Genomic DNA, 69,378 nt, shown 5'->3' on the forward strand with positions numbered 1-69,378 from the left:
TATGTCACTTAGGAAAATAATAATAGCAAGTATTCTTATTATTAATGAATATTTAGACACAAATTGAAGTTGATAATGAACATACTTTTTGGTTGAGTTGTTTTTTCTTTTTCCAGCGATGAAAACAATTGAAACTAGGAAAATATTTTTCAAATTGCTTGTTTTCGGGGTGTAGATTGAACCCGAAGTTGAAAAAAGTGGCAGCTTTCTTAAGATGCCTTAACTATAGGATGAGTTTAAGAGTTTCTATGTTCTAAAGACTGGCATGATGTAATGTAAATGAGGAACATCACTATGATTAAAGAAATTTGCATCGTATAAAACATTTTAGGGAAAAGACAATTCTTGAAAATTCCAGTTATTTTCGAGAAATGGTTCGGTACAAACGTTAAACTTAATATGGGAGTACTTTAAAAACTTCTTTTTTTATGATCCAGGAATATTGTCGCATTACCCAATGACTTAGAGATCCATTAGACATCCTACAAACCTCACAAAATGATTAAATTCAGACATTTGACCTATGCAAGTGACCCCGACCCAAAATAATTTGCATGCAATTTGTTGATTTGGACGAATGACTTGCAGTTCCTAACACAGAAATTCCGGATACCCAAACCAAATGTGCCTACCTCAGAGGGTTGCCGATAGTTCTTTCGATTAGATAAAACTTTCCATGACATGGTATGGCATAGTGCACAGTTTATCCTTACTTCAAGCACACCTTCATTATAATCCTTGTGTAAAATTTTGAGATTGAAAACTGTTCTCCATTCACTTTATGTTCAGTTGAAAAGCTTTTGCATGCCCTCCTGATAAAAGTTAAAACAAAGAAGGTTCCTTTTTAGCTGACGGAGACCAGTGCCTGGACTGTAGTATCCTGAAATGCAGAAACATGTGATATTTTGACCTTCTCTCTGACTTTGCTTTGACTTCTTTCTTCCCATGCAAAGAAAAATTTCGGTTGACCAGTCATGTGGTCATTTTCGTGGCTGCTGTACACTGAGGATGGCAATAAATTACTGAGCCAGCAACTTCAGCAACAGATGTGTCCACTGTGATTGGAACAGTGACCAACTTTGTCCCTGATCTACCCTTCAACCATTCAATTCATTTGTCCAATTCTCCATGCACTGCAAAAGAAAAAGGAAAAAACATCCTTGTCAATAGTAGTTTTTTCTGTTAACTCGAGCAGCGACTTCATTAACATTATTGTCCCCTCCCAACAAGCAAAGTTGCAGAGAGAAGGGGAGTATCTGGCGGGTGTCCCTCAAAGTGTCCCTGAGTGATGGCTTCATCAAGTAACCACCAATACAACCAAAGTGGGCTAAAAGCCACTGTACTCCTTGCTTGTCTCCTGCTCTGTCTCTCTCCCATAACAGGTACAAACATCAAACTTTTTGCTCATCATGCTGTCCCAAACGAAAGCATGCCCATCAAGTGAAGCACATGTCACTCTCTTTTGTGTGAAAATGTAAGTAGAGCCAGAAAGCAAGGATTCCCCAACAGTGAAGAATCCTAGTTCCTGGCAGTTGAAGTCATTTTCCAACTTTTTGCTATCTTGTTGTCTCTTTCCCTAGACTATTGCTCAAGATCTTTCTTTGGCATGACTTATTTTCTGTTGTGTGGTGGGAGAAGGGACTGAAGTTTTGAATATCAGAAGAGAGATGGTAGGTTCAAGGCCACCCAGATGTGTCAACAGGTGCCTGAGTTGCAGGCCATGCATGGCCACCCTGGTGATTCACTCTCCTGCAGTAGGAGGCGGAGGAGCAGAAGATGATGGGGCTTCAAGCCATGAGCGAAGTGATGGCTACTACCTCCTCGCTTGGAAGTGCAAATGCGGCAACAAGCTTTTTCAGCCTTGATTAAGATGAAATCAAAACTCTTCGTAATTTTCCTTTATGTACTAAGTTGAATGACATCCAATTCATATGGGTGTTCATCAGTTTCACTTGTATAGAATCTAGCTAAAGAGCATCTAAAATGGTCAGGTTCTATCTGCTCTTTCCTACAACTGCAGCGATGGATGTGATCTGGTCCCTTTTAAGGGAAGACTTGTGGTCTCACATGGCTGTCTTTTGTTTTGAGTTCTGGCTCATTCTCCTTTCTTAGCTTTTTTGTTTTTTTTTTGTTGTTTTTTCCCTCATTTCCTAATTCATAATTTCGGCGGTTCAGTTTGCTTGTTCTTGTGGAGAGTTGAGCTCTTGCAAGCATTTTAATGGAGTTACCTTGTGGGAAGAATTCTGGGGCTTTAAGCATGAAGAACTCAGTACTTCCACCGAGTCTTATGCCTGTTCAAAACTTGACACTCTTAACTGCAGAGTAGATGACAGTGACTTCATAGCTACTCCAACTAGTTGGAGATAATGACCACAATCATAAATGGCAGAGGTCATCTGATCAACATTTTTATCCTAAAAAAGAAAAAAAAAATGAGTGTCTATCTTTGGTTTAGAGGACCAGGCAATTGAGGACTCAGAAGATGACTATTCATTTTTACACCCCTTCTTTGCGGAATTTACTTCAACAATGACTTGAGCAGCACCAAAGAGAGAGTACCGGTGCAATGAAATGTCAATCTCCCTCAACATCAAGTTTGCCCCTTCCTGTGCTCTTTGCTTGTATTGGCGGCGTTTTTCAAGATGTAAGATGACTCGTCCTTCTTGTGAGGCCGATATGGAGGTTCCTTTACCGTGATGTGGCCACTAAAACCAACATTTTTCTTGCCTCCATTCAATAAATTCAAATAAAAGTTTGAAGTGCTATTATTTTCTTAAATAAAGACTTAAAATTAGCCTTTTTTTAAACAAAGATTTGAAGTGACCATGACAGTTTCAAATAAGGATCTCTCTCGTTAGCTCTTCGAGAGTGGCCTTGCTTGGCATCCGACAAGGGTGGTCCTCGCCCAACCCTCTCCGGCCATCACTAGTGGCCGGCCATCAAAAGACCGACCACCAATGAAAAAGAAAAAAAATGAAAAAATGAAAAAAAAGGGAAATTTTTTTTAAAAAGACAAAAGATGAAAATGCCCTTAGCAGCCGAATGGTCAAACCCTTATTTGATATTGTTGTGGCGACCTTAGGCTTTTATTTGAAATAAATGAAGACACTTTAGGCTCTTATTTAAAATTTTTCCTAAATTCATACAGCTTTCTTTTTCCACCGCTCATTCGGATATAAACGAACATCGCGTGGTCGTGCAAGAGCGCAGTTGGTCCCCAATGTTCTTAAGGTCTCAGCTTTCGAAAGCTATCTTACAAATCTTAGCTTATTCCTCAGAATGAAAAAATGTAGGGAAAGGAAGATCAAGCGTCATAGAGGCTAGTTAGAAACAGCAAAAGTCTGACCATCTCGGAACATCTCTAAAGGCAGCTTTGAAAGACTAGAACATTGGAGACCGACAGGCAAGATACTTTTCCATCTAATCTCACTTGCATATAAGAGACCAACTAGGAAGCTTTCGAAAGCATTAACATCTTCGATCAGTTCTCTTCATGAAATGAATTTACCAACAAAAGTCCCAGATATCTCCGTTCTCCAGGGAGGAAAGGGCATAAATGATGAATCGTTCGGATTCAATCCGATGTGACAGCTAATTCAGGATCAAGAAAGGGAAGTTCCGTTTCACATCCACCCTATTTGAAGTAATCACGACAATAGAGTCGCAATGCCACAATAAAGAGCCGAAAGGTGTGCTGTACTTATTCTCAGCACGTCAGTTAACCGGTAAAACACCAACATGGCTGAACATTATATTCTCACACTTCCAACATAGGGGATGAGCCAGGAGCAGAAGCACCAGAATGTCTTTACCATATCAAACTAAGCATCGGGTGAGTTCTTAATTTCTCTTACTGTCAGTCTATCTGGAAGTACGATCCAGTAGAAAAGTCATAAATAAATACTAAATCAAATCATGGACAAATGAAAGGAAAGACACGGAAGACCATAACCAACTCATATAGCCAATAAGAAATCTCGAAAACATAGGTACAATATCCAATTGTCACGCCCCAACTGGCTCAACAAATTGGTCCGACACTAAACTTCACAGCGACTGATATTCCTACTATTGCTGTATTTTTCAGTAGTGAGGCAGGCAACCAAAGAATGCTAATGCAAAGAGAGCACTGGGAAATCAGCAACTTACAAAGGTGCAGGAATGCAGAATTTCTTACGATAACCAGCAATCCCAAGAACAGTACAAAACAAAACAACCCAATGCTTCCACAGACAAAAAGACGCCAGAACTCACGACTCTTCCGCAAATCTTCCATACCTCAGGCATAATTATCCCAGTAATCCTTGTGGTCCTGTTCTTGCCAAGTTGAAGGCTCTAAAAAGTTCAATCTAGCTCTATTGCTGCTCCTGCATAACGCCTGATTCTGTCCCTTCTTGTGCTATAGTTGGCTTGACTAGCTCATCCAGGATTGGCGTATGGTCACTAGGGGAGTCATCCACCTGAAGTGGCTTATGTGCTCTATTGCCAGTTTCTTGCGTATGAGTTGCTTGAGACTCGGCGCTTTTGATCCTCACACTAGATGGCTTATTTTTCTCAGAAGGCAGTACAGGGAGCGATTTCCGAATGGGCTTCTTTGATTTGATGGGCGGCACTCTAGATGGTTGGTTTCTCGACACTTCCTCGTCGAGGCTTAAACGATCAGATGGACGGTTTCCATGGCCATTTTTTTCAAACTCCTCGGTAGGCGAGCTCTTCCTTCGCCCGAGCTTGGGAGATCTAGCTCTTGTTGGGGGTATCTGTTACACAATGACATTCATATCCTCAATGGGGCAAGAAATGCTTCCAGACCCTCACAAGAACAGGCAATTTGTATCCAAAAGTTTGTGATGATAAAATTGAGAGAAATGTATCACAAAGAATTGCAAGAGAGAGAATATAGCCAAATATCACGTTAAAAAGTCAGAATAGAGCACTTCATTATATATCCAATTCAGAAGAGGGAAGAGAAAAAGAATGAATTAATCCACCCCAAGAGTATGACAACCGCGGATAATCATTTGTAACTTGTAAGTGCAATCTGTAAAATATACATTTTTGCAACATGGCCCGAAAAGCTCTGCATCATGACCATATTTGCAGTGCAGATATCTGGAGCATTCGCAGTCAAAGAAAGAATAGTGTTCCGGCAAGGATATAGCCAATAGTAAATTCTATTCACACATTTTCCTACTTCCTATCATGTGTAGAAGTTGAGAGTGGGTAACTTAACGGAAAAGCTGTTGAAATATTGATCTCGAATAGCGAGATACTCGGTTCCAAATCTAATTTTTGGCGCACTTTTAAGACACCAAACGTGCATGATAACTGCTGGAACTTAGCCAGCTCCAGGTGCAACCAAGGAAAAAATCAGATAGTTGCCCTTCCATCCGGTGTTATCCTTCTGAAAGAAAGACAATGCTTATGAAATAGTGCAGAATTCAAACAAAAATGAAAAATTGAGCACCATTTATTCAGCATATAAAATGGGTTACCCCTTCCGATTCTCGAAATCTCAATTGCTAAGACATATAGCTGACGTTAAAGATTCCATGTACTTGTTTAAGAGATCAAGAAAAGAAATCCTATTGTGGATTTTTAACCAAAAGTCGCATTATGATTTTATAAATAACAGAACGGAAATCTTGTTTGTCATTGGTATTTGAAACCATTCTTTTTGATAACGAAAATGATCTAAAAACATTCTCTCTCTATTTATAAGAGGGCCTTAGATATCTCAACACAACATCGATGGTATATTTCCGATGCTCATAAGAAATCTAATTCCAATGCTGCCATAATGAGGCCAGGCAGATATATGAGAATCTACCTTTTTCAACTCAACTTTAGGCGGTGAAGGTTCTTGGTAGAAGTTTGGCATAGGTGTGGCTTTAAAGTTCAAACTCTTCCTCAGCATCTTCATCTCAGCTTCTTGAGTTTCCTGATATCAAATTGCAGCTTCTCAAATAAGCAAACGGAACAAGCAAGCAACTTCCATGGCCACTTAAGCTAGCTAAAGAGGATACCACCTTGGACTTAGCCTGCAAGGTCGTCTGTTCTACTTCCTTTGCATGAATCTTTTCCTCAAGCTTTGAGTAGAACTGCCCAAGACGATGATAAAAAGTAGGTCATATCTGCAGCAATCTGACAAGGGATAACCACACAATTGCACATGAAGCAAACAACAGGAACTAACCTCTTTCCTTTTTTCAGCCCTTTGGTCACACCTAAAGCTGAACCCATAGTTCGGAAGTGCACCCACTCTACGGGTTCCAACATCAGCTGCGGTAAGGTTTCTATGATATTCTTAAGGATAAACTACTTGTAAACAGCAAAGAAAGAAATCAGGGATCATTAGTGAAGATGCAAAGCAACACATGAAAAGAGTAATATGATCAAACTATAAGAAAATCTGCAAGGGATACGGGGAAGATTGTGGAATCCCATCAGGTTCGATGACGGATCCTTCTTTCAAAGGGTTCTCTTTTTTAACCCCGCTGTTGAAAAGCAATTCATATTTTCAAATTCCAAGGTTATCAAATGTTATCAGTAAGTAATACAAACCATGAAATTTACACACACAGAGACAAACAAATAAATAAAACTTAACATTTGAGGATTCAAAGACGGCTCAGAGCCTTTTAGCTATCCTCCACCATAAGCATAGCAGTAATTATGGCAGCAGATATATTCAAAACAATTTCTTCAACAAGAGAAACGTTAAAGTTGTGGCAAGCTAGGAATACCTCAGGCCTTTTGAAGAATCTATATAAGATTTTCCAGCTTGCTGTCAAAAGAAAACACGCCAAAAGATAAAGATTAGCAATCAAATGTCGGCAACGATGACCTAATACTTCTAAATGATGGTGACTCTACACTCAAGAAAAACATTCACCTTAGGTAGATGAGGCTGCTTATCATTTAATGGTTTGCTTTTAATAGGCTTCTCTACACTGGAATTTGGAGGAGCATTGCCATTTCGAACTGCTTTTGCTTCCTTTTCATCTTTGTTCTTCTTTGCTCCAGGTGCCAGCACATTTTTCACAGTAGGTTTGTAATTGTTTTTGGTTCCTTGACTCCTCTGGCTTCTCACACGTTTTGCATGGTCTGAATCAAAATTGTCTCCTTCCTATGAACCAATTTATAGATGCAGTCAAGCATAAGGAGTTGTACCACTTCTGAAAACTAAGCAGAAGCAGAAGCAGAAGTGCATACCTTAGGAATGTTGGCAGGTCCCTCCTTTAAGTCCCCAGGCGATGACTTGTTTGCATCAGACTGATCTAACTCAACACTTTCTAAGCTTTTATTTACAGATGCAATTGCACCAGTCTCATCTGTGACCCCATCAAAATCAGTTGGAACTGTACTCTCTCCTTTGCAGGCCGGAAGTCTGTGCTGAGGGACCGTCTCAAAACCATTATCAGCAATGGTGTCGTCAATATCCATAGGACTGTTGATGTTGAGCTATACTAGAAGCCTTGACGCAATGTGAAACCAAAAGGGCACAGGGACTTGGAAGTTCCTGAAAGCTCAAAGAAGGCAGAAGGTGCACAGACCATGCAATCGGTCATCTTCTGACAGGAAAAGATATCACGAGAAAAGAAGTAAAACTGAGCCAATGTGCCACAATCAACATTCTGCAAAATCACAAGGTTAGACAAAAAATTAACAAGCTTCAGAGTTTTGCCATAGCATGCCTCAAAACCACCTTCTCAGCATCGAAGCACCTAGTCCCCAGCACAACATGTGAATCTTGAAACTCACTGAAGGGGAAGTATATATGCTAGTATTTCTTACATCATATATTCTCAGTTTCCAGGGATTGCGCGAGAAAAGCACATCAATCACAACGATGCAAATTAAGCGAGAACCTACGCAACCTACACACCCGAGAATTAATCACTCAAAAAGAAACGTTCTTCCAACAATGAGGCATCGATCTGGTCGTGGCAACCGCAACAGCACGAGACCCAGTAAAAACTCCCATTCAAGCCACGATAATGCTTCGACCCGAAAACCCAGAACAGAAATAACACATCGGAGTGCAGACACGATTCGGCACAGAACTTTTCAGACGCTTATCTCAGAAGGCAAATCACAGAGCAGTACAGGCTCTTTGTGCTCTTACCCAGAACTGGAGGGAAGCAATCAGAGCTCCATCGACGGCCTCCGACGGACAAAAGGGGAAGATCTGCAGCGAGAGTTTGGAGATCTGGGGGAAGAACGGAAATGGGCAAGAACCCAGCAATCAAAATTCGAAATTTTGAAGTCCTCGCCTTTATCTCGGGACTCAATCGTGGGTCTATGAACTGTGGAGTGATGGATCGTGGGTGTGCTTGAAATGGAAAGCAGGGAGAGGTGTCTGTCACTGTTGGAGGGACATGGAGCAACAAATAGCAGTTGCAGTGGGTTTCAAATCCATTTTTGCCAGGTCACTTGAGAGAGAGAGGGAGAGAGAGAGAGAGAGATTGATTTTACTCTACAGACCCTACAAGTACAGTAGCAATTACAATATACATTTCAAGACAAAAAAAAAAAAAATTAAAGACACATTGAATTTGTGAAAGTACATAATTTCTCACAATTCTCTCTCTCTCTCTCTCTCTCTCTCTCTCTCTCTCTCTCTCTCTCTACTATATATATATATATGTAATTTGCTTGACAACTATATTAAATGCTGAAAATTGAAACTCCGCGCTTAATGAGATTAGATTTGTTTGCTAATATTAATTAGCATTGACTTAATATACTTGATTAAGTAAAAAAATCCACTTAATGTGGTAAGCGAATGGAGATTACTTATTCCTTCAAGAGTAATTGACGGCAACTAATATTTTGCTAGATATGCAGCTAGAATCTATTAGTAATGGCCATTGCTCTATCTTTGGTAAGAAATTAATCAAGATTTGGCTATTATTTTGTGAAAAAAATTCCAAATAAAGGTATGAATTACACTCATTTTCTCAAATAATGGCATGAAGTATACCTTATTTCAAGTAAGAGCATGAATTGCTCTCATTTGTTTCAAAAAGGGCTTGACCAATGGCATTTTCGTCACTTACGTTTTTAGTTTACTTTTTCCCCTTTTTCTTTTTTGTTTTCTTATTTCCCATTTCTTTTTTTCCCTTCCTCATCATCGGTGGACGGTCTCAAGTGAATTGATGAACATCCATATGAGGAAAATGAAAAAAGGAAAAAAAAATACAAATACGAATAAATGAGGAAAATGCCCTTGATCAGACCCTTCTTTGAAATAATGAGAGCACTTTAAGCTTTTATTTAAAATAATATCCACTTCATGCCCTTACTTGATAAAATGAAACCACTTCAATCTCTCATTTGGAATTTTTCCTTATTTTTTAATCAACATTAAAATTCTTACTATTACTATTTTCAGCATTTAAGATTATGACCACTTAAAATTCACTACTTAAATTGATGGCGTTAATTTAAAATTTTATCAAACTAGCCGTAACTAAGAGGAAAAAAAATTCACAATAGATTTTCAAGCTAATTACTGGCCATAAAAGTAATTAAGAGTAATCTATGTTAATTATTCTTAGGTGGTGTAAATTTTTTTAACGCATTAATCATTTGATGTATTCGGATAATTAAGTAATCAAATTTATCCATCTAATGGAGAATGTGTACAAAAGAACTTTTACATCGGCATACCTAACAAAAATTAAATGTCCATAAGGCACAAAAATAGAAATAGTCAAAAATTGAGAAATGGGCAAAATTGCCCCTATTATTCACATAAATAGTATAGGTTTATAGGTGGTATGTAGCGATTTTCATTGACCGTTAGATGAAAACATGATTAACTATTTAAAATAGCCAAAAATAGAGAATGAGCAAAATTGCGCCTATTATTCACTTAAGGAGTTGATGTATATAGGAGGATTACAATGTAACGACTTTCATTGGTTGTCACATGAAAACGTGATTTACTATTTAAATATTCTAACGGCACATGATATTTTAATAATGAAACAACAAGTAGCTCATGACAAAAAAAGCGGGCAAACAAAGGTAAGGAATGAAACATTTTTAGGAGTTGTCTTCTTCTTCTTCAAGTTGCTCCGCCATTACTCGGCACATTCCTTTACTATTTTTATGAGTCTTCAGCCTATGCCCATCACGCCTCCTCCCGCTATCACCGCATCCACGTTGAGCTACCGCCAAAGCATCCGAGCTGAGTCACCAGCCCCATCAACGTATTAATAAATTAAGGAAAATTTTCAAATAAAGGTCTAAAGTGAACCTTATTTCAAATAAGTGTCCGAAATGCCATAATTGTTTTAAAGAAGGACATGACCAAAGGTATTTTCATCTTTTACATTTTCTAATTTTTTCCTTTTTTCTTGACTTCCTCCTCGCCGATGGCCGTGGGCTGGGCAACCTCGCCTCGCCTCGCCTAGGCGAGGCCACCTAGCCCTCGTTGGTAAAGGGAAAAAAATGAAGAAGGAAAAAAAATGAAAAAAAAAATCAGAAAAAGTAAAAATATGAAAATGCCCTTGATCATACTTTTCTTTGAAACAAATGAGGACACTTCAAACTTTTATTTAAAATAAGATCCATTTGAGGTCCTTATTTAAGAAAATGAGAGCACTTCAAACCCTTATTTGGAAATCTTTCACAAGTTAATGATAGAGGAGATGGGATATATAGGAAAACATGAATCCTAATGACCACATTTTTCTCAACTTCCATCGCAAATACTCTTTCCTAAGCTTTTGTTTGATCAACAAAATTATTCCCATTGTTGTTCTTATTGAAGAGCAATATTTAGCCCAATTTGTATTTCACCGAATGTCAAAGGTGTCTATTTAGCCATAAACTTTACGAACGATGTATCCAAAAGCAGCGCGCAAAGAGGGGATAAAGAATCTCACCCAATTCTAATCATCATGCTTAGGGATAAAGAAACATGTGTACTCATATTTGACTCAATTGAAACGCTAGACAGAGATTTGGCTGGGGTCCTTCCAAGTAAGTACCGTCGATTATAACAAGGCCAAATGTTGTCATAAATGAACATGGTACGATGTCGCATGTGGTTGTTCTCGTTAATAGTTTTCCTAAACCAACTTGTGATTTGGAAGCACCAAACACCATCCTCCGAAGTAAGTACCGTCGATTATAACAAGGCCAAATGTTGTCATAAATGAACATGGTACGATGTCGCATGTGGTTGTTCTCGTTAATAGTTTTCCTAAACCAACTTGTGATTTGGAAGCACCAAACACCATCCTCCGTTCTCATTGGCCTGCAACAACGTTATGTCCAGAACAAACTCATTGGCCTCGATCATGCCTTCGTACAGAGACAACTCATTCTTCTGGGTAAACACGCATGTGATGAAGTTGCAGACAAGCTTGAAAATTCGCTTTCTTGTTTACATGTATTGGAGCTTCACAATTTTCCTTTAAAAAGAGATGAATGATCGAAATCACTATACTTTCGCACCGATTAGTTTATTTGACTATTTGTAGAGGTTTATACGGTGAATCATATCGCCTAAGTCAAGCTACCCGCACACTACTCAACCTAACTCAACCTCTGAATCATTCCGATTCAGCTCCTCTCATCAGTAGAATTCAAATGGATCAAATCAAGCTCTTAGAACTTGATCCGTTCATTTCATGGAAAATGAATAATTTTTTTTTGAAAAATATTTCCTAAATCATTCATTTTCCGTGAAACAAGCGTAGCCAAAAAGGTCAAGTCCTTTTTTTCTAACACTATAATTTTTGTGTAGTCAACTATAATTTATATTTTTAAGTTCCCTTAACATATATATCACATCATTTCTTTTGATTTCACATTATTTTTTAAACCTCGAGATCGAGATTAACTCAAGCTTAGATTGGAATTTGGTTTTTGCTAATCAAGTCGAGTAGAGCTTGAGCTAATTAAACACTTGATATAGGCGGAAGTTAAAGAGAAAGTATCTTGTAATTTACTTGATATGTCGCCCACATCACAAATGAAATTTCTGTTGCTTTTATAATCTAAAGCCAAATATCTTATTTGTTGTCACAACATTACTATGTTAAGGGACTTGCACTAGTCAATGGTATAGGCTATAAGCATTACTCCTTTGCTCAATTATATATGAAACAACATGTACATAGAAACAATATATTTTGGCAATTTAGAGCGTCTTTTCGTGTTGTTGGAAAAAAAAGAGCAAGCTTTAGATGATCTTAATAAAAAGAAATGACATCCACATATATAAAAAGAATTCAATTGTGTTATTATATAGAGCATATTGACCAACACTTATCATATGAAAACCAGTGTCTTAATAGAATCAAAAGAATTGGATCGAACTTTCTCACCATGGCTCCATTTGTTTTACGAAAAATGAATAGTTTGGAAAACATTTTTCTAAAAATGATCTCTCATATCGTTTACAAAAATGAATAAATAAAAAATGTTCATAAAAATATTTAGACATAAATTGTTCTTGATAATGAAAATGTTTTTTATTGACTAATTATTTCAAGCAATACAAACAATCATTTTTAAGAAAATATTTTTAAATGATTTATTTTTCACAAAATAAACGGAGCCTAAATTTAAGAAGAACAAAAGCTACCGTTGAAAGGCAAAAATTAGTCCTCAAGCACTAGTTGATGCTAATGCAATTGGAGTCAATTCTGAAGCACGATGGGCATTTTGCAAAATAGTAATCAGGAAACTTTTAGATCATGAGATCCTATTGCGCCAAAATAGAGTTCAAGATGGCACGAGAAGGGTAAAAGGGCATAATGACTTATAGGTTGATACATCCACTAGCATGTGAAGAGCCTAGAAATGATTAATATTTTTGGCCAATCCTCTAACATAGTATTTTGTCATCTGTTAATTTAAATGTGACTTGATAACAAGCTAAGTTTATTATTGAAAAATATAGATTGACTCGTTTTAGCTATAAGACATATAAAAGAGCGACTTAAAATTGCTTTATCATTTAACTATTAAATAAGTACTATCCAATGTTATTGAGTGTCGTATGTAATTTCCAAAAGAAGTACACAAGGATATGTTTGACTTTGCTACAAAACAATTATCCTTTGTTTAGATAATTTGAAAAAAAAATTGTTATGTAACCATTAGCAATGTCACAAATAATGCCTATTAAAACAAAACCTTCAACTTTTTTTTTTATGATGCTTACATGTACTCAGATATTGACATTATCATATATCACTTCACTTTGAACATGCATTTTAAGTCCTAAAAAATAAACATTTTGGGTAGAAGAAGGTAAAAGATCCTTAAAATAGAAAGTATGGGTAAATTCTATCTTGGGTAGAAGAAGGTAAAAGATCCTTAAACTAAAGGTTTGCCCCAGTAGCCACTCTTCTCACTTGAGAAGGGGAGGTGGGGGATTCCAATCCCCACCTTCGGGGGGAATTGGGGTGGGGACATGTGAGGAGGAAGCAAGGTTTTGCAATTTATGCATACACATATCAAAGGGGCACAAAATTTGATAGAATAGCCCTTAATAAGTGTCCCACGAGTCAAAGTTCTATGAATTGTCATCTTTCATGCGGATGTACATGATTAATACATGTAGCACGTGAAGTGCTTATAAATAGTTATATTGAAATCTAAGGTTAATTTTGTTTAAGTATCCATTATTACATAATTGCTATCCACTATTATATAGTGCGTAATGCGTATCTATCTTTTCGAGTTATCAGTTGGTTGGCTGAAATGTACATTTTCAATATGGTGCATTTAGAAAGAGTATGCTTTACATGGCATTAGTGAAAAGGAATGACTTCTACATTTTAAAAAGAATTCCATTGCATTACTATATAAGGGGTCTTGACCAACACTAACCATGTCTTAAAGCATCAATCTATTTGAAAGAATTTCAAATAAGGGCTTGAATTTGATCATTTTTACAAAAGAGAGCATAAAGTGGACTTTATCTCAAATAAGAACATGAAATAACCAACTTAATGTCAAATAGGTACCTGAAATGGAGCTGTTTTCTTAAAAGATGACCAACATTGTCTCTGTTGTGGAACCAAACGATGTTTGAAACAGTAAAATAGACAGAATAAGAAAATAAATCGGACATCGGAATTACGTGGTTCGGTCGTAGTGATGTACGTCCACGAGGAGCGTAGTGGTGAATTCTACAATAAATCAAGCGTTACAATAGAGACTACCACACTCGAATGATTCAAACACTCGTAGTGTTTGCAACTCCTAATTACACACGATAACTCACCTAGTGTTAGCTCCATAATTCCTCACAAAATAATCTCTCAATCTCATGAAGGAATTCACCAATCTTACTACAAGATTTAATTGACTTCAACAGTAGAATTCTTCGATTACATGCACGGAGAAAGACGCCCTGGATGTGATCACAACAAATTTTCCTCCGCCCACGTTTATCAACAATGGCCCAAAACAAGACACACACATATATATGAATGAAAACCAAGTTGACCGAGTCCAAAAAGTCGGGAGAAGTGTCAAAAAAGTCCTAAACCTATTGCATTAGTGCCAATTTAGTCCTAAACCTTTTTTTGATGCCAATTCAGTCGTAAACATTTTTTGTTGGTGCCAATTAAGTCATAAACTTTTTATTGGTGTTAATTTAGTCCTAAACCTTCTATATTGTTGCCAATTCAGTCCTAAATCTTTTATATTTATACCAGTTGAGTTAATCGGGCTAATTTTGATCGAAAATCGGCGACGTGGACATTGATTGTCCCGTATGGTACGGCTAGTGATAACTTGGATATTTTTTTAATATTTTAAATAATTTTTAAGCATATTTTTTAATTTTTAAAAAATTATTTTTAAAAATTATTTAAAATATCAAAAAAATATTAAAAAAATATTCACGTTAGTACCAACCATGCCACGTAGGATAATTGACGTCCATGCCGGTGATTTCCAACCAAAATTGATCAAATTGATTAAATTGACATAAATGCAAAATTTTTAGGACTAAATTGGTACTATTGTAAAATGTTTAGGACTGAATTGGCACTCATAAAAGGTTTAGGACTTAATTAGCACAAATATAAAAGGTTTAGGACTGAATTGACACTAATGCAATAGGTTTAGGACTTTTTTGACACTTTTCCCCCAAAAAGTCTACTTGGATTTTCCAATTTAAGGCCAAAGAGGCCAAATTGCACAAGGAAGTTTAGTGAACTGCATCCAATAATGAATCTCTTTCCGTCCCTGACCGTAACTCAAATATACTCCTACTCTAAGTGGTGCATGAAAACCATCCAGAAATAGAATTTCTGTTCCAAACCTCTTTCTGGGACAGAAACTCGTTTGGTAACGTAATTCTATTTTTCTATTTCTGAAACAAAAAGTTGTTTCAGAAATAGATTTGAAACAAAAATGAGAAACAATAATTTTCTAATTTTCCGAGAAACAGAAATAGAAATCTTACTTTTTCTCAAATACCACCCACCGGCCGCTACCCGCCGGCCGCCGTTTGTCGCCGCTCGTCCTTCGCCTTCGGCTGGCCAACACATTTTCTAAAAGTAGAAATTTTATGTCGTTATCAAAGGCATTTTTTTGCTCAAAAACTCATCCAAAAATAGAAATAGAAAAAACTATTTCTAACCAGAAATTTATTTCTAAAACAAAATGGTTATCATTCACCCCATAAGTAGGAAAGTTGGCCTTTTGTTTTTTCAATTTGAGACATTCCAAGATAAGTCGAATTTTTCTTGTAGTTCATCTTGGATCAAATTTCGTTCACGGCTCAAACTCAAAATATATTTTAACAGTCTCAAATAAGGACATGAAGTGAACGATTTAATTTCAAATAAAAGCTTGAAGTTTGGATATTTCTCAAAATAGGTCCTAGGTGGATTTTGTTTCAAAGAAGTGCCTAAAATGACTAACTTAGTATCAATAAAGGCCTGAGCTCATCGGCCGATTGACTTGCACGTGCGACTCATGTGCTTATCTAGCGGCAAAACAACAACATTAGGCATAATTTTGTAAGTGAGTGTGTGTGTGTGTATTGCTTTGACCCAGTAAAGAAACCCCAAATTGAAGTTGGGGTTCTTCGATGGTTCTTCTAAGGGCAAATTTCCTCCTAATATCATTGACGTAGTTTCTCTAGTTCAATTGTGCCTTTATTGGCTTGCTAATGTAGTAGCCGGAATAAGCACGTGAGTCGCACGTGCAAACTAACAAGGATGCTCATGCCTTTTATTAAAGATTAAGTTGATCATACTATGCCCTTACTTGAAATAAGATTAATTCTATGTCCACTCTTTTGAGATAAGCGCCTCACTTCAGGCCCTAATTTGAGATAAGTTCTCTCTATGCCTTTTAGGAAGGAAAAAATCGGTCTCACTTCATGCACTCTCACTTTAGGCCCTTACTTAAAACTAAGTTAGCAACTCTTTGGGATTTATTATCATTGTTTTTAGGGTTAACGCCACGAAAAATCCTAAACCGATACACATGTGACAAATTTATCATAAACTATTTTTTTTACCACAAAAAATCCGAAAATGGTACACAGGTGACAAATTTACCCCAAACTATTTTTTCGACCACAAAACACCCTAAACTGGTATATACGTGATAAATTTAACCCAAACTAATTATTTTGACCATCAAAACTAGTACATATGTGACAAATTTACCCTTCTTTGGTTTCCGTTAAATTGGATTAATACCATGTAAAATTTCAAATTGATACAATAAAGGGTAAAAACCCCAATGTGTACATCCGACAATTGCCACGTGTCATCCAACTCAGCAATTTGACGGTAAAATTTAACGAAAACTAACGAAATGTAATTTTATCACAGGTGTACCAATTTGAAGTAAATTTGTCAAAAGTTACTAATTTAGGGCTCTTGGTGGTCAAAAAAATAGTTTGCGGTAAATTTGTCACGGGTGTACTAATTTAAAGTTTTTCATAGTATTAACCCTCGTTTTTATCTTCGCCTTTGAAATTGAATATCATACTACCGCCAGAACTCTGGACAAATATAAGGCAGTGAATTATCATTTGCACGCAGGAAAGCTTATTCCGGAAGATGAATATGCCATAGGTTTTCTTCGTATTAAATAGCAATATGTTTTGCCTCTGAGATTGGACAGGCCAAGCAAGTCACTCTTGCTTAGTGGACTCCACAACCAAAGAGATGAGTCGTAGGTCCTTTTCTAAAAGCCAAGTGGGAAAGGAACTCCCATTGCCTACGTTCACAACCACTTAAAATGATATTAATCGTATGATTTATTTGACAACCACTTCATTTTCCTACCAAGCGAACTGATGATTGTTTGCAGATAAAGACCTCACGCCTATATTTCATTCACGCTAACTGCGGCTTTCAAAGAAGAAAAATGCTTTCTTCTATTTCTTATTACTTATCATAGAGGACCTAGGACAGCTAGAAAATAACAAGAAAATAGGAGCAAAAACAAGAACAGATTCCTATTTCATAATTGTAAGTGTTCACAAATGACAAGAAATAGAACAAATGAAAACAAAATAATTTCCTTTCCTAAGATTTTCTCCTAATTCTTCGACACTCCCTCTCAAGTTGGTGTGTAAATATCTATCATGTCTAACTTGTTAATGAGAGACTCGAAATTAGGTATAAACAATCTCTTTGTAAGAATATCGTCTATCCATTGTGTTGTCAACACAAATGGCATACAAATAGCTCCTACATCAATCTTCTCCTTTATAAAGTATATGTCGATCTCAACATGCCTAATTCTATCATGTTGCATTGAATTATGTGCAATGTTGATTGCAGCCTTGTTGTCAAAGTGCAGCTTCATAAGCATTTTCACTTATACTCAAAGTTCTTCTATTATTCATGTTAGGCACAACATCTTATAGATCCCGTGCACCATTGCTCGGTACTTCGCTTCTGCACCGCTTTTTGACACCGCGTTTTGCTTACAACCTCTGGAGCAGAAATCCGATTGGTTACACAATTTCATTTTTTTTACTTCTAGAGTATTTTTTTGCTCTAGAAGTAATTTTAGAGTCACTTGAAGAAGTAAAAAATTATACTTTTCTCCAGAAGTAGAAAAATTAACTTCTGCTCGGAAGTAGAAATAGAAAAATAGAAATAGAAAAATCAACTTATAACCAGAAGTTAATTTCTAGAGTAGAGGTGTTGTCATGCGCGCCCTAAGTTCCCCCATACATATATACAATATCTTGAAGTCGAGCTTCTGTGCCCATTCTGCATCCGTGTATGCTTCAATCTCCTAATTAGTAGACTTTTCGAATAGAATATCTTTTTTAGGTGTGCTCTTTAGGTGTCTAACAATCCTATACACAGCCTCAAGATGTTCTTAGTATGGAGAGTGCATAAATTGGCTTACCATATTCACAAAGAAGGCAATATCTGGCCGAGTATGCGATAAATAGATTGGTCTTCCTACTAGCCTATGGTATCTTGATGGATCAACATGAAACCCATCTTTGTGTCTCCAAGTTTTTGATTGGGGTTTATCGGAGTTTTTGCCGACTACAACCACTTATTCTGATCTCCTATAGAAGATCTAGTCATATTTCATTTGTAATACTATAATTCCCTCCTCCACATACATTATCGAATACAAGAATAAATTACAAACATGATATGATCAGCTTGTCCTTGAACATACTCCTGTTTCTTCACAATCCGAGTGAACTTCTCAAACTAGGTCTTGGTGGCTGTTTACGTCGATATGGTCGGTTCTTCAATCCATACCTTTTATCAAAGCCCGAGAGGAAATCCATGTATACTTCTCCCTCCTAATCTCTATTCAAAAATGTATTCTTCACATCTAGTTGCTGCAAAGACCACTTAAGGTTGGCTGCAAGTGACAGGAGCACTTACGGTGTTTAGTTTGGCAACTGGAGCGAATGTCTCAAAGTAATCAATCTCATGGGTCTGGGTATAAATGCTTGATTGTGAATACTCACTTGCATCCAACCATGGTCTTTTCCTAAGGTAGATTCACAATATCCCACGTTCCAATTTTTTTTTCCCAAAGCTTTAATCTCCACAAGAATTGTTTCCTTTACTTAGGATCCCGTAGAACATCCTGTATAATTTTTGGAATCTCCACACAATACAAGGTTGAGGTAAAGGCACGGAAATTTAATGAGAGGTTTTTGTAAGACACGCAATGAGATATAGGGTGTTTGGTACAAGACATAACTCTTTTCATATAGCAATAGGTATGTCAAGTTCATCAGTAGACCCATTTATTTTATTAAGATCGGGTTGGACAGATTGAGTTGGAACATTACATAATGACTATATAGAGATCTGGTCATGCCCGGGTGCGAACTTGTGGCACCATGAGGGAGCATGAGAATCATTTCTTTGAGTTTTGTTTCTGTTGGATACTTAATCCGATCTAATACATACACAAAACAGCGGAAACATGCCCAATAGATCACCGGATTCAGCGATCGACGAAGATACATCACGAGGACATACCTTATTGATCACCGATTAGATGCCCTTTGCAATCTCGGAGTTTTTCTCTGTCAAACGACAATCGACGATGGGAGGAGCGTTCTTCGTTCTCTGTTTTCTTGAAAGTGACAGAATAAACAACTGGGGAGAGCGATGGAGACCACGTCGATTATTGACGTAAAACCAACCAACGTGACTTTTCACGTTTGAGCATATAACTGCTCAATGGGGTGTGGTTGCCCGCATGGGCGCATACCGTATCTCCTGTAGACCCCACTTTAATATTTAATCTAACATCTCCCACTCGCCCATGTAGGGCAAACAACTCCTATTTGTCCACGGAGGACTAACAACCAAATTTTTTATCTTCGCAAAGTTCATATTGGCAAATAATCCGTGCGACAAGCATACACTGAGAGCTCGTTGTCATATATCCGTTGGGAGTATATGACAGCTCTAAAATTGGGCATAAAAAGAAATGAATTGTATGTTGTACCCTAGATCGATCAGTCACATATAAATTTTTCACTAGATCTCATTTTAAAATTGACATATTATATTCACAATTATGATCACACCAAATAATCATAATTGACCGGTCTGTGAATATAATTCATAATGTGACTTAAAACTCCAAATCAATCTTCCTCATTCATTAGATCTCTCAATCTCAGTTCAGCTCGCTTTTCTAGAAATGTCCCTTTAGATCGAATCAATTTCATGACCATAGGCAACACCCTAAGATAGCAAACACTAAATAGAAACCTTGAGAATAATGAAGAGTCATGAGGGTACTTAAAAATGAGGAATTTTATCCTCGAGAGTCTCACACGGCACAAAGAAGTTGAGATCAAAAACTCTTGCCTACTCTCATTGGTCGATAGTGCATACGTAATATGAAATACGTATTACGGTATGTTCTCCTTTCCTATAGAGTGTATGTCTTTCTATTTTAATACCGTACGGATGCTCATCTTGACACACTCAGTGTCTAACTTGAGTTCACGTAACAACTCCAGCCACGAGTTTTTCATCAGAACTCTCATCCGGCATTTAAGACGGATAAAGCGAAATATGTGGGTTATTTCACTTCCGGACATTGTAAGTAATAAGTCATCATCTTAACATCATGTTAAGGCGGTATTAGTATTTTAAGCTTGAGCTCTCAATTATCACCTAGATAATAAGCTTAAAATTGCCTCATCTCTATTCACTACATAATAAATAGAGGCGGTTACCCGTGTGAGTGGGCTAACTTCTCATCTGTCCGACATACCTTTTTAACATACAGTGCACCAAGCATTAATATGCATGAATATCAAATAAACTTATAGACTTTAATATTGATAAACAACATCATCAATTATTAACGTTTAGGGAAAAAATACAAATATTCAATACATTAACCTCTACGCAGTCCTAGAGTCTTTATATGACCAAAGAAAGCATCTCTAGGAATTGGCTTTGTCATGGGATCTGCTAACATTCTATGCGTAGATATATATTGTAGGTTCACTTCCTTTCGTGCTTCCATGTCCTTGACATAATTATACTTAATGTCTATGTGTTTGGTCTTACTATGAAACTTAGGATCCTTAGTATAAGCCATTGCTGCTTGACTATCACAATAAACCTTCACGGGTTTTGCAGCATCTCCTGTAATACCCAAATGATCCATAAATCTTCTAAGCCAAACACATTCTTGTGCTGCCGCCGATAATGCCACGAACTCGGCTTCCATGGTGGATAAGGCTATACACTGTTGTTTCTTCTTGCTCCACGATATGGCGCCATTATTCGGTAAGAATACATTTCCGGAAGTGGATTTTCTCTCATCCAAATCTCCTCCCCGGTCGGCATCAGTGTAGCCCTCTAGGTGCGGATCACTTCCTTGATAAGTTAGCGAGTAATCGGCGGTTCCTTTCAGATACCTCAAAATTCTCTTAACGGCAATCCAATGTGCTTGACCTGGATTGGATTGATATCTACTGACCAATCCAATTGCATAACAAATATCAGGTCTTGTACACATCATAGCGTACATGAGACTTCCAATAGCACCGGCATATGGAACATTTTTCATACGTTCTTGCTCTTGTGGAGTCTTAGGACACATTCTTCGGCTCAACCCATTACCTTTTGCAATAGGAGTATCAATGGGTTTGCAATCTTGCATACAAAATCGTTCGAGAATTCTATTGACGTACGTCTCTTGCGAAAGAGATAATGACCTTTTCGAATGATCTCTCGAAATCTTAACTCCGAGAATGTATGTAGCTTCACCCATATCTTTCATTTCAAAATTAGAAGATAGCCAACTTTTGATTGTCTTCACAAACTCCATATTATTTCCAGCAATCAATATATCATCAACATATAATGATAAAATTACAAAGTGACCTTTGGACCTTTTGATATAGACGCAATTATCTTCATTAATTATTTCAAAATCATATGCCACTATGGCATTATTGAAGCGTATATACCATTGTCTTAAAGACTGCTTAAGGCCATATATCGATCTCAAAAGTCGACATACCTTTTGTTCTTGGCCCTTTTTAACAAACCCAACGGGTTGTTCCATGTAAATCTCTTCATCTAATTCTCCATTGAGAAAAGCGGTCTTTACATCCATCTGATGTAATTCAAGATCCAAACTAGCCACTATTGCTAGAATGAGGCGAATCGAGGTAAATCTTACCACGGGAGAAAAAGTATCTTCATAGTCAATTCCTTCATGTTGGTTATATCCTTTCGCCACAAGGTGTGCCTTATATTTCTCAATTGAGCCATCAGCCTTGCGCTTTATTTTGAGAACCCATTTGTTCCCAATGGCTTTGCGTCCTTTCGGAAGATCAACCAGTTCCCAAACTTGGTTTGATTTCATTAACTCCATTTCTTCTTTCATTGCTTTCATCCATTTTTCCTTATCGGGGCAAGATAGAGCCTCATTCACATTTCTTGGCTCATCTTCATCCAATGGAGCGATCATGAAAGCTTCCCCTTCAATTTCAAAGCGTCGTCGAGGAATGCTTTTGCGACCGGTTCGCCGTGGAGAAGATTGTACCAAGGGTACTTCTTCCTCCAATACGCTCCCACTCGAACCAGATAATGGCATTGATTCATCAAGTGGTTGCAATGGAGATTGGTTTGTATTCAACTCCCCACCTCTCACATTGCTTCCACTTTGATCATTATGTCCAACAGTCTCATTATCTTGATCCAATGTCTCAAATAGGGAACAATCTTCACCTATTTCGCCCTTTCTTGGAAATTCATTCTCTAAGAATGTGACATCTCGTGATTCAAATTCAGTCACATTTCCACTTTCTTGCTCACCTATGAACACATATCCTTTTGAGTATTCTGAGTACCTTATGAAGATACTCTTTTTGCTTCTTGGTCCTAATTTTCCATATTTATGTGAGGACTCATGAGTATAGGCAGCACAACCCCAAGGTTTGAGACAACTTAAATCGGGTTTTCGACTTGTCCACAATTCATATGGGGTAGAAGTGAGTGATTTGGAAGGCACTAGGTTAAGTACATATGCAGCGATTAATAAAGCATCGCCCCAAAAGGCAATCGGTAAATTAGCTTGTGCCATCATGGACCTAACCATTTCAAGTAGGGTTCTGTTTCGTCTTTCGGCAACACCATTTTGTTGCGGAGTGTATGGAATAGATAGCTGTCTATCTATTCCCTTTTCATCACATAGATTTCTGAACTCATCGGATAAATATTCTCGACCTCGATCGGATCTCAAAGCTTTTATTTTCTTATCTAACTGATTTTCCACTAAGGTCATAAATTTCTTGAAGCAACTAAATGCTTCTGATTTATGAGATATCGGATAGACATATCCATATCGAGTATAATCATCAATAAATGTGATGAAATAAACAGTACCATGCCTTGCCCTAACATTCATCGGGCCACAGATGTCGGTATGGATTAATTGCAATGGGAATTCAGCTCTTGTCCCTTTTCCAAATGGCTTTCTAGTTGTTTTTCCCATTAGGCAATGCTCACGGGTAGGCAATTCAATTTTCTCAATATTGCCCAATAAGCCATCTTTGGCTAATTTATTCATTCTTTGTTGGCCAATATGACCAAGTCTAGCATGCCATGTATTCACATCATTCTCATTAGAACTAGAAGATGCAAACAGGGAATAACATACATTCACACTAATATGTTCAATATCTAATACAATAAAGCCATCCGTGAAATAACCGGAACCATAAAAAGTTGTTCCTAACAACAAATCCACACCATTATTGTGAAAATTCATACTAAAACCAAGTTTGACTAATACCAATACAGAGACAAGATTTCGACGAATCTCCGGAGCGTACGGAACATCATGTAGAAATAAAGTGCGTCAACCACGCATGATAAGTTGGCAAGTGCCAATTCCTTTCACTTCTACTCTAGAATTGTTTCCTACATAAATCCATCTCGCTCCACTTGGAATTCGTCGAAATTCCATGAACGTATTTCGATCTCTGGCTATATGGTCCGTGGCTCCTGAGTCTACAGTCCACAAAGGATGAGATTCGGTTAAAAATATAGAACTTGATACATAACAAACACTTTTAAGTGTGTTAAGGGTTTCTACCTTCTTCGGCTCACCACGATCGCGAGCGAAGTGACCCTTCTTGCCACAATTGTAACATTTCATCCTCGAAATGTTCTTCTTCACGGGACGTTTCCCTTTTCCATGCTTCTCAAACTTTGGTTTCTTGCCGGATGGTTCAACTCTTTTGCCTGTCCACTTCTTGAACTTTCCAGGATGCTTGCGCTTGAAGCCCGAAGCTCCATGTGAGCTAGATCCAAGAACATATACATCGGATTGTATCTTAGCCGCCGGAAGGCGATCCTCCTCTAGCTCCAAATGGCGCACAACATCTTCAAAGGTTGTGACGTTCACATTGTGGGTCAAGTTCACCTTCATGTGTTCCCAATTATGAGGCAAAGAGCGAATTACAGCCTGCACTTGTTGTTCATCAGACAAAACATGTCCAGCATCCTTTAGCTCACTAATCATGTTCGACATCTTCCTCAAATGTTGCTTTATATTCTGCCCATGTGGCATCTTATAAGTGTCGAACCCGATTGTAAGCTGCCTCGGCTTGGTGACAGAAGTCTGACCAAATCTAGCCTTCAATGCATCCCACATGTCTTTAGCATTTTCATGCTGCCCGAACTCCCGCATGATGTCATTATCCATACTACTCAACAACGTAATGCGAGCAGTTGAGTTCTTTTTCTTCCAGGCAGCGAAGGCTTCTTTGTCTCTTCTGTGTTGTGCGGTATTACCATCCTCCGGCTCAGTCATGGTTCGGTTAAGAGCTTCCAATACCTCTAGTTCTTCAAGCACATCTTGGATTTTCATTCTCCAGATTTCATAATTTTCGCCATTCAATTTCTCACCCTTGTTGAGCTCAGCAACAATATTCTTAGATGCCGTTGCCATAGTATCTAAGTATAACATTTAGCACGTGTTTAAAGTCTATTTGCATGCAACAAATGCAATCATATTCATGCATCTTGATTATACTGGTATATAGTTTCAAAAAAGAAATTCTAAAATCAACGGATCACTAAGTTCCCCATCATCATCCAGATTTTCTTATCTAAAACCAATACCAATACAATCATCACTTTGTATTCATCATACAGTTACTAAAACTTGTGAACACTCCCACTCGAAATATATACACATAAAATAATGCATATACATAAATCATCAATACAACAATCACAAGACCCTAAAAGTCTCCTAAGATATACGGGAAAGAAACTAGCTAAAAAAAAATAAAAGTCTAAATATAATAACGTGTGATCCTCCTAGCTCCAGTTACAACATGAGCATATGTAATTTCCTTGGTACAAGGAAAAGAATAATTAAGGTCTCGAGGAGGATTATGAATCAAATCGGGGGCCAAAATCAGCTCCTTTGGACAAAACCTTTGAGGACCCTTGCCTTTACGCCAGGGCGCATTCTATCTGCGCCAAGATATATCCATTGCAAGCGATGACGTCTTCATCGCTCCGATCCTTATAAAATCGTGTAAGAAATGTAGCACGGATTTCTTATATGTGGCAGCATCATTCCACCACGCGCTATTCATCAAACCGTGCCATTCTACGGGTATAGTGTTACGTAGTGCATAAAATGCATCTCTTGGGGTCATTTCTTGTCCAGCCCATACGATTTCTTAGATCATTTCGTTGACCTTAATAACATGGGTTATAATGTCAGAAGCATTAGCCCATTTATAAAGACCCAATATTGTAATCTTTTCCCTTAGAGCTTGCTGAGCTTCAGCTCTCCTTGGCCTTTGGGGTGTTCTCGCATTTCGTCTTACCCATTGCATTGTTCACGCAACGAATGCAGAGCACAAATGGATTACGATTTTTTTTTTTCGGGTCAACGGTCAAAGTCAACGGTCAACATCCAACGATCAACGGGCGCGGGTCAAAGGTCAGACCGGGTCGGGTCTGTAACGGGCTCGGGTCGCGGGCCGGTCTTAATAAAAAACAAAATGGGCTGGGTTTATTAAAGAAAGTGGGCCGGATCATTTTTTTTTTTTAAACAAAAGAGAGATCAGGCTGGGTGTTGGGCCGGATCCGGCCCAACACGCCGCTGGCCGCAGGCGCGCGCGGCCCGGGCCCTCTACGTGCGCCACACGTGCGGCGCGTGGGCCGCCGTCCGGCATCCTCCGGCGACCAAATTTTCGTCAAAATTTTCGTCTCTTCGAGACAAATACGATGGTATATTCATAACTCAAAAATGGCATAAAAAGGGACGAAACGCCACGGCCCCGAGGGACTCCGCCCCGTCGCCGCGCGTGGCGCGTGTGCGGCGGCGTCCGGCGGACCCTCGGGGCCGGCGACCACTCAAAATGATTGTCTCGACGAGCCCGTTCTAATGGTATGTTCAATTTACTATTTTGACGAACAAATCATAATCAAAACGCTATGAACAGTAACTTCGCGATTAGGGTTAAAAACCTTAAAATACAGCATATCAACACCAAAAACGATCATGAAACTAGTAACACATGCTCTGATACCAATGTTAGATACTTAATCCGATCTAATACATACACAAAACAGCGGAAACATGCCCAATAGATCACCGGATTCAGCGATCGACGAAGATACATCACGAGGACATACCTTATTGATCACCGATTAGATGCCCTTTGCAATCTCGGAGTTTTTCTCTGTCAAACGACAATTGACGATGGGAGGAGCGTTCTTAGTTCTCTGTTTTCTTGAAAGTGACAGAATGAACAATTGGGGAGAGCGATGGAGACCACGTCGGTTATTGACGTAAAACCAACCAACGTGACTTTTCACGTTTGAGCATATAATTGCTCAATGGGGTGTGGCTGCCCGCATGGGCGCACACCGTATCTCCTGTAGACCCCACTTTAATATTTAATCTAATAGTTTCTTCTCGTATAAACTTGAGAATAGAATGGAAGCTATATAATTCTTGGTACTAGTTTTGCACATGTTATGCTCACAAGTTGGATGTACGTGAACCTGAATTTCGTTATCCGAAAAACTCAAGTCAAAATTAGGCATACGGGTTGTAGAAACAGGATTTTTAGGAAGAGCATTTTTAGGTTCTACAAAACGAAAAGACTCTATAATGGTGTTTTGCGAATCTCCCCGAAGATAAGCTAAAAAAAAATTGACATCCTTGGCGACAAATATTATATGTGAAAAATGGGTCAAAGCATTTATACCCCATTTCGTTAGATACATAACCAACAAACACACATTGTTTTGCTCTAGGATCAAGTTTCTCCCAATTTCTGTCATGGATGTGGACAAAGGAAGTACAACTGAATAGTTTTAAGGGGGGAGAGGAGATGAACAATAGAAGTGCCAAAAGTTTTGTATGACGCTCAATTTAATGCCAAAACTTTTCACCGACTCACCTAAGTACCAAATCGGTGAAAAAATGATTGTTTAAGTGCCTCTGGCGGCAAACTCCAACAAAAAATGTTGCGTGATTATTTAATTAAATGTTAATGTCTGTGGATTTTTTTTATAAAAAAAAAAAAGATGTGGATGAGAAACCAAATTAGTTTTTATTTCTTCCTTGAAAATTACAATTTCAGATCTAATGGTGCCATTCTTCTCCAACCATTCCTCGATCCCATTTCACTACCCTCTCGAACGGGAGATCCTCTCCCTCTGTTGTTGCAAAGAAGAACGAGTCCAGCTTTTTGGCTCTATTCTCACCGCTTCAATCATCCACCAATGATCGTCCTTCTCTTCTCTCGTTCAAAACTTTTCGTTTTATCTTCGCTGGCGGATTGGAGCGAGCGAATGCATTGGAATCTCGAGCCCCGATGGTCGCTGAGTTTATGCCTCTCGCTGATTGGTAGGTCGACTTCTAAAGCTTCGAGGCCTTTTCGTTCTATGATAATCGCATCGGCGATCGGCTTGTGTACTTCGTCAATCGATAATCAAAGGCTCCTGTTCGGCAGCCGAACAGGTATGAAGAGTCCAGTTCTCGTTCAAAACCTCTCCGCTGGTTCTCACTCCGTTCATGGATGATTTGTCCGAATTTGGATTCTAATTTTATGGTGAACTTGTGGAACCACGTCGTTTAGGGCTATTTATGCTGACTCAAAGCGCCAAAGAGCCACGTTGGTTGAGAAAAATGATAAACTATTGCCACTTCAGATTTCAAATCCAAATACAGTTAGCACTAAAATGATCGTTTTTTTAAGTGACATTTAAGGGATCCGGAAAAAACTTTTGGTGACAAAGTGAGCACCGTCCGAAACTTTCGGCACTTCTCTTATACTTCTCCCTTTTTGAGGGTAAGGTTAAGGCAAAAACAAGTCTACTGGCCGGGTAGGACTCCTGAAACACTCTCAGAGTGCTTGAAACTCTACCACTCTGGAAGGCATCCTATTACGAAGATACGTGGATGTAAGAAGAGCTTCCAGAGTTATGTGGGAACTTTGAAGCTCCAGTTACTTCCTAAAGGTTTTTTTATCCTCCCTCTCTGCCGCCCCATTTTGTTGAGGGGGCTGTCAAGGCAAGAACTTTGATGCAGAATTTCCTTTTTAAAGAAAGACTATCAAAAATATTATTGAAATATTCTTTCTCATTGTCACTCCTAAAAATATGGATTTGCGTTTGGAATTGTGTTTGTATCATTGTGTAAAATTTTTTTAAAAGCAGTCTCTACATCATCTTCAACTCACCCTTATATGATCATTAATAAGTGTAACAAAGCAGTTCTTTCTTGAGAGTGTAGGAATTCTAGATGGACCCCAGACATCGTTATAAATTAAGAAGATTGGTCTCGACAACTTGTAGGTTTGTGAGACAAAATTGGTTTGATGATGTTTGGCTAATTTACGGAATTCACACTGAAATGAAGATGGACTTTTATTAAAGAGCAACTTTGGAAACAAGAACTTTAAACATTGAAAATTCAAATCACCTCGCCTATAATTCCATAACATAATATCATCATCCTTACGAACGTCAACAAATTTGAAGCAGCTATCATAAGCTTGTCTACTTGAGCCTATCACATCTTCAAAGAAATAGAGTCCTTCACTCTCTTCTAGCATTGCCAATCGTCCTCCCTGAGGTAAAGTTCTAAAACTCACTATGAGATGAGAAAAAATTAGCTTGACACTTTAATCGGAGATTATTTTACCAACGAACAACAAGCTACAATATAGACATGGACATGAAAGACACTATGAAATGTGAGGGCAGACCTTGATGGATCATGTACTAGCTATAGTCGAAAGAGAACCATTTGCAATCTTCATTTTTCATTTGCTACACACGGACTATAAGTGGAAAAGAGTTTTGAACAACCTGTCATATGATCAGTTGCTCTTGAATTGAGAATCCATGGAGTAAATTGTTAAGGATTGTCTATGAGGAAAGTAGTAGAAAGATAATTACATTTTTGGGCTAAAGAACAAGATGGATTTAAAGAAGGTTGTGGAGGTTAAAGGAGCTTGTATTGGTACTCCAACTGTTCCTTTTTGTGAATGGATCCAAATTTGACTTGATTTGTCTTCCTCATTTGTTGCTTGGGGAACGCATGACCATCACTACTGCTCCATCTCTTCTGACCTTCTTTCTTCAAATTCTATGATTTTCCATCAATTTTCCAACATGTCTCTTTGGTATCCCTTGGTTTCTTGTAAAGTTCACACCATGGTTTCTTCATCACGTCTTCCACCAAATTAGGCCCCCGATATACAAGTGCATATTTTTGGATATAGAATTGACAGTTGTTTCCAAATCATGTAGCATGATTTGCCTCCAAGATTCCTCCCTTCTAACTTTAGAGAAAACCTCGCGGATGGATGGCAGAGGTTTTTAACCAAAGATTCTACCTCTTACCTCATGCAAGCTTCTCCTAAGGCCTGCTAGAAACTTTATACTTTATCATTCTCTTTTCTCTTCATTTGTCTTTTACAATCAGCCGGATTTTCTCATGTATCATCATAGCATTGATCTTATTCCTATCACAAGAACACCATTTCATTGTGGTAAACAACGACTTCACGATTTCTTTTCCTTAATTGTCATAGCTTTGTCTTCAGTTAAAAAATTTGGGAAGAATTTTCCAAATTAGAATATGTTTCTCTCACGACGTCCCCACATCTTTAGTGGTCGGAAGGAATATGTGCGATTTTCCAATTGCTAGCTCCATAGAATTGATCAACCAAGCAATCACTAAGGAGTTCTTCGATCTCCAAGTCTCCCGATATGGATTGCTTTCTATTGATTCTTCACCTCACCTATCAAGTGGCCTAACTTCTCTCTGCCATCAGTTGCTAGTTTCATCGATTGAGCCCACTCCAAAAAATTTTGGTCATTCAATCGATAAACTATTAATGGCAAGTTGGAGTTTTGGGAGAGTTGCTCTCCACTACTATTCATTTGTGCAGAGAGATCGGTTGGGTTGTTCTCTGGCATGAAACTTGAAGAAGTGGTGTCCCTACTAGCTTCTGTCATCGCCGTTTTCACCATAGTAGAAGCCGAATTCAAAACCTCAACTCTCATACCATGCATGTGGATTTCAAAGAAGAAAAGTGGCTTCTTCTATTTCTTATTAGTTACAGAGCACATAACTGACAAATAGGACCAAGGATAGCTAAATAAATAGCAAGAAAACAGGAGCAGAAATAGGAATATATTTCTTACTTCCTAATTCTAGTGATCTACTTCCTAATTCTGACAATTCAAAATTAAAAAGAAATAAAATAAATGGAAACAAAATAATTTCCTTTCTCAAGATTTCCTCTTAATTCTTCAACACTAACTTAGGAAACTTACTCGGCACGAATCGACTTCTCTTTCCAAAGTGTCCACTAATCCTTGCTGGATGGGTTGATTTCTAGTAGAACCAGTTTCAAACCGCCAAAGCGAGCAACGACAATTCCCATGGCAGGCAGCGACAATTCCCTAGCCGAGGCATGTCGAGTAATTAATGAAGCATAAGGTCATATCCTAGGAGGTTGCCCCAAGATTTGAGGTTTTCATGGCTCCGGTAGCCCACAAGGACCATGTGAAGGTTGCTAAGACCAAATGGCATCGCGCTGGCCAATGTTCTACTTTACATAGAATACACAAGTGTAGTAATTCAAAACCTAACCCTAAGTGAGGAAGATAAATACACCTACCACAAGTAGTATCCCGAGGGTTTTTACAGTATCTTTACAGAATTGAGTTAGTTGCAGAGTCCTATATATCTCACCCGTTGGTCTAACCATGTCCTCCCCTTGAGAGCATTTTAATCGTCAATTCACACTGTGCATCAACTTAAAACTTCAGGTGAACGACTAAATAGTTCCGCATCATCTTATAGTTTGCTGTTCCAATCTTCAAACATCCATTTCTTTTTGGCAGTTATGCTTTGTTTCCGTACTTAAGGTTACACAAGAATTACTATGATGCATATTCCTGGTGAAAGGACTATTCATATGTTGTTTCGAATTATTTGGTGACAAAGTGAATTTACAGAAGTTAGGGTGGTTATTCAGCACAGCCGTCTGCGATCAGCTTTGTAGAAATTATGTTTTCCTATTAAAGAAAACTTTAGTCGCTTTTATCTTAAAGCTTTTAAGTGAAAGAATTGATCTTGCATTATCCTACAATGATCAACCCGGATTCTGTGTCTTTCAGATCTTCTCTTCCCTTGTCATCACCTTTGCAAACTGCAATGTGTGACTGTTCTATCGTATCTATGTTATCAATCAAAAGCTGTAGGTGGCAATAATAACTGAAGAGAAACATGCACTCGTGTCTACATCTTCTGATCATTTCTTTGTCACTGTTCATCTCCGTAAACTATGAGCAAACCTATATCGAGTAGTGTGGCCAACAAAAATCGAGCCCAACATAACTACAAACATTCAAACCATAAAATAAGGCTTCTGACGTACCATGTCAATGGGATGTGGTGGCACAGTTTTCCAGTTGTATGTATGCTTGGCCCATTTTTCATTTTAAACGGCCTCCGGTGGGATAAATTTGCTGATTACAAGATCTTTTGCGCTTTCCAAACAACGGAACTTTCATCCTCTGATGTGACTTTGGGAGGTATGAAAACAACTCCACATGCGCCCATAGCTGTAGGATTGAACTCCAACAGTGTGCAATGCAAAAACAGCGAAATTTTGCCGCCATGCGATCGAAAATTTTCACAAGCTTCTCCACCTAGCACCAGAATTTACTAACTTGACATAAGCGTTCTTGAAATCTTTGAAGAACAAGTTCTGATCATTTGCATATTGCTCGATCCATCTGTGTATATATAATAGATAAGTATCACAATTAAGCAGATTAAAGAAACACATATCACATTAAACGGAACATTCTCATGCAAAACATCCACAGTAAATCAGTTGATACTATTTGCTTCAAACTGGCTACTTATGTATATGGTGTCCAGACGTTTCCTTTCTACATTGACTTCTGGGAAAGATATATAGGCTAGGATAATGTAGCTCCTCCCATATTTATGGAACGTGGATTTAATTGGATCATAAAAACAAAAGCCAACTTTTATCCAGAATCATGAGAAAAAGAAACTCAATAAAGAGAGGCAAAAATGGTGCATCCCTTAAAGTTGACAGGTGCCAGTGACAGCGATATATATATCTCATCATAATAGGTGATGGCCAGAAACGTATAGCTAAACTGTTCCCATCTTCCAAGTGAAAGGAAATAGTAGGGATATCAAATCAGTAACCTTAAGCATTCATCATCCTCAACAAGTGCACGATCAGAAGGAAGTCCAATCATACTTGACATACCAGCTGCATTGAGAAAAAGAAATTAAGCAAGGGATAATTAAGAGCGAAGCTTAAGCGAGAATGATTGCTCATGAAAAAAACTCAGGTTGTTTTCACCCAAAGAGTGATAACAACCATTTTGTAGTATGGATCTTTTCCTGGATCAGATATAACTATTGAACAATACCACAATTATGACTCCATAGTATCAGCATATAGGATCTTTTCCTGGGTTTAGAAAGCTGATGGCAGGACTGATTCATGCCAATTAATGCTTTATCTACAACGGACTAGAACCAGTAGGCCAATATAACTACATCTGGCAAAAAGTCTAACAGAACAACATGAGAACCATCGATGTTTTTTTCTTTACCTGAAGACATCCAGGGTTTCTCTAGAAGAACCTTATAGTATGAATTGTCAAAAACAACCGGATTCCCAAAACCTTTACTGCCAAGGGTATGGGCTCCAGATAATACAACAAGTTCCTGTGTCCTGAGAGGATGAGGACAAAATCGAAAATTTCCTTTTGTTGAGAGAAGAAACTAAAGAATAATATAAGAAACTGATAAGGACAGAGTTCCATAGCAATTAATCAGACAGAGTCCATAGCAAAATAATCAAACATCTTCTCAGACTCTTTTAAGAGCTTCAACTATCATGCATCTAATACTGTCAGAGTAGTAACTCGTACAGGGGGCACGGAGGGGAAAAACAAAGAAGGAATGCTTCTTGCCACAGAAGGAGCAAAGTACTTTGCATTTTGGGGGGCACCATTTGTGGGTGTGGTGGCAGAGGAGGGTGGGATGATTTTCTCTGAATCTATCATTCCGAAATTGCAAAACACAATGTATCACGGTTGACTAAACGACCAATTCTATGTTGACCAGTCAAATATCTATCCAACAGTTTAACCATCACTAGTAAGATGCTTCAAGGATTTAACCAACAGTTCATACAGAACACTGAAATGAATCTTTCTACCATATTTGATACTGGAGAAGCATTAGCTGCATAACAATATGCAATAGTCTATAAACAATACTTAATATATCTGCAAGCATGATTCAACATGTACTTGGGATAGCAACTCACGATAAGCCCTTCCTCTGAAAACACTGCTTTAAACCTAAAGCATCAAGAGTTTCTTCGGGAAGTCTTCCTTCAGGATCAGGTTTCCTTCAATAAAGAAATGAAACCAACACAATATTAGCTTGGGTATGCACAAAGATGGAGAATGCAAAGACTTTTGCAATACCGACAATACCAAATGAGTGAAATGATATTTTGTCTGTCGTCAACTCATCTTCAGAACGATAGTACTTGAATTGGAAATAGCCTCTTACATTGTGTCAAGTCTGCCCAGAACAACAGGAATAGTGGGACCCCCACAAACAGAAACTGCTTCAGCTCCGGCCACAGTTATCATGTCCGCCCAGGATACTGAGAGGGGAAAGTGCCATCCATATCACCACAATGATACTATCAGCATATATAATATAACTAGAAAAACTCACCTGGTCTCTTTGCATCCACCTCACTCTTTGCTTTCTCTAGGATCTAAACAACAACACATTGACTGAGCAGTTAGCCTGAACATGAACTGGAGCTGACTGCTCTAGATATAAAATACAGGAACTTTTAGCAGTCTAGAAATTCATGAGGAAGTAAACCAGTTGAAATGAAATGTTGCATCTGCAAAATGAATGCTAAGCTTAAGGATGTAAGAATAAAATTTAACATACCTTCACAGGCTTTTTTAGCCCAGCATTTTCAGGCCTTTCAAGTTCATAAACTATGGAACCATTCATACCACCTCGATATTCACACAACAAACATATTAGAATTACAATATGAGGACAGAAATCCATACTCCGACAAAAGACATGATGCAGAAAATTTTCAACTCAAACAGAAGTTTCTACATGCATTAAAACAATCGTACATAACCATTCCTTCAGAAATTTAAGTATTATGAATGATACTGCTCTCTATGATCGATCAGTCACTTATAAGGGTCCATTAAGGTAAGTAACTGCTTTAACAGTCATATATAATTACTTGCGCTTGTTCATTTGGAAAACCACCATGACAAAAAAGGTTATGCACATTTCCGGAGATTATCAAACTCTTTTGGCAAATGAGAGCTATATCCCCCTAATTCAGATAAAATCTATAGAAACATCATCTTTGCTTCAGCTCAAAAGTTCAACTACGTGGAAAAGATAATAAGACGATATGGATTGACTAGTAGGCTTGAACAATTGCAGTCAAAGGCTTGGAGCACAGGCACTGATGTCAAGTATCATTATTTGTAGTACTTTAGCTTATTGTCCATGCATAATACCTGATTTTTCACCCATTTCAAAGGTTCCAGCATCATGAAATACCAAACGAAGCACACCAGCGGCCTTCGCCTTGGAAACTACCTTTCTGACCTCTTCCTTTATCATTGTGTATTCGACCATATCTAACCTTTGATATACGAACATGAAAAACCACAAGTTAATGAATTATCCAAAATGCCACGAGTCGACACAAACAGAGATGCAACCCCAAGGTCCTGTAGACAAAATAGCAAACTTATAGCCCCATCTAATTAGTGCTTTCCACTGACCAAAAAAAAAAATAGTACTTTCAAAATCATAATTTCGACCCATCATCCAAAATGGTTTTCCCCAGCTTAATGTGGTGTCCATAACTCTACTGTGTGAAAGAAGAACATTTACAGTTACAACTTACAGATACTAAAATGCATGAAGTCAATGAGCAACCGGGAAATCTATACCAGCAAGGATATGTTTTTACCCCTCAAATGCAAACAAGAAATAAAAACTAAAATTCTCATAATCTGAAGGACCATACTTGGACCTCCTACTTTAAACGGCAAGAAGTTCTTTAAAGGTGGCAAAAAGAGCATTTTCGGTGGGACTATTCTTTAGCATGCACACGCACACACAAACTGATCACCGGAAGAAGCAGCTACTAAACCAAATCTGACCACTGACAAAACACAGAGCCTTCTTTCTTCCGCAGGCTTAGCTCAAGCTCATAATCATCTCATCTCCCTCGAATTTCAGTTCCATTCGGCACGACCAATAAAGACACGGACTTTCATCAACTAAAGCAAAGATTATCGGAAAGTCGCAAATTGTGTCAAAGCTTACTCGGCGGCGTCGGCGGCGACGATTCCGTCCAAGTAACCGCGCAACTGAAGGAGAAACGGCAGTGTGGCTACACATATGAGCTTCCTCCTCCTCGAAACGCGGTTTCCAGCTGCAACTCGGAAAGACGGCAATCAATTGGATTTACAGAACATCGATTAGGAAGCACAGGCCACACGCGGAAGCGCGCTTACCTGAAGAAGCAGCATGGTCAATGGAGCTTGGGGGAGATTCAAGAGCTCCGACCCGAGACCTGATCGGTGAGGGAGAAGACCGTTGGGATTTGGCGGGCAATTCGAATTTCGATCTGAAAGAAGAGGGACGGGAGGAGGAGGAGGAGGGGAGGAGGAGCAGGTGAGGAGGGAGATGGTGGCCGACGACGACGACGGTAAAGCCATCATCGCCGGTGCCGGAGGCGAAAGCTGCAGAGAGAAAGAGAGAGAATCTGGATTGGTGCGAGCGTGGAACTAGACCGTTGGCTTAGCCATGGAAAATGGAAAATGGAAATGGAAGGTCTCTCAATTCAATTCAGGGCGTTCTATCTTTAAATTTTTTCTCCTCCTTTTTCCCCTAAAACAAAATAAGAGAGTGATGGAAGAAGATGATGATCATTCATAGCATTAGAGTCCGTATAAATAGATAAGGTAGGTTTCGGAGTATAGGGTCGCATCACTCGTTAGGAGTGAAGCTTTGGAAAAGATAATCGGAAGTGGAACGAAACGTAATACGTGATAATAGATAATTTCAAATATTTTAAGTCTTTCATTTCATGGTTAGAATATGCAGGTAGGTTCAGCCCGTGGTACTAGAGTTGATTAGCAAGCCACACCCTAATAGCTCCATAGTAGAGCAATTGGTGCGTACTTAACCGACTAGTGGTAGGTTCAAATCCTGATTAGCGTAACGCGTGGTGCTTTAAAGCGTAAAATAATGACAATAAAGTAAGAAAGGAATAATATTTTCGAGGCCTATGGGAGTGCATGAAAAGGGCAAGAAGGAATGGCCGGATGTAATGTCATTAAGGATATATTTGCCTAATGATTTCTGACAAATATCATTTAGTTCTAATATGGCTCAATAGTTAATTTATTATTATGCTTTCAAAATAAAAATAATAATTGCTGAATAGTACCAATTTCTAACCGTGACCGTGCCTATTAATCAAGCGAATATTATGGAGTATAACCCGCTTGTCCCTTTTTTTCATTTGAAAGATTGGATAGACTCCAACTAATAAAGTGTATTGCACTCTTCCATCTTTCCTATGTGGGATAAAGAAAAGGCACTTTTGTTTGTTTTGCAAACAAACTTCAATTTGGTATCAACATGGTTTTAGAGTTATACATAGAATCTCGAGTCGGACTTGTAAGGAACCGGTCGGGTTCTAAAGTATGACGGGTAGGTTTCACATTTCGGGTAGGTGGAACATAGAACTTGTAACTTGTAACAACTTTATTTGTGTTTCTTGGTATAGCTATTCATACGATCTTGCGATATTCCATGGTGTCCAATGATGGGTCTATAATCTGGAACCACTAGTCCGAGCTTCCATTTCTGACAATATTTATTACTAAAACTTTTACTTTGTTGATGTCTCATATTTATTCGTGTGTCCAAATATGAGTTCTAGTGAGTGGATTGTAACAACAAATGATGATTATTAAATGGGTAGGCTTCAAGTTTCAAGGTATGTCAGATAGGTTCCAAATCCCAAAAAATGAGGAATCTATTTCGATGGGTAGATTTTAGGTGAAATTTATACGAAATCTGAAACCGCTTGTCCCTATCACTTGATACTTGGCATATTGTACCCCGTACAATATTCCTGTATATTATGTCTTAATGAACCGCATGTGCCCTCAAATGTTCCCAGTAGAATGTGTAACCGTCCAACCCCATTAGAGTGTGATAAGATATTCAAATACATGGTGCTTTAAAGCTTGTGGAACCGATAAGTTTCAAGTTTTAGGGTGATTCCAAGAGCATAAAAGGTAAGTTTCAAATTTCAAAAATTTGAAATAGTTACATATAAGGCAGGCTCCGGATAGAACGAACATATTATCACCACGGACCATACGCACCCTGTTAATATTAAGTAACTAAATAAGAAATGAACAAAAAGGTGAAAAATTGTAAAAAAAAAATATCGACTAATTACATCCTCACATTTCTAATATTTAGGTTGTTGCTGTCACATGGTTTTGTTTTTTCTCTTGTTTTTAGTCTAGGTGGTCCATCACCATTGATTTTCTTTTTTGTCCTTCTGCCAAAGCCAAATTCTTCTGACGTGATTAAAGCAAACTGATGATATTACCTGGAGGCTGGAGCTAGATGTGGCCATTCGGAATCGGGGACCCGGAACAGGCCCATTGACCGGGCCCACGGTTCCGACCCCATAAAAAAAATAATAAAAAGAGGGAGGGGAGGAACGGCTCTTTGGGCCGTTGCAATTTTAACCGCCCCCATAATTTTTTTTTAAAATTTGAATAACCCTCCCCTTCTCTATAAATACATATCATCCCCCTTTCATTTTTCTCACAAATCCTCTCAACAATTCTCTCAATTTTCTCAATCCCGCCTCAATTTTCTCAATTGGATTGCCGCTCAATTCTCTAAAAAATGACAAGTAGAAGGAAAAATACTGAAAATGCCAAGATGGCGATGAGAGATTCCGAGTATCATATTCCTGGATATGATCTTCGTGAGTATACATATTGGAAAGACAATGACGATAATATTAATGTTGTTCCTATTCCGAACGTCAAGCACGTCCCAACATAAGAAAGTTTTCATCCTCCTACTAGTGTCGAATAAACGTCGATGGCAAATGAACGGAAACGGAAGGGCCGAGAGGATATATTAGTCTTGTGGCTGCACTTTGACAAGGTATATGATGAAAACAAAGGTAAATATAATATAAATTGTAAATATTATTCAAAAACATATGAATTTACCAAAGGAAACGGCTACGGAACATTCCGTCGGCATCTAACGAAAAAATATCTAACGCAAGTGAGGATCGACATTAGGCAACAACAAATTTTCGGGTATGCCAATCCTAATACTCATCATTTATTCCGTTACACTCATGCACTTTATAAACAAACATTAGTTGAATATGTTGCCCTTGATCATGCTCCGTTTACTACTGGTAAAAATTTTAATTTGAAATATTTGATAAATACTACATTGGTTTCACAAGCACTAACTATTCCAAAAACTACTCTTAAACGCGAACTTTTACATCTTTATAAAAAACAAAAAAAATCTTTGGCACAATTTTTTTCTGAATTCGATAGACGTGTGCATTTAGGTAGCTATATTTTGAGTGATCCTTGACAAATTCATTCTTATATGGGTGTCACATGTCATTGGATATGTGACGATTGGACCATTCAAAAAAAGCTTATTGCATTTCGAGTTTTTGATGAAAAAAATTCGGCTCATAATATTTATAGAATAATTAGGCAAGTTTTAGAAGAATATAATTTGATAAATAAAGTATTTCAATTAGTTTTGATAATGTCGCTGCAAATACCGCTTCCATTCTCGATTTAGAAAATATTTGTAAACCCTCTTTTGACGGATAATTTTTTCACATTAGATATGCTTGCCATGTTTTTACAAGATAGTTTACGAACTCTTGAGAATTCTCTCGCCTCAATAAAGGGTGCAATTAAATTTTTATGGAGTCGTGTCCATTTTATGAAAGCGTGGGGAAAATTTTATAAACAACATGGGAGAATGGTAAAAAGATTTCTAAAAGATATTCTGACTCGTTGGAATTCTACCTACGAGTTATTTCGTCAAACTTTTGATTACAAAGATTTATTATGTATGTTTTTTTCGCAAAATATTCCCGAAATTACTTTACTTCCACAATATTGGGACGTTTGTAACAAATTTTTAGAATTTTTGAAAATTTTTAACGATGCAATTAATACTTTATCTGATATTTATTATACTACTACGCATTTATTTTTAATAGAGTATGTTAATATTGGTAATATTTTTAGTGAATATGAAAAATGTATTGAATTAGCTCGGACTATTTTAGTAATGCGAGAAAAATGGTTGAATTATTATTTCAAAATTCTTCTTGTCTATTTAGTTGGTATTGTTTTTGATCCACGTATTAAATTAGATGGTTTACTAGATTATCCGAATGTGTATTATTATGATTGTTTACATTTGAAAGATGTAATAGATATTTTAAATATACAAGGAGAGGTTAAAGAATCTATAGTAGTATTATATGGAGAATTTTGTAATAGATATGGTTTAAATGATTGTGGATCTTTACAATCCATCGCCTCACGAAGTGAAGCTGGTGGTTCACTTAGTAGAGGGTACAATATGCTCAAAAGTAGACAAAAAATAAAAAATAAAAAGGGGCAACATGTAATATTTCTAAATTAAGAAAATATTTAACCACTCAATTTGAGTTTCGTGATGCCCAATACAGTATAGATTTCCAAATCCTGGAGTGGTGGAAGAGTCACTCAATCGATTACCCAATTCTCGCCCTCATCGCTCGCTAAATATTAGTAACTCCTTTTTCAACGGTTGTAGTTAAACAAACATTTAGCATTGGAGGATTAGTTTTGGACTCTCGTTGTTCAAGATTAAGTCCAGAGTCTATGAAAGCTCAAGCTTGTATTGACGATTGGATGAATGTTAGATTTCGACACCAAAAGCTAGATTGAGAACACGAATTCTTTAGTGAGAATTGTGGAGATACCATTGGCACGAGTACCACAACGGGTAACTACGATTGACGATGAGGTAAGTTGGGGTTATCAAAGATAAAAGAACTATATGAGTTTTGATTCTTCTATTTCTAAGAAGATATATAGGCGTTCAATGACAATTCATTAAGTTCAAGTACATTCTCTCTCTCTTTTCTCCAAATTTTTTCCCATATACAATTTTATTACAATTTGCAATTTGATTATAATTTATAATTTATTATTTTAAAAATTAAATTTAAAAAATGGAATCGGAATCGGCCCGGAACCTCCGGTTCCACCTTTTGTAGGAACCGGAATCGGCGATTCCGAGAAACCAGCCACGTCTAGCTGGAGCTACTTTAGAGTTTGAACAGCTTTCTCAAAAATAAAAATCAGTGGTAAAATCTTTTCAAACTGGGCACCTTTCTCCCAAAACGGCTCAAGTCCACTTCATTTCAACAGCATTCACATCTGATCTTACCTTTCTCCCTATACATACATGCCGCAAAAAGCACAAAAGTAGAAGACCAAAAGCTTCTTCGGGTATCAGCTCTAGCATTACAAAAATTTGGAGGGATCAGAATAATATATCACGGTATCCTCTCATCTTTGACAGAGTATACATGGAAAAGAACCTAACAAGGTAGGGAGGACAGCATCATCTGTAGCTGTTATCTCGGGCCTGAGAGCCGAACGGCGGAGAGATGCGCATCGCTGTTGCAGTCTGATGGCCCTGAAGAAGTCCCCTCCTCGCTGATTGATTTGAACATGTTCGAGAAGAGGCGAGAACCCAGAGGAGATGACATTGGAGGCATGGGGACAGAGCAAAGGCCCTCGAGCATCTGAACGACCTTGGTCATCGATGGCCTAACGTGCATGTCTTCCTGTATACACCACAGCGCCGCTTTGATTGCGATGGGGACACGGTCATCTTTGTCCTCGAACTTGATGTTCGAGTCGAAGATGTCTCTCAGTTTCCCTTCTTCCATCATCTTGAATGCGAACGATGGGAAGTGAGACTTTCCCGAGGATTCGGAAGGGTCGTAGTTCTTTCTCCCGCCAATGATCTCGAGCAGAAGCATTCCGTAGCTGTAGACATCGCTCTTTTCTGATATCGCATAGTTCGTTATCCACTCCGGTGCAAGATAACCTCTCGTGCCTCTCATGGTAGTGAAGACATGGCTCTGCTCTCGGGTCATCAGTTTGGCCAATCCAAAGTCCGAGACTTTGGCCTGGAAACTGTCATCGAGAAGCACGTTTTCGGGTTTTATATCGCAGTGAATAATCTTCACGTCACAATCCTCGTGCAGGTAAGCCAATCCTTTCGCCGTGCCCAAAGCGATGTTGAACCTTGTTTCCCAGTCGAGCAGGTCGTCCTTGTTTTGCTTGAAGATCCATTTGTCCAAAGACCCATTGGCCATGAACTCGTAAGCCAGAAGTCTGTGCGACCCTTCGGCGCAGAAGCCTTTTAGCCTGACCAGGTGGTGATGGTGTATGCTTCCGATGATGGAGACTTCGGCTCTGAACTCTTTCTTTCCTTGGCCAATGCGTTCCAATTTCTTCACAGCCAATCTCGTTCCGTCTGGGAGGACTCCTTGGTACACGGAGCCGAAACCACCTTGCCCGAGCTTCCTCGTGAAGTTTTCAGTCGCCGTTTGAAGATCTCTGTAACTGAAACGGATTGGCATTCCGGCTAAATTCTCCAGAAAGTTGTCCTCTTCAGAAGTCTCTTCATGCGATTCCGGAAGCTCTCCCCTGGACGAATACCATCTGAACCCTCCATAAATTAAAGCAAAAACCAGGAGCACGGTCACAACGGAAATGACAACAACAAGAATCACACGCTTCTTGCTGCTCCCGCTCCCTCCTGGAGTGGCACCAGCCCCTCCTTCACTCGATACCTTAATCATGGCAGTGAATCCAGAACTGCTCTCAGAGGCTATGAAAGCTCCGACATCATTGAAAAAATAGCAGTTTCCAGTACTATTTTGGAAGAACATTGCAAGGCACGAGCAGTTGGCAAGGCAAGAGGTCTTGCAACCATTTAGATCAGCTTTCAGCGAGGGAGAAACATAATCGAGGGCGAAGTAGCTAATCGAGTCCCCTGCACCAATGAGATCTACAGGACTTGCTGAACGATCACAGGGAGAATTAATCCCCGAACCACAATTTGCATAAGAGCTAAGGGTTGGAAGACAGCGGCATATCTTATTGCTGTAGCAGATCAGATAAGGGTCACAAGGCTCCGGCGTGCCACACGGGTTGTCTGGTATTTGCGTCGGAGAAGTGTCGCTACTTTTCAAATTGGTGAAGGAGATGCGGCCGTCGTTACCCAGCACTGCAATCCAAGTGGCATTCGGATCTGTATTCGACGAGATCACAAACTGCCACAACAAGGTTCTGCTTTGATCATAAAAGTTCCATGAATTTGCATTGAGCGATGCAGAAGCAACTTGGCCACCATCCTTATTGATGATCTTCCGGGTATCACCCCCCATGGACCAATACGGCTGGGGGGTTCCATACGCTGCAGAGAGAATCATATCCCCAGACTTGATCTCGAGAGTATAGCTCAAATTCTTCGCTTTCTGGCTCACCAGTTTCATCCCTTCGGCAAACTCCTGTTTGGACAGCAGCGTATCCGTCGGATGGCTGAAGCTCTGCCAAATCACTCCACCGTTGTTCCCCAGCAAGACCAGATTGCCCGAATTCTGGAGCTCCATCACCGAAACTCCCTTCCCACCTGAATCCGTGGACCAAACAACGCTCCCTCCCTTCTGCAAGAAGGCGTTGCCAGTAGCATCGAACACGAATTTGTCCGACATCGCAACCGGGGAGTCCCTATTCGCGCTCCAGACCATTGCTTTGGAGTTAACCTGGATTATAGCCAGTGAAAACGCAGTGACGTCGGGGGTGGGAACGAAACCGAAAGCGAAATTCGAGTCATTCGACAGGAGAAACAGACCGTCATGATCGATCCAGTTCATTTGAGAGCCTTGAAACCCCGGAGAGATTTGACCGACGGTCTGAATGCTTGCCGTACATATCCCAAACAGAAGAAACGCATTAAGCCACAACAAGCCCACGATATGCAAAGTCCCCATGTCTCCACGACCCCCAACCAAATTCAAGAAGAGAACTACAAGAATCTTCCTTTTCCAGGAGGACCCAGAGGAACAAAAAGAGATCCACAAAGTGAGCGACTGAAGTTGCGAATCGTTCGGGCACGAACTTACAAATGACTGCGAGCTCTAATTCGACCAAGAATCACAGCTGCACAGAGGCACAACACCAGAAAATTCCAGGAATTCGAGTGCAGAAGAAAGATACAAGAATTGCTCTGACGAGAAGAAGATGATTCATTCACCTTACGAGCCAAGCAGGAGACCCAAAAAGCGTACGGGCAACAAAGGCAGTGTAAATCTTCAATCGTTTCAGGCCCTCGCACTACACGGGAGGAAGAACAGAGCTAGCCACTTGACGCCTTCACATTGAATCTTGGAGAAGTAAAATTCCTGCCGGCTTGGATTGATTTCACATTCCAGTTCCACGAATTCCTCGAATCTTGTCGCTACGCGAAAAACGGCGAGTCGACGAAAGAAGTCCTCTGCCCACAAGCCGTAGCAAACTGTGGCGCGAGATTCAGATGGGCGAGGACTCGGGAAGACGAAAGAAGAAGAATAAGGGAAGAGAGAGAGAAAGAGCGAGAGTTGAGCGTGAAGCTCGGAGAAACAGCTGCTGTCCCCTCGTCCGGTCGCTAAAAATCCCTGCACATTTTCGATCTTCAGACCCAAAAAGGGGTCACTCTGTTTTGGTTTTTTCTGCCCTGTTCTTTTGCTTTCTTCTCCGATCATGGGGTCCAAAGATCGGAGGAGTCATGCTTTCAACAAGAACCCGCAGCTCGCCGAGTTTTTTTTCGAAAGATCGGTGTCAAAGATGTTAAATTTTAAGATTATTTCCTGTGCTTTCGTGGGGGGATTAAGAATGACAGCTGATTTGTCTTGTCTGTACGTGGACGACAGATCCCCACGTCGTCCGCCCCGTTGAAAAAATTGAATCGAGTCGCAGCAACTCGGGGTGATTTTTCAATCGGATTTTAATGCAGTTAGGTTGGCGGCCGGACGGGCGGGAGAGTCCATCGGCTTTATGTTCAACATTCGGGGGGACGTTGCTTCATTACAGCTGACGATTTTAAGCTCATGAGAGATGAAAATAGATAATACTTTCCGTTACAAATTTGGTTAATACCACGCCTAATTCCAAACGGATATGCCCACGACAAATTTACTTCAAATTAATTTTTTGATAACGGAAAACTCTAAATCAATACCCATGTGATAAACTGCGAGTAAAAATCTCAAATTGGTATAGCGATCAACGGCCATGCGGTCATCTAATTTAACATAATACATGTTACAAATTTTTGATGTGAATATATTAAATATCTTGTAACTAAGTACAATAAGTCTTGAAAATTTTTTAAATGGTGATAAATAACACCGTCACCACTGTGAGAGGGCATTTTTGCTCACCAACCCGGCCATGTGGCCCGGCCGAGATTTTATCCATCGCCATCAAAGGGGGGGCGGTGCCATCGCGCGATGTCCCCGTCTCCCTCCCCGCCCCATCTCTTATTTTATGCTTATTTTGTGCACGTAGCATCCATTATTTGGTGCAAGTCGATCTCAAAACTACGATCGGAAAAATTACTTTTGAGTTAATCCGTTGCTCAAAATTGGCCTAGTTAACAAAAAAAAATTTGGTTGTGCCTATTTTTTTTTTTTTAAAGTGTTAGCACTTGATCGCATCTTCATTATCGGTTTAGAATTCTTTGTGCTTTGCTTCTTTCTTTCTGTTGTCTATTATTTTCTTCCTTCGAAAACCATGTTTTCATTCATGAAACTATTTATGAATATGGAGTATTTTTTTTCCTTTTAATACAAAGAAACACATTTACACTTTCAAAGTAAAATGAAAGACTTCAAAATGAAAGAGAACAATTGTTAATTTTTCGTATTGCGGTCGTAAAAGTGAAAATTCAAATGCTGACATGGCTCACGGTGTTGATGCGTGACGGCACCGAGCACAGAAAACGACGTTGTTTTCTCTGTTTCAAGGCAAAACGACATCGTTTCGGGGTATTTCGAGAGACGGAGGAATTTGGGATTTCAATTAGGGTTTTTGTTTTTTTTGAAGCGAATGAACTTGGAAATTCTTCCAAACGAGTGGACTTTTAACGAGGTGTGAGAGAGAGTGATGTGTGCAACTGAAGATAATCCACTTGTTGTTTTGGATTGTGTGGAAATTTGACGGTGGAGAGAAGGGAGGAGTGCCGGATGGGACCGAGGAACATTTAATATGAACGGTGGACGGGAGCGTGGGCGGCGGAAGTCAATGCTCCGGCAGCTTGATTCCATTTCCACCCCTATGGCCACGGCAATCCCATACTGGTGGGGACCCCCTTCAAATTCTTGGCTAATTAAAAATAATAATAATTTTAAAGTTGCGTTTGTTTTTCGATTTTAAAAATATTTTTTTACGCTTAAATTTTTTTGAGGACGATAAATTTTTCTTTTATTTATTCATTTTCGGGAAGAATATAAATGATCATTTTTTTAAGAAAAAATATTTTTTAAATTATTTATTTTCTGTAAAATAAGTAAATCCTTTAATATTTATTCTGTGCTAAACTTTTTTTTTTATTTGAAAAACACTTCAATTTCCACCCTAGTTCAAACTCTGCCCCCAAGTCTAATGATGTTGATGGAGATGCAGTTTCTAATGGTGAACCTTTGACTTGCCTAGTGGCGACAATTGAGGATTTTCTTTAACAAAAAAAAGAAAAGAAAAGAAAAGTGCGCGTATTAGCTCAATTACTATATTAAAAAGCTAAATTTAAAAACTTAAACTAATAAATAGGGAGAAATCATATGAATATAATGAGCATTTAGTATTGTTATCAAGCGATATGGGACAATACTTTAACACTCTTGGCCGGTCCTAATATTGACAATTTCGAAAACACTAAAGGCGATTTTTAGATGGGTGGCTAATAAAGTTGGGCGTCTTTCAGGAAGTTAGGCCTGAAATTGTTGCAAACCTTGCAATTTTATCAAGATTACGGCTTCAACCTCACATTCATACATAGATCCTTGTAATGATGGTTTATGCCCCAAGAGAGGGACGTGAAGACTATTGTAAACCACAGCTTTCAAGATGACCGACCGCGAATGGCCCCAATTGCGATCCTCTTGCCTTACCCCCGTTTGACCGCTAACGACTCCAATCCTGATCCTCTTGACCTTATGCCCGTTTAAGGTTTAAGATTCCATTGACATGCACCGTCGAAAGGACCCGTCGACACGACTTGCGTGCGTAAACCTTTCCAACGTGGGCCTTATGTACCAACGGACCAGGTTGAATTATGTTGCTGTTGGTTGGGATCGTAGGTCCAATACATCTTCACTCTTTGCCTACCTGGCTCTGGGTTTTTCTTCTGAAGAATTAATTTCAACAATTAAAATGGAGAAATTTTTTTAATTATTATAGCAAACTGCACAAGCATTAAGGGCAGCATCAGAGAGTCAATCCCCACTGAATTTGAATATGATTAACAAAATTGTCTCTCTCTCTTTTTTTTTTTTTAAATTATGTAATAAGAAAGTAACTGGGGAGAGTGAGAAAACATGCGCACGTGTTCAACATGCTCGAATAGTCTAATATGGAGTGCGCGACCATGCAATGCAATGCCGGAGTAGCCTCACCCACGCCAACTTTTGGAGAACTTAGTGGGAATCATCTTAGTGTTGGGAAACACAGAATTAGCTAGTTCAAGAGCGTTCATACACACACATGATCAATCTCAAGATGTTGAAAAAGTGGGTTGTGATCCGACCCGAAAATCCACGTTACTTCTTGGAAAGGATCGCTCGTGGATCAATCCGAGTCTCGGTGGAAGTAATTCCTTTACGACCACCGCAGGGACCTCTGTCTCGTGTAATTTCCCATTACAGTGGAATTACAAAGTCTGTTGTATGAACCGGGAGGAATAGATCGGTCGGGTGTTGTAAGAGGTTTGAAACCCAGCGTCGTAGCACAATAAATACGATTACATTCCCATATCCATTCGTTCTTTCAAGGAAAATGCGAGAAACCCTTTTTCGGTCCATATTTAACGCTTCACCTCGTGAGATGCTTGATTTTTTTAACGTTGCATTCGAACATAGGCCAATGACTTAGTATTCCTTTACTAATCTCATGTCATTTATCACTCTTGTCTAGCTATTTGAATTATTTATGTTAATCACTTGACCTTCATATGTAAGTTCCAACTATACCAAATAGAACCATCAAATATCTTTCAGGAATACATTACATACATACATACATACATACATACAAACAGACACATATGTATTCGCTAAATAAACGAATAGCTGTAAAGAATTTGCTTCCTCAACCTAACCAACTCATGGTGGAGGATCTCCTTGAAAATCAAGAGATAAAATTTCTTTCCTTCTATTTAGACCTGGAAATTCGATTTCTTTTTTCGCTCAACTATTCATATGGATGCACGAAACCTTCCTCCCTCTCTTATGGTTTATGCGTACACATAGCATGGAGAGCTGCCCGTAATACTATTTTGAATGGTAGATGCTGTAATTTAAATTGGCCCAAATTGATGTGCGGGTGATTTTCGATCAAAATTCGCTTAATAATACTAAATTGGAAAATCCTTGAAAAGTTGAGAATCGAATTGGAAAAGTTCAAAACTGAATTGGTCCGTTGTATAATATATTTATGATTTTTTGAATAATTATTTTTTTAACTACCGGATGCACCGATCTCCAAAAAGCTCGAATTTAAAAAAATTTCACGAAACTTTAGAATATGATGACAAAGTGAGGTAATGATTCTACAACATCGGGTAGAATACAATCAACAAGCCAAGACAAAGGTACAGATATCTTCCATACCATACCATAATAATGCAAGCTCATTCGTTGAACGTGAAATGTGCTTATCTCTATGCTATATAACAATGATAGCAATAATAATAATAATAATAATAATACTTGAAATTGATGGTGATCTAGCTGTTATGTTGGGGAGGAAGAGAGGCATGGCGACGTGGTCCAGGCTGGACCAGATCCACGAAATCCGTCGCTCCGAAGAACCCTCGATCTCTTCCCATGTACGGACGTGCCTCGCTGAGCTCCTGTGGCTTTTATTGGATTTCGGAGCACGACCCGACTCGACATGCTCCGGACGATCGTTTGTTCCTTCTCATCCCCAAAGTCTCTCCCCTTGAGCGCAAATTACCCTAAAAAGTTTTACATCTATTGCACTTTGTTTGACCAACTCAATCGAGCGTGTACAAGAGTAGTGACCCCTTACCTAATGGTCGGCGAGGGCCGCGGGCATCGCTAGCTGCCCAAGGGGGCTTTTTGGCCCTCGTCCAGTGGCCGACGGGGCTCACCAAGCCTCAACCGGCGGCCCCCAACCGGCCCTTAACAATATAAAAGGAAATATTAACGAATAATTCAGAAAATTTTTTATGTCGGTGTTTATAGTGCGATGTAAGACGATCGGCATCTACACTAGCAATTTTTTGTCAAAATTGATTGAAATGACTAAATTAATAAATTATCAAAATATTTAAGATTTAATTGACATAACTAAAGTTTCCAAAGGGCAAAAAGTTTAAGACTTTTTTGACAATTTACTCCTCTCAAGACTTTATGAAGCTAGGTCGAGAAATGTGTCATTGGGTTATGTGATTTCTAGGCCAAGTTAGTCGAAGATTCATCAATGAGGTTTGTTGGATTGGCATTTGTGAATCGTTCATGCTTCGTAAAAATGATTTCTTCGCCTCAATTTTGCACGGAGAAGCAGATAAACAAAGGGGAAAGGACCGATATTCAACTTTCTACTCATGCTACTCTATTGATGGTCGAACACTCAAAAAGGCTGACGATTCTCTCGAGCAATAAGATTCATATTATGTAGGCGAATCGGAGATAAATAAGCATTTCGCTTCGCATCCAATTCGCCGTTCATGCCCCTAAAATATTAGAAACATCCCTAGCCGCAAAACACTTTGAAACCAATAGCAACTCTCAAGAAGCCCTAAAGGAATTGTTCAAGTGATCACCGTGCTCGTTTTCCTCACTCGAGTTTGGGGCCACTCCAAAAAACACATTACTTGCATACCATTGATGATTATTTGATGGGTGTGGATTGGGAGGCTGGTACATCTAATAGTGATTCGCTGGATGCTCAAATATTTTGGACATCCCATTAATTTATACAAATAATAACAATCAACTTTCAAGAGGAGGTGTGTGATTGTGAGTGGGGGAATTGGTTGTTGTCCAACGACAGTATTGTGCCACATGACGCTCATTGCTGTATATTATAAAGAAATAAATCCGAAGTGAGTTTTTTTTCAAAACAAGATAGAATCCTTATTACTCTAGTCACATCTCTCTCTAGAGTGAGGGGGACGGGGGAGAACTTGGCGGTCATGGTCAGATCTAAACCTGTCAAAATATGTAATATGTAAATGTAATATGAGTGTTAAATGGATTTACAATATACTTAGATCAAACATATGTTTATGACTCTCTTTTTATTTTCTCTCGTCCTACTCGATTTTGTTGGAATCAAAACAATATCGATAACTTTTAACTATAGATCGGAGCGAGAAATTTATTTATTGGGCTACGACTCGAAGCTGAGTTCTGTGGCTTCAATCTGATGGATATATATTCACTTTTATGTGCTTATAGCATAACACTTAACACTCTGAGCCATTGAAACATCTTTTGACAAAGTCAGCTGGTCGAAATCTAAAAAAGTGTACATAAAGTCAAAAAAGGATAAAACCTCGTGTGTGGAAGAAAGTCCAAAAAAACGAAAAGACAACACTATGCTAACATAACAATAAATGCAAAATAAGCGTGGCCACCCTCTTTCTTCGACAGTAGCTGACTTTTTACTACTATTCATGAATAGTGCCGCAAAAATCTTTTTCTTATTTTTCCTCTCTCAGCGCGTTTCATGAATCGCGCAACCAACAACTAAATTCATAAACCGTGGCAAATATGCTCAAAATCAATTTTACCTTATTCAAACAGATATCTTGCTTGCTCATTTCACACTCTTACCTCAATTGGGGTATGAATTTTTTTAGATTGAATTAAATATGAAAATATTTTAGGATAAGAATCGGGTCAAGTATGTGTTGGGTATGAGCCGGATTGGATATGGACCACTAGATTTGCATGGTAATAAGTGGGTCTTAAACATGTTAAATGACTCTATTTGAGTTAATCCATTTAGGACTCGACCCAAGCCGGATCTAATTCACCCGTTTAACAGGTCTAGTCAAATCTAGAGATAATCAAAGTGGCTTTTCGACAGCGGTAGACGGAGTGACTAGGGAGGAGAGAGTGAGATTCTTGATTGTACATTAAGGTACACATAAATTTAGTGGAAGATGCAATTATTGTTGGGAAGGACTACTCAGCAGTTTCCTTGTTTTGCCAATCGCATTTGAAAGAGATGCTCTAACATGCCAATTGAGCCTACGTAACCGGCCTCAAGTCTATGCACCCTTGCTAGTTTCGTTTCATCGAAATAGCTCTCAATTTCACCAGGTCGATTTAGTGGTTAAGGAACAAAAATGTGTGCATGGAAACATTTTTGCTCAGAACAATTTCAATCCACGATAGGGCCACCTACTTCGGTTCCGGCTCACGCCTTACGTGGTCCGTGAAATTAGTAGAGACCGAGGGTACATCATGGGCGCAAGATTTGCCTAACTAAGGTAGTCTTTCTCATCATAAGAAAAGATTATTCTATTTACTTAGAAATGGTGGACAATGTGGCATGTTCAAAAGTCAACTCGTTGCATGTGATGAAAGTGACCCTAGCGGCAACTAAGGAGAGGTGATCAACGATGTGAGTGGGCCCCAAAAAAAGAAAAGAAAAATCAATCAAGTAAGACAAATAATTTTGTGACGTCATATTTATGGCCCGTGCGGACCAGCTTTTAGTGTTGTCTGCCTATGTTATCACCCAATTGATGGGTCAAAGTAAAAAATCGTGGTTTAAAGATGAAAATAGTGACACAAATGATCGTAAAGCTAAGTTTATTTCACATGGTCCATGAAGTTTTGATAAAAGTTTAATCTAATCCATGAATTGTTATATCTTCGAATTCAATCTAGTCCTTAAATTATTTAGTCCATGTATTAAGTTGAGCACATACCAAAAGCTTATAGATTTTATTGAACAAATTAAAATTTTAATAAATATATTATATATTAAGTTAAAGTTCATGAATTATATTAAAAAAAATAAAAAATTCAAAAATCACGTTCTAGATAGATCCAAATTTTGAGGAATTATTTGTGTCGTTTTACTTTTAGTTAAAGAGCTGTCCGAGATTTCTCATGTACGATGAGATCATCTTGGCTGTGCGGACTTTTTTGAGGTGCAGAGGTTTAGAAAACACCCACTCCCTTTTGCATAAAATATGAATTTTGGGCAATCTCAGTGGCGTGTTAGGTTCCCTTCTGTCGGATTTGCCGTGGTGTGATCGCACTGTTGGATGGTCATGCTATTATGCTTTAGCCAGAGTGTAAGGTTTCCTTATGCTCTGTTTATTTCATAAAAAATTATGATATTTTTAAAAAAATATTTTTTAGAAAGTCGTTTTTCAAGAAAAATAAGAATATTTTTTGATGTTTGATTGAAAGTTATAAACGAAACGGACAATATTCTCCGCTGTTTAGTAAGAAAAATTAATTTTTATCAACTACGTCTTTTAGTAATTTTTTTTTTTCTTAAAAGAATTGATTTTTAATTATTTTCTTTTATCTTTGTTCTCTTTTATTTTTTTTATTTTTTATTCTTATTTTTTAATTTTCACTTTGTTCTTTGCCGGATCTGGTGAGTGCTCGCCTCACTTGTGTGGCCATAGAAGCTCGTTGGAACTCGATCGGGGAACCACTCGAGTGCGTATGGTAACGTTTCTGTTTCTGAGAACATATTAAGAACGGAAACATTTTTTTGTGTTTTTGTTCCCGGCTATGATTTTCAAGAACAGAAACTTGTTTGTTAAGTAAAAAAAAAACCACTTTTTTCACCAAAAACGCAAAGGTCGGCGATCGGCGGGGGAGGGTGGCGGTGGTGGCAAGCGGTGGTGGCAGGGGGCGACCGGTGGCGGTCGGTGATTGGCGGCGGCGATCGGCGGCGGCATCCGGCGGCGGCATCCGGCGGTGGTGATGGCATCCGGCGACGATGGTGGGTTATGGTGGCTTGCACAAACTTGCTCTTAAGTTGTTTCTAAAAAGTGTTCCGAAGAACAAGAAACAAGTTTTTTTTGTTCCTTAATTTTGCTTCAAAAGTGTTTTTCGGAACACTTTTGGAACATTTTTTTATCATACACATTTCTGTTCCGAAAGTGTTCCGAAAACACTTTCGGAATAGGAACGCTTCCCAGGGAGTGTTACCATACAGGCCCTCAATGTCGGATATGGAAGTGTACTAGAAAAGCTTCGACTGTCATTGAGCTTCGCTAAGAACTCGTCGTTGATAGGTACTCGGCTGAATGGTCGATCGTGGTTTGAGTAGATCAGCCACGGATGGATTGCAGGGGGCAGCGGTTCATGGTGGAGGATCTCGTCGTGGAAGACTCTGGAATAGCTATGGTTCTGCCCGTTGTCACCGCGGCTGGATCAAGTCGAGGGAGTTTGTCAGGTCGCAGCTCTGTCGTTGGAATCGGAATGGCAAGCCAAGAGAGAGAGAGAGAACGAGTCGAATAGGCAACAACTGAGGAGATTGAACGAGGAGGTGAGTTTGAAGAAGAAGTCCAGAGCTTTTCCATGTGCAAAAAAGTTCATTCCTCCATGGATTAGTTGTCGTCGGATAAGTTGCCCCCATGTCTACGGTCGCGTTCGGCGACTTGAATCGCTCGATTCCTTATTGACTTAGTTCAGCGTAACATTTCATATGAAAACAAGAGGCTGTGCTAGATTCCTTGCAAATATCCTACTCCGTGTGAACGATCTGCCGTTGGCACGAGGAGATGGACTTCATTTCGGGCCCGAAAGCTAGTTGGGTTACCAATTGCTCTCAGCCACAAAAGGCATATGAATTGGCTTGTTGACTTACGCCGTAGAATTTCTGCCTTGTTAATGCTCGTGCTAAAGCCTGGAAAATATTTCCTTGGTAAAAGAACATGAATGGTAAACAGGAAGTGAAAAAACAAAAAGGCGTGACAGCTAACACTCACGAGCATGAAAGGGAAGGAGAAAAGCAATTGTCTTTACATCAACCTTTGTGCTTTCTGCCGTGCGTCTTCTTGTGGGTCGACCGCTTAGTTTTGTAAATCGATGGTGAATCACGGCTGCAAAAATGATGGTTGATGAGATGGAAGGGCTTGTAATTGTGCAGGCAAATAACTCTGTGGTTAGCCTAATTGTCGAATTACATACGTAGCTATCGCGATTGTTTGATTTATGATTCGATTTTGCATGAAATCGACGACACACATAGTTACAGCAGGCCTTGGCCGAGATCTAACACATGTATTATTAAGAATGAATTTGCTCGTTTTCGTCAAGACGAGCGATTGAGTACATTTTCGGCCTTAAGTTTCTGACCACGTCGTCGCGTGCGAAATTGACATCGTGCTCGGTACATTTTCGGCCTTATGCTTGATTACACTTGGTTGTGTGGTTTGGTTGCTGCTGTTGGATCTAAATTGTGCCTAATCGCCTAATAAAAACTTGATGTGTCAAGTTGAATCTTGCGGCCGAACCTATGTCCAATGGAGAAACTAGGAGACATTTTTCGCTTAAAGAATAGCATGTCCGCATTGAACATCGACGTAGGCAATATCATCGTGTGACCTGCTCTAAATTTCTCATGCGTCCAAGCAAATAAACGCGAAGCTCGACTCGAGGCCGTACCTTTAACCCTACCTCCCATCTGCCGAGACCGGAAGCGATCGCGCCATTGATGGACCGTTTCAAGAAAAGGCAAGAGATGATTGCGATGACGAAGAAATGAGCCGTGACCCGCCAGAGATTATGGGAGCAGAGAAGAGAAAAAGGGAAAACCTTCAAAAGAAGATAAAATCCCATGATCTGATCCACCAAGTCCTCATCTACGTTCATGGCATCGCCAGATTTCATAGAGATTTTTCTTGGAGAAACTTTGAGAAAAGACACGTGCCGGAGCTCTTTAAAATGGACAAGTTCGGGAGCAGCAAAGTAGCCCAGAGCAACACTCCCATCGTCTGTACAACATTGTATCCGGAGTTGTCTAAGGCGAGAACCTAAATTTCCTGTCGTGGCCCAAAGTTATGTCGATGGTTTGCTATTCTCTGTCTCAGTTTTCTTTTCACAGTGTTGGGTTGTGACTTTGTACTAAATATCAGCTTGTTAAGTCCTTCGGCTGACGTCTACGTCAGCGCCAGCCGGCCAAAATTTCTTGGATAGATTGAATTGACATAATTGCAAAAGATTTAGGATTGAATAGGCAAAAAAAAAAAAAAATTAAGACTGAATTGGCACAATTACAATAGGTTTAGGATTTTTTTGGTAATTTTCCCATGAGATCAATAAGGTTTTACAAAACAATCACCACCATTTCCATATACTATGAATTTAGGGCAATCTCAATGGCATCTTAGGTTCACTTCCGTCGGATTTGTCGTAGAGGGATCGCACTGTTGGTGTTGACGAAGTGATGTAATGAAACGTAAGGTGTACTTTGTATTTTGGATGAAGTATTTTGGGATCCATGGCAATGATTTCCATGACGTAGTTAAGAAGGTTTACATGTGATTAAAGATTAATTCTTTGATAACTTCATTCCTCCTTGGATTGAATGATCCGGGCTATTGTTAGATGAGTTGGACCCATGTTTCCCATCGGATCTAACGACTTAAATCACTTGGTTCATGATGTACCAAGTTTAGCGAAAATTGTCGTGCGAAAATAAGACAACACATTCATGTTCAATTATCTCGAGTATGCATGAATAGCCAAATTGCAATGGAAGAGGCTAAAAGGAATGTACTCGGAACAATTGGTTTGGTGATGAAACGACTAAAATCTTAAACGTCGAGAAGCAAGAGGTATCGGATTAAGTTCCTACTTAGCACAATCATATGAAGTCATGCCACATTGAAGTAATTTCTTGCAACTTTCCCTAATTGGTGATGAAATGATATGCCATTAACACGTGGGTAGACTTTATTTCGCGCACTAAAGCCAGTTAGGCGACCAATTGCTCTCCGTAGAAAAGGCAAATGTATTAGCTTGTTTGAATTGCAAGGTACAGATTAAGTCTAATTTTATCGATTTAAATAAATTGTCTACCTTAGGTCATTATTTCAAAAAAAAAAAAAAAACTTAACTACCTATCATAATTAGGTTTTTCACGTTGTGACTAGCTCCCAAAGTTTTTAGTTTTTACAGACTAATCCCCGAGCTTGATAAAATTACAAAATTTGCCCGTAAAGCTTCGAAACTAATCCTTTTGAACAGATTTCATTTCCTAATGAACACTAAAAACTCATAATAACACTACTCACGGCACCATTACAATTCTGTAAGTTTTCAAAATTGCCATTTGTCAAAAATTACCAAGATTTCCCTTACCAAAAAAAAAAAAAAATTACCAAGATTCCCCTTTTATGGTTTGTTTTGACATGTTCACATTTTTCCTACTTAGGATACAACAAAACATTTTGGTAATCATTCAAACACATCCTAAAATGTAGAAAGTTTAAAAAAAAAAAAAAAATTCAAGCCCAGGAATCCCAATAGCTCAACATAGAATTATTGAAACTTGATCACTCATGATGTAAAATCTGGACTGAATGAACAAACAATCAAGTTCAATAGTACTACGTAGATTCTAGCTTAGTCCCCATAATTTTTACTTACCTTGAGTGAAATCTTCAACAAATAAAGCCTTCAATCACCTTAAAATCAAAATAAACACTAAAAATCAACAACTCTCGTTCTTTAGAAAAAAAAAAGAAAAAAGAAACACCAAAACTAGTTTTAAAAAAAAAAAGAAAATGATGTCTATGAATTTACCTTGTCAGACACTTGATTGAAAGCAAAGTTTAAAGTTTGATTGGGTTGTGAAAAATTGGAATGGGTAAACCTGCTCGAATAAGTTCCAAAATATTGACCCACGAATGTTCTCAAGCAGGACTGAAGCACCAATGCCGTGCAACTACACACGGATGGTATAATCAGCTTAAAAATGGCCCACAAAATTGATGACATCGTGGTTAAGATCGCATCCAAAGCAGCGGGTCAAGCTATTCCTGCAAGTCTGAGCTTGAGCCTAGAACAACCAGACCAGTGAATTATCCAGATTCACGCCCTCATATCGGGCACATTAAAGATTATGAGAAAATCCCACTCGATGTAAGTGAAAGTATGCAAGTGCTTTCAAATGCAACAAACCTCTTGGAGAATAATTAAACTACACGCCACCAAAAGGAGCCCTCGAAGTTGCCGATATGCATGATCCACATCGGGCGGTCTTGCACCATTGGCGGCGCAACAGGGATCGGTTAAGGATGAGTGGACTCATGCAGGCATTTCACCAAACAGCTTGTATGCATGGTGATAGTCGCACATATTCATGAAAGCGACGCAATTTTTCATCTTAAAATGATACAAGAAGGATGATACTACTGTGAATCATGAGCAACACTTCATATTTTCAATTATTCACACGTGGGTAACACAAACACATCTGGGCCTTGCGTCTCAATAAAATAAAAAAAAAGGGAAGAACGGAGAGGATCGAATTACCTGGTTTATTCGGGATGCCGGGGCTGGAACGAGCTACGAGTCGACGGTCGGAGCAACGGTGGCCGTCCAAGACACTAAGATAGGCGCTGGGGCTTAGGCGAGGTGCGGCCGTCCGGGCCTTCTCAGCCGAAAGCAGAACAAAACAGGGGAGGGCGTCGGGAATGCTAGTGGCGATCAAGAGCGGCAGCGGCTGCACTGTCAAGTATCGGGGGCAGGGGACTAGATCGATGAGGGGATCTCGGGACGGCAAAGCTCACTGGAAGTCTGCCGGAAAATAGCGTAACAATGTTGACGGGACGGACCAGCGACGAAGGCAACAGTGGGGGCCGGGAACTGCAAGAAAAAGCAATGAAGGAAAGCTATGGAGGAATTGTATTGCCTTTTTCTCTAAACCAAACTGTATAATAACAGACCTATTTATAATACATAGAGGTCAAACTAAAAAAAGGAAAAAGGGGATATACAGAATAATAGAAAATCAATTCCTATCATACAAAACAATCAAATCAATCATTATCAAATGAGATCGCTGTCGTTATCAAGATCTCTCATTCTAAAGGCAACCGTATCTTTAACACTCCCCCTCAAGCTGGTAGTCGGTATACATCAAGGACACCAAGCTTGCTTAATAGATACGCACGTTGCCTCTAACATAAGGGTTTAGTGAAAATGTCCGTGGGCTACTACGATGTTCTTATCCCTCTTGTCTTGATTATTCCATTCTGAATTTTATCCACGATGAAATGACGACCAACTTCTATGTATTTCGTTCTTTCATGAAAGACTGGATTCATTGCGAGTTTAAGTGCATCATCATTGTCGCAAAACAAAATGGTAGGTTTTTTAACCTATATACCGAGATATTGAAGTAATCCTCTTATCCGGACTATCTCATAGCTAGTTTTCACCATTGCTCGATATTTCGCTTCGGTGAATGATAAAGAAACAGTTGATTGTTTCTTTGTTTTCCAAGAAAGTAATGAATCCCCCAATTTGATACAAAAGCACGTGCCGGATTTTCTACTCATGGGACATGTAGCGTAGTCCGTGTCACTATACGCTGTCATTTCCTGTTGTTATTCCGAGATAGTAAAATTCCCAAACCCGGACAACCCTTCCAATACTTCACGACTTTAAGCGCTGCATTCATGTGAGACTGTTTTGGATTATGCATGAACTGGGTGAGAATCCGCACGACATAATATATGTCGAGTCTAGTCATGGTTAAATATATAAGTTTCCCGACAAGTGTTTGATAAACAGATGGATCATTGAGTAGAGCATCTCCATTTACGGGTGATGATTCTTTATCATACTCCATTGTCGTTAGCTTGATATTTTGCTCAATTGGAATAACAACTGGTTTTGATCCTAATAATCCACCTTCTGATATGATCTCTAGGACAAACTTGCGTTGGCTCAAGCAAATTCCTTTGTACGATCGTGCAATCTCTATTCCCAGAAAATATTTGGGGGGTCCCAAATCCTTAATATGGAAGGTAGAGTACATGTAGCTTTTAAACTTCTCAATGGCATTATCGTTATTCCCCATGATAAGTATACATCAACGTATATAAGTAAAAATATTGATGATGTACCTTGGTTCCATGTGAATAAGGCATAATCATGTCTGGATTGTTGAAAGTTGGCGGTTGTCGGTGCGGCGATGAATTTTGCATACCATTGACAAGAGGCCTGTTTAAGTTCGTATAGGGATTTATGGAGACGACACACTCTATTCTCCCCCGTGCTGCGTAAACCCGATGGGAGGTCTATATAAATCTCTTCCTCGAGATCTCCATGAATTAATGCATTATGAACATCCATATGATGAAGGGTCCAATCACGAAGTGCTGCAAGAGAGAGGAAAGAACGAATGATGACTTCCTTTGCTACTGGAGAGAACGTTTCAATGTAATCGAAACCTTCTCGTTGTCTAAATCCTTTGGCTACTAGTCGTGCTTTATAGCATTCAATGGAGCCATCTACCCTATATTTCATTTTGTAAACCCACTTGCAGCTAATGGATTTTCGATGAGGGGGTAAAGGAACAACATCCCAAGTTTTGTTGTCCATTAGGGCTTGTAATTCATCAGCCATTGCTTGTTGCCAACGAGGGTCTTTGGCGGCTTCATGATAAGAGGGTGGCTCTTGTCCTTAAGATATTCTACTAATGTAGCACATGTGTTCATATGAAAGATGAGCAAAGCTTACATATGAAGAGATAGGATATCGTGTACCGGATGATTCCAAGGTAGGGCAAATATAATCTGCCGTCCACATGGGAGGTCGTGTAGTACGACGAGAACGTCGTGGTGGAGCCGATGGAATGAAACCAAGTGTTTCCGAGGCTATATCACCCAAAGAAGTTGGTGATGGAGATGGCAATGGAATATCTTGTAAAACATGAGGAGTCATATTTTTTTAGACTGGTGATGATGCTGCATCATAATCAATGGCCGGAGATGCCACGGGAGATGTCGAGTAAGGGATCAGCACTTGTGGTTGTGATGAAAACATTTCTTCAACCAAAAATGGTCATTGATCGGTAGTCGCACCAACCTGTTGATGAGAAGACAATTCTTTGTGGAAAGGGAAAACATCTTCATGGAAAATAACATTTCGGCTGATAAAGAACCTCCCGGTGGATGTATCATGTACCAAATATCCCTTCTGAAGAGTAGGGTATCCCATGAAGACGCATTTAATGGCGGGAGGATCCAGTTTAGTCCGAGGCCCCACAGTAGATACATAACAGAGACATCCAAATACATGAAGGTGACCAATATCCGGTTTCTTTCCAAAAAGCAATTCGAAGGGGGTTTGTCCGTTGAGAACACAAGATGACATCCAATTGATCAAGTATGCCGCTGTGACCACACGGTCTCCCCAGAACGGTTCTGGAATAGAGGCTTGATATTTAAGTGCACGAGCAACTTCAAGGAGGTGTCGATGTTTCCTTTCGACAACACCGTTCTGTTGAGGAGTGTATGTGCAAGAACTTTCATGAAGGATGCCATTGGCGATGAAAAAAGAAGAACATTCATGATTAAAAATTCATGTGCATTATCAAGATGCACCAGTTGTATGGATTTGTGAAATTGATTTTTGATGAGGGTGAGAAAATTTCGGAGAATGGAAAGGAGTTAGGCCTTGGATTGCATCAAAAAAACCCAAGTTGCTCGTGTATGATCATCTACAATTGTGAGAAAAAAAAAAAAAAACGAGATCCATCACGGTGTGGGGTGTGATATGGTCCCTAGATGTCCATATGTAATAGAGAAAAAACTGCAGTCACTCGCGATGCACTATATGGAAAGGGTAAACGTGATTGTTTAGCGAGAGGACAAATAGGACACTTTGGGTGAGGAAAAGAAGCACCGTGACTCAAACGTTGATGAGATAAAATGGTTTTTTCATTAATGCTAGCATTACATAAGATGTCCTTATTGAAGGGAAAATGTGAAACATCGAAACTAGTGGGAAAAGCAGCCCAAAATAGAGTCCCTCATGATTGTTACCCAAGCCCATTAGCTTCCCAATCGAAAGGGCTTGAAAGAAGCAGATGTTAGGGTTGAAAATAACTCGACGGGAGTTGTCTTCACAGAGTTTGGAAACCGATATGAGGTTAAACTGAAAATTGGGAATGAGTAACACATTTTTTAGAGTGATGGAGGGATTAAGTTGAACGGTCCCAACTTTGGTAACAGTAGTATTATCTCCATTAGGAAGACTTACTGATGTATGATGAGTGGATTTGTAAATATCGGAGAGGAAATGTTCATTGCAGACTATGTGATCACTAGCACCAGAATCAATGATCCATGCTTTGCTTGAAACCGAGCTTAAGTAGTGAGAAGTACCTGCATAGCTAGTAGCTTTATCTTGTGTTCCCATTTGACTTAGGGCTCTCCTAATCTACTGAATGTGATCCTTATTGGCCGGCTGATCAGCCTTAGCATGTGCAGCAATAGAAATGTCTCGCACCTTTTTTTCCTTATCTCTTGGTTTGCCATGTAATTTCAAACAATTTTCACGGGTATGGCAAGGACGTTTGCAATAATCACAAAATTCACCTTTCCATTTATTAGCATGTGATTTGTTGGAAAAATTATGGCCATTTGATCCCTTCCAAGTTGTGGATGGCATGGAGCGGTGTCCACCGTTTAATCCGCTTGCCGCGAGGACAAATCCCCGATCGTCGGATCTCATAGGGTAAAATGCGCCATCTGATCCCATGATCAAATCAGAACCGTTTGCATTGAGTAATGTTCTTACATGTCTGGAGCGGTCGGATGGGCTGAACAAATCTCGACCGTCCCTTGACAAGAGATCAACGTCTTCTTCCTTCTCTAGTAGCCCTAGGCACCGCGAGCTCTCTCCTCCCGAGCCTCTGTAGGTGCCATGGCCGGATTTCGCCACGAGCAGGTGTTGGTCCAGCGTCGCCTTGGCCACGAGGACGGCCCGATCTCCTACCTTGACATACTCCGATGAGGCCGGACACCGTGACTCCTCTTGCACCGCAAGCTGGTAGGTCCGGCCGAGCGATGGAATTGGTTCCATGGCCAGGATTTGGCTGCGAAAAGGTAGGTAACTCTCGTTCAATATCAATAGAAACCTTGTTGCCTTCTCCCTTTCCCTAATCGCTCGATCTTGAGTTAGGGTTTCCTTCGGTCCTCGAAGCTTTTCTTCGGCTTCCTCCAATTTGTTCCGTAGCGCGGAGAGCCGATTGAAAATTGTTGAAATTGAGAAATTGCCTTGCCTGAGCTCCGATAGGACTTGGGTTATTGAGAAAATCTTAGCCCTATCGAGCTTCCCGTACATTTCCTGGATGTTTTCCCAAAATTTTGAGCGTCTTCGGTAGGAGGAAGTCCGGTAGTGACTTCGGGGGTGAGGCAGTTGCCAATCCATGTCTGGATGAGCTGGTTGCACTACCTCCGATTACGTGCAAGCCGCTCATCGATCGGAACAGGGACAGAACCATCAAGAAACCCTTCTTCGTCCTTCATCGTGAGTGCCCGCCGGAGCGCTCGGGGACCAAACAGAGTAGTTTTTCGGCCTCGAGAATTGTATAGAGATTAGGTGAAGCTCGGGATTTGTCGGCGGCAATCGTGTGTAGGGGATCCCCTGGCTCCGGTCGACCGTCGGAGGTTCCTACAAAGGAAAAAAAACCGGGTTCAAAACCCCGGTAAGGAAAAACTATCGGACCCGTCGGACCTGAAATGTTCGGACCCAAGTATGTCCAACCAGGTCCGGACGCTTGATCCTGACTTGGGTAGGTCCATCCAGAGCTGGGCCCTGGATTGCCTTCCGGAAAAATCGTAGGGCCTCCTCCTGGTCCACTACTCCCGGGGTGGATCCTCGCCATAGGGCCCATACTACTGCGGGGAGGCTGTACAGGAACGGGGACCCATTGAACATATGGCTCACCAAAAAATTGTTTTGTGTTGGGCTAAATGGGCCCATTGTTATGCTGCGTTAGGGTCCAAAAGCTCTTCATGGCCTTCTCGAGTGGTCTGGTTATCATTTATCAGAGTTGATTGAGGGTCCAAGGGTGGATTGTCCAACCCTTGATTATTGGAAAAATTGTCCGAATCCTCGGAGGTTCCGAACTTTGAACCTTGGTTTTTAGGCATGGTTTTTGGCTTTATATATGATGTGACTCAAAAAAATTTCTTCACAGGTTATATGCGAAGAAGGCAAAGTGGATGGCTGGGCAGAAAAATATGCGGAAGCGAGGTTGAAATCAAGGCTTTGATACCATGTAAGAAAAAGCAATGAAGGAAAGCTATGGAGGAATTGTGTTGCTTTTTTCTCTAAACGAAACTGTAGAATAACAGACCTATTTATAATACATAGAGGTCAAACTAAAAAAAGGAAAAAGGAGATATACAAAATAATAGAAAATTAATTCCTATCATACAAAATAATCAAATCAATCAGTATCAAATGAGATCACTGTCGCTATCAAGATCTCTCATTCCAAAGGTAATTGTATCTTCAACAGGAACAAACATCGTCGGGGGTAAGAACAACGCCGGGACAGCGAGCGACGAGAGCAGCAACGGGTGGGCAGGAGCCTCTGAATGCCCACATCCGTATGCCTTCTTGTCCCTGCATGCAGACCATCTTCATCTTACTCCGACAAGCCCATTTCTTCTTACATCTTTGGGAGTGTCCGGTTAATGGTAATAAAGAGATTGTGAGATTAATTCATTGGACATGAGGCAGAATATGCCATCTTGACATAAGTGGACTTCTGATGCGGACGCATATACCCTAATTCCTAAATGCGCAGATGTGAGACCATGCAGTAGTGAATTTTATTTTTTGTACTTTTTGCTTAGGAGTCGAGTCAGATCCTAATTTTCGTATACAATAAATGATTAATTAGAAAATCAAAATTTAGGTGTCAATAGCATGCGCATGATATTTTTACCTTAAATTTTTATGTCACAAGAAAAAGATTGAGGTAAATCGGTCATACTGATTAAGTTTGGGGTAAATGTATCACACATGTATAAGTTTGGGGTTTATGGTGACATGGAAAAAGTTTGGAGTAAATATGATACGGTGGGCATAGTTTAGGATTTTTGATGGCTTCTACCCTAATTCCAATGAAATCTCTATCCTTTTATGACTTTTGCTAATAATTTTAATGGTTTTTTAAAAAATTATTTATTGGCGTTTCAAATGGATTTCATTTTTTTTTTTTGTTTATATACTGCAATGTAAAATATCTACCCAAAATTACTTAATATCTCAATCTTTTGATTCAAATCTTATTGTTTGTCACCCCTTAACTTGAGCACCTCTCTTAATTCCCATTTAAGATTTTGCCCACTCTCTTAATTTGAGCCGTTGGACCTAGCTCATAAGATGACCTCATGCATGAAATATTGCTTTTAACCCAAGTTACTTTATATTTATTATTGATTCTATGCGACGCCCCAGAACGTCACCGTTATAAATATAATTTTAATTATATATTTTATTGATTAATAGCATGCAGAAGTATAATACAATTTTCACAACATCTCACACAAATGTCGCATGAGTTTAATAAAATACATATGCTTCTTTTTATTAGTACCACTAGTTTATCAAATATACATACTGCGGTTTTTATTTACAAGCATCAATACACCACGAACACACTCAAAAGTACATAGACCTATGAAAGGGTTACAGTCTACTATCACCACGACTGCACTTCTACGCTCAAAAGCCTGCCCGTACAAATGTCGATTATCGACTATGGATCGACGACTTCACCCATTGACAGTATATCATTGTCAAAGCCAAGAGGATCATCAAAGCCTCTAAGTAGTCCAATCAACTCACCCTCGATGTTAAAGTACTAGGCAGCATATAGATGGGGAATCCATCTTACAATTCCAATGTCGGTCCATACAATTGAGGTACACTTAGTATATACTATAACCGATTCAGGAACAAACGCATCTTCATAAACATACTCAACTTGCAAAAGAGCTCCAAAAAAATATTGACGGTGAGGGCTCCATCTTACATATCTAAAAAATAAAGGAATTAACCAAGACCCCTTAATTGAAATCTCTAAGGTAGGAGATTGACTTAGCATTCAATCCGGTATACACAAACAAAGAGCATTCAAAGCAATACTTTGGTACATGAGCATACGCGTGATCTCTTTTCATGACGACATATTATCATGAAGCAATAACAATATTGCATGGTATCATTCATTCGATGCAAGTGGAATAATGCACCCATATCACCAAATATTTCATCAACGGGAATATATGCATACACGTGATCATATATGTTGCACTGACACACCTTCTAGGGAAATTATCGGACACGCGATCAACTCATATTTGGGGCTAAGGTGAGTCGAAGAAAGAGAGATTATAGATGTACGATAGGTAAGAAGAAAGTGAGAGTGGGTCTTAATGGGATGAAGCAGAAGGCAGCGAGCCGTAGCATCAGGATCAGCCAGTTGAACCTGCGAACACCGTCGACTGGTACAGGCGGCGGCGGCGGTGTGGCGTTGACGTTGCGAGGGGAGTAGTGGTGCGGCAAAGGCGGAGATTATATGTTGTTGTTGCCGAGAGAGAGAGAGAGAGCGAGAGAGAGAGTGAGTGAGTGGGTGTTATGGAGAAAATATTGCCTACCGTCGAGGAGCCACATCAGCAATACCCAGCTCCATTCACTGTGCGACACGTGTCGCGTGGGCCTACCTTTAAGTAAAAAAAAACTCTCTCCTCTCTCTGTTTTTTCCCCCTCTCCTTCACCTGAGCTCTCCGACTTCCTAGCCTCTCTCTCCTCCACCTGCTTCCTTTTCCGTGCTCCGACCTCGAGCTCAATCACTGCCATTACGGGCCGCGGCAAAGAGCATAGTCGGAGTCTTCGGCAACGGGCTGGCCGCCGGTTCGTATCCCTTCCTTTGCCGACGTCTTCTCCGTCCCCGGCGTGGAGCTCGAGCCTAAGGCTCGCGGCCGCCATGGCTGTGGAGCTCAAGAGCTCGAGCTCCGTGGCCATAGTGGCAGCGAGCTGTGAGCTCGAGCTCGTCAAATCGGCGTCACCGACATCTTCTCTATCCCTGGCCGTGAACCCAGAGTTCGAGCTCGAGTGGCCATGGCCGCAAGTCGAGCTTGAGCATCCGTGGCCAAGGCAGCCTCGCCGGTTCGCGGCCATGGCGTCGCCAGATGTCGAGCTTGCAGCTGCCTTGCCCGTGGCTGGCGAACCCAAAACTCAAGTTCGAGAGGCCATGGCACCTGCAAGCTCGAGACCCCTCATCCCTTCCCCTCGTTGTCACCCTCAACTTCATCGAGGACTTGAGCAGTGAAGAAGGGACTCTGACCGGGCCGATCGGATCTGGCCAAACAACGTCGACGACTGCCATGGATGAGCCGTGAATCGCTCGTCCCAAGCCGTGCGCTTGTCGCCCATGGCTGGGCGGCCACCACCATCTTCATCAATCTGGTTGAGCTACAGACAGAGAGAGAAAAGGGTAGGTCGTGGGGAGAGACATTTTTTTTTTCTGATGGGTCCCGTTTGACACGTTTCGCACGGTGAGTGAAGATGGAGATCACGTCAGCTATACCAAATCTGTATGCAATATTTTCTCGGTGTTATGTGGATGAGATAGAAAAGGGAGTTGCATTCCCGAAACCTGTAATTTTAATGGGGAAGGCAAACTTTTGATAAGTCAAGACAAACAATCCAACTTACAACACTAAGAATTATGAAAATTAATGGACTTTAAAATTGATGATGCCACGCATGAGGTCAAGGCTTTGAAGTTCAAAGGCTTTTAAACAGGAAGGATACATTAAAAATGTTGGTCGAAAAATAAGAAGTGGCCGTGCCAATTTAAAGGGAATTCAAAGACTACATTCCAAAGTAGGTATTTTGATAAATTACTAAGATATCAAGTGAATTAGTACGTATGCAAGGAAGACCAATGTCCATTTAATCATTGGTAAGTTAGAAAAATATTTTAAACCCGCCAAAACATTTAGCAAAATTTACTGAAGAGGAGATATTAAACTTAATAAATTTCGAATCTACTACTTGTTCAATATGTAAACTCGGAGGGTATCGGTCTCTGTCAACAACTAACGTTGCATTACGTGTGTCACCGCCACTCTAGAAAATCAACTCATGAATAAATATCCAACAACTCAATCCTAATAGGATCATTTGTCAAAAATTACGAATACGAAAATACGATTCGAGCCTTCACCCCTATTAGGTAAGTTACTCCACTAAAATGTCTACATATGACATCTATGGTCTACGAATTCCTACATATTACAAATTAACGCAGGAATGTTCGGGATGTCACACTCAAGGTAATTGGTATCATTGTTTTTAACCCTTGCTAATTAACATAAGCTAAAACTATTCTCTAATAATGAGTGGAGGATGAAAACAAGAGATATAAATACACATTTCCCTGAGATCTTTACTTTTATTTCAACCAACAAAAAAACGTATTTATCAAAATTAATAAGCACACCTTTGTATTGCATCTCTGTTGTACTCATTTGTACTTTTATAACCTAAAGGATATTGGAACCAAAAGAATAATAATAACTTTGGAAATTTGGAACGAGTGCATGAATAAAAACGGGATGGAAAGCTCCTTATCAAAATGCAAATGCTTTCTCGATCATATATACTACTCTTAAGTTCACAGCCTTTTATAATGGCTGGTGTCACAGACAACTTAACACAAATAAAAAACAACATTAAATGAGGAAATACAAGAAAGGCCACAAAGTGAACAAAGCACACGGCCAAAGTCAAGAAAGGACAAGCACACAAAATGTGACATCCTAGGCACACCACCCGGCAATCCTTTCTTACTTTTTCCTTTATTTTCTCTTACCTTATCGTGCGGATGCGAAATGGAATAGCAAATCCAACTAAGCATACCAGCTTCCCGGACAGCCGTATCATACATGCTATTCTATTGTACAAACCTCATATAATTTACATTGCCCATTTTCGATTTTCCCAAGCTATATATAACCTTTTTTTTTTTTTGGGGACGTCAGGCCTATCACTACTACTACCCTTAAACTCCCCATACCATTTACAATCAAAACTTTTGAGAAGTTCAAGCCGGTTAGCTACTACAACCACTCCCAGTGTCTTCCTCTTGGCTCTTCGTCGCCATCGACGCCCTTTAGTGGTTGAAACCTGGGGCTCGTTGAAGTCTTGGAGAGGTCCAACAAGCGACCCGTCAACACTTAGGAGCCAAGCAATATAGGCGAGGGCTAAATGCTCCGGAATACCAATATCGATCCATACCACCGACTAAACTCTAACATACGTGGTGTCGGACTACACATCAATGACACGTCTTTTGAGACGTCCACACAAATGGGCACACCAAATAAGGGAGTAGATGATGTAGCCATGCTATTGATTTCCTGAAACGTAAAGGAATGAGCAAATAGCCTAAGTCACTAGCCCTAAGAAAGGGTGGCAACCCGACGCTCGTCGTCGTGAGCCACAATAGCAAATTCATAGTGAAACTTTCTTGTAAATCACTTCACTTGTCGCCATGCTCAATATCATGTACAATATCAAATGCAAACGTGCATGGATTCAATAGATGCCAGCATGCATAAACTCGGGATAAGTACATTAGAAGTGTCATAACTTGTGTATGGTGTTCACTTGAATGCCATAACTTTCAAAACGTTCATTTAAGTGTCATAACTTTCAAAAATCGTTTACTTGAGTGCCACGTCGGAGCAAAATCGTTCACTTGAGTGCTACAACAACTTTTTCGGCGAGCCACGTCGGCTTTCCGACGTGCCACATCAGCTTTCCGACGTGCCACATCGGCTTCCGGGCTGCCACGTCAACTTTTCCGGCGTCCACATCAACATGGCACTTAAGTGAACGATTTTTTAAAGTTATGGCACTTAAGTGAACGTTTTGAAAGTTATGGTACTCAAGTGAACGCCGTGCAAAAGTTATGGCACTTCTAGTGTACTTTTCCCCATAAACTCATTTCACTTCTTAACACTCTCATGGGTCTCCCCCATCATATATGGGTTCATTTCACTTAACTTGTTGGGCTTCCCGAACATAAAGCATGGGGCATCCGGTACCAGGCAACGTCATTATATGCATGACGGCACTTATTCACATTGGCGCTCCCCACACACACGACGGCACTTCCCTTCACTTCACTTCACTTTCAATCTCGTCGACACTTAAAGTGTACGACGGCACATAATGAACCTTTTTTTTTTAATATTTTGCACACGGTCACACTTGCACACGCATAATTCGGTTACAACTTTCATTTTAGATGTATAAAACGCAAGATTGGCATGACGGGAGTGAATCTC

General features: G+C 39.5%; 4 protein-coding genes across 8 annotated transcripts; 1 reads left to right on the plus strand and 3 right to left on the minus strand.

Moving 5' to 3' along the window:
- Positions 1–1,616: 1,616 nt before the first annotated feature.
- On the plus strand, positions 1,617–2,013 carry LOC115743447 (EPIDERMAL PATTERNING FACTOR-like protein 2). The gene has a single exon (XM_030678221.2). It carries the CDS (start codon positions 1,668–1,670, stop codon positions 1,863–1,865), a length of 198 nt encoding a protein of 65 aa, XP_030534081.1. The 5' UTR covers positions 1,617–1,667; the 3' UTR covers positions 1,866–2,013.
- Positions 2,014–3,948: 1,935 nt separating this feature from the next.
- On the minus strand, positions 3,949–8,460 carry LOC115743446 (protein WVD2-like 6). Of its 5 annotated transcripts, none has more exons than XM_048277853.1 (9): positions 8,274–8,460; positions 7,213–7,519; positions 6,893–7,126; positions 6,744–6,784; positions 6,423–6,494; positions 6,194–6,293; positions 6,027–6,098; positions 5,828–5,938; positions 3,949–4,757 (listed from the first exon to the last, which is right to left on the minus strand). In XM_048277853.1, the coding sequence occupies exons 2-9, from the start codon at positions 7,441–7,443 to the stop codon at positions 4,356–4,358; spliced, it is 1,263 nt and encodes a 420-aa protein (XP_048133810.1). In that variant the 5' UTR covers positions 7,444–7,519; positions 8,274–8,460; the 3' UTR covers positions 3,949–4,355. The 5 variants fall into 5 exon arrangements, with proteins under 5 accessions (XP_048133810.1, XP_030534080.1, XP_030534078.1 ...); XM_030678220.2 differs by having other exon boundaries at positions 6,423–6,491; positions 8,126–8,460; XM_030678218.2 differs by having other exon boundaries at positions 8,126–8,460.
- Positions 8,461–31,722: 23,262 nt separating this feature from the next.
- Positions 31,723–36,534, minus strand: LOC115727101 (putative L-ascorbate peroxidase 6). Its single transcript, XM_048278189.1, is given in 12 exon segments — positions 31,723–32,279; positions 32,728–32,794; positions 33,144–33,265; positions 33,866–33,949; positions 34,117–34,213; positions 34,288–34,330; positions 34,516–34,586; positions 35,118–35,245; positions 35,938–36,052; positions 36,055–36,082; positions 36,085–36,275; positions 36,278–36,534. Coding segments are annotated over 12 exon segments (1,107 nt in total). The 5' UTR covers positions 36,336–36,534; the 3' UTR covers positions 31,723–32,176.
- Positions 36,535–41,094: 4,560 nt separating this feature from the next.
- Positions 41,095–44,716, minus strand: LOC115727102 (G-type lectin S-receptor-like serine/threonine-protein kinase SD2-5). Its single transcript, XM_030657261.2, has one exon. It carries the CDS (start codon positions 43,766–43,768, stop codon positions 41,336–41,338), a length of 2,433 nt encoding a protein of 810 aa, XP_030513121.2. The 5' UTR covers positions 43,769–44,716; the 3' UTR covers positions 41,095–41,335.
- Between the last annotated feature and the right edge of the window lie 24,662 nt (positions 44,717–69,378).

The sequence above is a fragment of the Rhodamnia argentea genome, chromosome 4 (genome assembly GCF_020921035.1).
Source record: "Rhodamnia argentea isolate NSW1041297 chromosome 4, ASM2092103v1, whole genome shotgun sequence".
Lineage (NCBI taxonomy): Eukaryota > Viridiplantae > Streptophyta > Magnoliopsida > Myrtales > Myrtaceae > Rhodamnia > Rhodamnia argentea.

What these genes read in the sequence shown, in the direction of transcription:
- LOC115743446 (XM_048277853.1), bottom strand. Translation starts at nt 7,443, where the DNA reads ATGGATATTGACGACACCATTGCTGATAATGGTTTTGAGACGGTCCCT. An exon ending in AGCAGCCTCATCTACCTAAG is followed by an intron (nt 6,785 to 6,892) that starts GTGAATGTTTTT and finishes TTCTTTTGACAG; the next exon opens with CAAGCTGGAAAATCTTATAT. An exon ending in GATTCTTCAAAAGGCCTGAG is followed by an intron (nt 6,495 to 6,743) that starts GTATTCCTAGCT and finishes GCTTTTCAACAG; the next exon opens with CGGGGTTAAAAAAGAGAACC.
- LOC115743447 (XM_030678221.2), top strand. Translation starts at nt 1,668, where the DNA reads ATGGTAGGTTCAAGGCCACCCAGATGTGTCAACAGGTGCCTGAGTTGC.
- LOC115727102 (XM_030657261.2), bottom strand. Translation starts at nt 43,768, where the DNA reads ATGGGGACTTTGCATATCGTGGGCTTGTTGTGGCTTAATGCGTTTCTT.